This window comes from Ahaetulla prasina, chromosome 17 (genome assembly GCF_028640845.1).
Source record: "Ahaetulla prasina isolate Xishuangbanna chromosome 17, ASM2864084v1, whole genome shotgun sequence".
Taxonomy (NCBI): Eukaryota; Metazoa; Chordata; class Lepidosauria; order Squamata; family Colubridae; genus Ahaetulla; species Ahaetulla prasina.
In genome coordinates this window covers 11,060,730-11,131,874 of record NC_080555.1, presented here as the reverse complement: position 1 = coordinate 11,131,874, position 71,145 = coordinate 11,060,730, and the positions used below count along the sequence as shown (strand labels likewise).

The window sequence follows — 71,145 nt, the reverse complement described above, 5'->3', positions numbered from 1 at the left end:
GCTTCAGAAAAGAAGCCCCCAAACAGAGCTTCAGAAAAAAAGCCTCCAAACAGAGCTTCAGAAAAGAAGCCCCCAAACAGAGCTTCAGAAAAGAAGCCCCCAAAAGAAGCCCCCAAAAAGAGCTTCAGAAAAGAAGCCTCCAAACAGAGCTTCAGAAAAGAAGCCCCAAACAGAGCTTCAGAAGAAGCCCCAGAGCTTCAGAAAAGAAGCCCCCAAACAGAGCTTCAGAAAAAAGCCTCCAAACAGAGCTTCAGAAAAGAAGTCCCCAAACAGAGCTTCAGAAAAGAAGCCTCCAAACAGAGCTTCAGAAAAGAAGCTCCAAACAGAGCTTCAGAAAAGAAGCCCCAAACAGAGCTTCAGAAAAGAAGCCCCAAACAGAGCTTCAGAAAAGAAGCAAACAGAGCTTCAGAAAAGAAGCCCCCAAAAGAGCTTCAGAAAAGAAGCCTCCAAACAGAGCTTCAGAAAAAGCCCCAGAGCTTCAGAAAAGAAGCCCCAAACAGAGCTTCAGAAAAGAAGCCCCAAACAGAGCTTCAGAAAAGAAGCCTCCAAACAGAGCTTCAGAAAAAAGCCCCAAACAGAGCTTCAGAAAAGAAGCCCCAAACAGAGCTTCAGAAAAGAAGCCTCAAACAGAGCTTCAGAAAAGAAGCTCAAACAGAGCTTCAGAAAAGAAGCCTCAAACAGAGCTTCAGAAAAAGCCTCCAAACAGAGCTTCAGAAAAGAAGCCCCAAACAGAGCTTCAGAAAAAAAGCCTCCAAACAGAGCTTCAGAAAAGAAGCCTCTAAACAGAGCTTCAGAAAAGAAGCCCCAAACAGAGCTTCAGAAAAGAAGCCCCAAACAGAGCTTCAGAAAAGAAGCCCCCAAACAGAGCTTCAGAAAAAGCCCCAGAGCTCCAGAAAAGAAGCCTCTAAACAGAGCTTCAGAAAAGAAGCCCCAAACAGAGCTTCAGAAAAGAAGCCCCAAACAGAGCTTCAGAAAAGAAGCCCCCAAACAGAGCTTCAGAAAAGAAGCCCCCAAACAGAGCTTCAGAAAAAAAGCCTCCAAACAGAGCTTCAGAAAAGAAGCCCCCAAACAGAGCTTCAGAAAAAAAGCCTCCAAACAGAGCTTCAGAAAAGAAGCCCCCAAACAGAGCTTCAGAAAAGAAGCCCCCAAACAGAGCTTCAGAAAAGAAGCCCCCAAACAGAGCTTCAGAGGCTTTTTTTCTGAAGCTGTTTCGGAGGCTTTCAGAGGCAGAAATAAAAGTTTTTTTTTAAATGGAGTTTCAGAAGTTTCAGAGGCAGAAAAAAAAGGGGGTGGAAAAAAGCAAGGCACAGAGCTCACAACCAAGGAAGCTGTTGCTAAAATTCACCTCTGGGAACAGCTGATTGGGGGTATTCCAGGAGGCCCATCTACCTGCCAATCAGCTTTTTTCTTATTTTCCTCCCCAAAAACTAAGGTGCGTCTTATACTCCGAAAACATACGGGTATTTACTCTTACCGTATGATTATATAAGCTTTTGCCTTGTGCTTTAAGAGTCAATTGGAAAAACGGGCTTGGTTTGAGTGTCATCATTGCTGCATGTTCTGGGCCCCGGTGAATGCGCTTAAAGAAAGTATCCCTGAGTTACAAAGCAGTTGCAAACAACGGAGAAAAGACTGAAGGACGGCCGCAGGGAAGAGAAAAAGCCGGACAAGGCACTTACCCCTGGGGCGAAGGCTGCCGGCTGCAGGGGAGCGGTGCTGATGTCGCTGTGGACCGACGAATCCATATCGGAGAGGTCGCTGACCGAACGCAGAGACGCTACGCTGCTTGTCATGGGTGCCATGGAGAAGAACATCTCTGCAGGGGGACAGAGGGGAAACCGCTGGGAGGTTGAGCATCTGCTAGTGGGGGGACCGGGGGGGGGGATCCTTTTTTTTTTATTTCATTTTGTCACAACAGTATACACAAACATCGACATAAAAAAAACAACACATATATTCAAAATAAATATCGGATAAAAAAATATCGAATAGCATATGAGTAAATTTAGGAAATATTTTGTATTAGATATATTTCTGAAGGAGAGGGGAATTGAGAGTGTGATTATGTGTGGAGTGACTAGAGATTATAATTTAGGAATTATTTTAGATTATGATTGTTAGTTTTGATACCTTGCATTTTGTTCTGGGAAGTCGGGGTGGGGGGTAAGGGGGAGGGGAATTGGGGGGTTGAGGGTAGAGGATGGAGTGATGGTTAATGTACAGGGATTATTGAAGATGTATAAATATAATTAATGCAGGGTCGGGTCTGCCCAGTTACCATTTTAGAACGGTGGGGAGGGAGAAAAGAGGAGAGAGTAGGAGGTAGGAAAGAGGAGAAGAGGAAGGAAGAGGGGTAGAAGAGGGAGAAGGAGTGTAGGGTGGAGGGAGGAGAGGATGTAGATAAGAGAAGGAGAGGAAGGTCTGGAAAGTAGAAGAAGGTAGAAGAGGGAAGAGTGTTAAAAAGTGGGGTGGTGACTGGGCAAGCCCAACTAATTGTATATAACTGTACATTGGATGAATTATTTGATATGATTGTAAAAATAAAACTTTTTTTAAAAAACAACAACACATCATAAAAGAAATATATATATATATATATATATATATATATAAGTAAAAGTAGGCAACAGCTATGTTAATTTGATATAATGAAGGGAACAATAGGACAGGAACGGTAGGCACTATTGTGCTCTTATGCACGCCCCTTATAGTCCTCTTAGGAATGGGGGAGGTTCAATAGTAGACAGTTTTTGGTTGAAGATTTTGGGGTTTTGAGTAGAGACTATGGAGTCAGGTAGTGAGTTCCAAGCATTAACAACTGTTACAGAAGTCGTATTTTCTGCAATCAAGTTTGAAGCGGTTGACATTAAGTTTGAATCTATTGTTTGCTCTTGTATTATTGTGATTGAAGCTGAAGTAGTCTTTTACAGGAAGGATATTGCAATAGATGATTTTGTGTGTTAAACACAGGTCATGTCGGAGTCGGCGGAGTTCTAAGTTTTCTAATCCCAGGATTTCAAGTCTGGTGGCATAAGGTATTTTGTTGTTTATAGAGGAGCAGAGAACTCTTCTTGTAAAATATTTCTGGACGCATTCAAATGGGTCCTTCAGAAGGGCAGCATAAAAACCTAATAAAATCTAAATCTAATCTAAATTTAATGCCAGAGATGTGGTATGGGTTCCAGAAGGATGAGCTGTATTCAAGAATAGGTCTGGCAAATGTTTTGTATGCTCTAGTTAGTAGTGTAGAGTTTTTGGAAAAGAAGCTGCATAAAATTAGGTTTACTTTTTCTTCTTTTTTTCCTTGGTGGTCTCTCTGAGCTGGGTGGTTTTCTTGCAGACGTTTCATGACCCAGGCTAGGGAACATCATCAGTGCTAGAAAGGAGTTGGGGAGGGTGTTGAGGGGGGAGGAGGAGGAAAAGGGGGGAGGGAGGAGGAAGAGGGGGAGGAGGACGACTGTGGGGTCCTTGGCGCTCTCTGAACTTGGTTGTTTTCTTGCAGATGTTTCATGACCTGACTATGTAACGTCATCCATGTGAAGGAGTGTGGGGTTTTCATTCCACGTTTATGTACAATAACTTGCCCTGCGAGTATTTTTTTGTGATGGAGGGGGGGGGATGCTGAGGAATGATGTTTCTCCTTGGAGGTTCCTTGATCGGAGCATTGTTTTCTGCCCGATTGTTTGTCCGGTGGTAATGCCCGCTGCCTGCCGGGATTCCTTTTGGTCCGATGATGTTACTTAGCTGGGTAATAAAATGTCTGCGTGAAAACCACCAAGTTCAAAGAGCATGAAAGACCCCACATTCCTCCTCCTCCTCTTCCTCCTCTTCTACCCGCTCTTCCTCCTTTCCACAAACCCCACTCCCTTTGAAGACTGATAATGCTACCTAGTTGGGTCACGAAACATCTCGTGACATCTCGTCTGGATTACTGCAATGCTCTCTACATGGGGCTCCCCTTGAGGAGCACCCGGAGGCTCCAGTTAGTCCAGAATGCAGCTGCGCGGGTGATAGAGGGAGCCCCTCGTGGCTCCCATGTGACACCTCTCCTGCGCAGACTGCACTGGCTACCTGTGGCCTTCCGGGTGCGCTTCAAGGTTCTGGTAATGATCTTCAAAGCGCTCCCTGGCATAGGGCCGGGTTACTTACGGGACCGTCTGCTGCCACCGATTGCCTCTCACCGACCCGTGCGCTCTCACAGGGAAGGACTCCTCAGGGTGCCGTCGGCCACGCAGTGCCGACTGGCGACACCCAGGGGGAGGGCCTTTTCTGTGGGGGCTCCCACCCTCTGGAACGAACTTCCCCCAGGACTTCGCCAACTTCCTGACCTTCGAACCTTTCGCCGCGAGCTTAAGACACATCTATTTATTTGCGCAGGACTGGACTAGAATTTTAAATTTTGAATTTGGTTTTAACGGGTTTTTATTACTTTTATTGCTATTTTTAAATATTCGGCCTTATTTAATAAGTTTTTTTAATTGATGTTTTATTCTGTATTTATATGTATGTTTTTTACCAGGCTGTACACCGCCCTGAGTCCCTTGGGAGATAGGGCGGTATAAAAATGTGAATAAATAAATAAATAAATAAATAAATCTGCGGGAAAACAACCAGAAAGCACCAAGGACCCACCAGTCATCTTCTCCTCCTCCTCCTCCTCCACCTCCTCCTCCTCTCTGTATACCTCACTCCCTTCTCGCACTGAGGAGGAGGAGGAGGAGGTGGAGGAGGAGGAGGAGGAGGAGGAGGAAAGGACTGTAAGGTTTTTGGTGCTCTCTGATCTTGGTTGTTTTCTTGTAGACATTTTATTACCCAACTAGGTAATGCCATCAGTGCTAGAAGGGAGTGGGGTGTGCAGAGAGGAGGAGGAGTGGTGGGGGAAGGAGGCCCTTGGTGCTCTCTGAATTTGGTTGCTTTCTTGCAGACATTCTTCCAGACGTTTCATATCCAAACTAGGTAACATCATCAGTGCTGGTTTCAACGTTTGCTAGCTCTCGTTGTCTTTCAAAGAGGACATTGAGCAGATGGAGAGTGCAGAACATTTCTAGATTCTGCAGAGAATTTCCAAATCTGGAAACGATTGTAGGTTTCTCACCTCTTTTTTTTTTCCTATTAATTAATTGTTTATTTATTGAGCAAATTTATACAGCGCGCCCATCTCATTACATAGGTGAGTCTGGGAAGCTTACAAGCTTCTAGAGTGATCTACCATATCGTAAAAACCCATAAAAAGGGCCGGAAGAGCCGGAAGAGCTCAGGCTGTAAGGAGCCTGTTATTAGAACACAGCAGCCTGCAATTACTGCAGGTTCAAGCCCGGCCCAAGGTTGACTCAGCCTTCCATCCTTTATAAGGTAGGTAAAATGAGGATCCAGATTGTTGGGGGGGGCAATAAGTTGACTTTGTAAATATACAAATAGAATGAGACTATTGCCTTACACACTGTAAGCCGCCCTGAGTCTTCGGAGAAGGGCGGGATATAAATGCAAAAAAAAAAAAAAAAAAAGGGGGAATCTCACAGCAGTGAGAGACTTAAGAAATGGCAACTGCGTCAAAGAGATCTATTGACCCTACTGGTCTGTTGGAGAGGTGGATCTCCTTCAAGGGCTCCCTTGCCAGGACCTACCTCCGTTCTCCACTCCAGCCACCATTCCCTCCAGATGTGCAGGGGCAGATCCCAGCCCCGAATGCAGCTGCTGGCTGAGGTCTTGCTCGATCAACTTCAGGTCTTCGGAATCCAGCGGGCGGTTTTTGCTCAGCTGCTCCTGCAGAAGGCCGGATTCTTTGCCCGGGGGGCGGGGAGGGGGGGGAGAGAGAGAGAGAGAAGGAGAAGAAAAATTTAGGAAAGGGAATCTCCACAAAAGAGGAGAAAAAAATCGGGCATCACTATATTCCTTGAAATCAGTAATTTAGTATTATCGGAGTATCTTTTCTTTTATGTACACTGAGAGCATCTGCACCAAGACAAATTCCTTGTGTGTCCAATTACACTTGGCCAATAAAAAAATCTAATCTATTCTATTCTATTCTATTCTATTCTATTCTATTCTATTCTATTCTATTCTTCCATTCCATTCCATTCTATTCCATACCTTGATGAAGGTATCTTTTCTTTTATGTACACTGAGAGCGTATGCACCAAGACAAATTCCTTGTGTGTCCAATTACACTTGGCCAATAAAAAAATCTATTCTATTCTATTCTATTCTATTCTATTCTATTCTATTCTATTCTATTCTTCCATTCCATTCCATTCTATTCCATACCTTGATGAACGTATCTTTTCCTTTATGTACACTGAGAGCATATGCACCAAGACAAATTCCTTGTGTGTCCAATCACACTTGGCCAATAAAAAATTCTATTCTATTCTATTTTATTCTGCTGCACGGGTGTTGTATACATGGATCATACTTTATGTTTTCGTACATAAAGGAGTTGTTTATATAAATGAATCCTGCTGAATTATTTACTTGTGTGCTAGTTGGCTTGCTGCAAACTCTTAGCATCCCTCCTTTATTGTTTTGACAAATAGCTCAAGGCAGCAAACAGATCCATCGCACCTTCCTCCTCCTATTTTCCCCACAACAACAACCCTGTGGGGTGGGCTGGGCTGACAAAGAGTGACTGGCCCAAAATCACCCAGCTGGCTTTTATGTCTAAGGTGAGACTAGAACTCACCATCTCCTGGTGATTGGCCCAAAGTCTCCCACCTGGCGGGAGTAGAACTCACCGTCTCCTGGTTCCCAGCCAGGCACCTTCACCAGTCCGGTTCCCCTCTTCCCCAATTTGCCAAGCCACAAAGGTTGGGGACGGCTGATCTAGATCACGGGTCACCAACCTTTCGGATCTCGGGGACCACTAAATTTATAATTTTAAATCCCGTGGACCACTAATATGATCTGCCAAATGATTGGCTGGGTGGGCGTGGCAAGGTGCTCATGTGACTGGGTGGGCTTGGCCAACTCGATGTCACTCATGTCACCTTGCCAGCCTCTACTCCAGCGGTTCTCAACCTGTGGGTCGCGACCCCGTTGGGGGTCGACTGACGATTTGCCAGGGGTCGCCTAAGACCATCGGAAATATGGGAAGTATACTTGCGAGTCGAAGAATCGCGCTCCAATGGTTGACTCCACAAGCCAGCTGCAGGCTCTTCAAATCGCTAGCCGGATTCGGCTTCAGGCGCGATGAATTAAAAAAAGAGAGAAATCTTTGCTCCGATGTCTCCCTCTCAAGCCAGCTGCAATCACTCCCAATCGCTAGCCTAATCTGGCTTCAGGCGCCATAAACTTAATAGGGGAGGAGTCTCCGCTTTAATGCCTCCGTCCTCAAGGCAATCGCAAGCAGTTCAGATCGCTAGCCAATACGGCTTCAGGCACAATAAATTCAAAACGAAAATAATTTTACGGTTGGGGTCGCCACATCGTGGGGAATTGTATTAAAGGGGTCGCAGCACTATGAAGGTTGAGAACCACTGCTCTACTTGCTACTCCTCGCCTCCCGCCTGGGCTCCTTAGGGTCCCAATGGGAAACTGTTGTTGGAGCCCAGTACGAGAAGCCACCACGAGAAAAGAGTTGGCAAAACAGCTCAGTTCAAATTGGATCTGACCAAGAAGGAGGCTCAGCAGAAGCACCTCACTGAGGACTAGGAGCATAGGCTTTCTAAACAGAGGGAAGACCTGTGGGAGTGCAAGGCCAGGTCCCGGCACCTGGAGGCTCAGCGGGCTGAGATGGTCAGCCAGTTCCAGGCCATGAGGCAGCCCCACTGGAACGAGGCCCTCCGGTTCTTCGCCACCAGCGGCTCTTCCCCCCAGTCTTCTCCCAAAGCCCCCCACCAGGAGGCTGAAGCAGAGCCCGAGTCGGAATTTCTGCCCCCCTCCGACCCTCACAAAAAGACCCTGAAGGGGGAGACTCTCTGCAGCAACACAACCGTTCATTGCACGTATCTGTCCCAGGGACCGTAGTTTGAGGACCCCTGATTTAGTGCAATATATAAGATGCCAATAATTTTTCTGCGGACCGCCAAAATTTTCTCATGGATCACCAGTTGGTGACCACTGATTTGGATCGTGACTTCTCCAGCTCTCCCACCGCTCACCGGACAAGTTGAGGGATGAGAGAAGGTCCGCCAGGTGCAAGATCTGCCGAGGGGCGAGCAACAGGTGCAGCGATCCAATCTTCCCATCTAACTCCAGCTGCAAGTGGAAAGAACCACGTTCCACATTAAAAAAGAAGCAGTTCCCTCCCCATTTCGGGAGAGGAAAGGGCGAAATCCAGGCATTTGGCTCTCTGCCCCCCTGGACCCTATAGCCTAATCCCCATAAGTAAGACCCATCTTGACCAGGACGCTAAACCGAGCATGCGTTCAGGAGTAAAACCAACAGATTCTGCATTCTTTCACGATTAAAAAACATAGAATGTAGAATAATAATAAGGGTTGGAAGGGACCTCGGAGGTCCTCTAGTCCAGCACTCCCCAACCTTGTCAACTTTAAGACTTGTGGACTTCAACTCCCAGAATTCCTCAGCCAGCAAAGCTTTGCTGCGGACTTCAACTTTAAGACATGTGGACTTCAACTCCCAGAATTGCTCGGCCAGCAAAGCTTTGCCGTGGGCTTCAACTTTAAGACATGTGGACTTCAACTCCCAGAATTCCTCAGCCAGCAAAGCTTTGCCGTGGGCTTCAACTTTAAGACATGTGGACTTCAACTCCCAGAATCCTTCACCCGGCAAAGCAGGGGTCTCCAAGCTTGGCAAAGCTGGCTGAGGAATTCTGGGAGTTGAAGTCCGCCAGGCTTAAAGTTGCCAAGGTTGGAGACCCCTGGTATAGAGAACATTTCAGACAAGAAAAGCATTCCTACGTCTCTTTCTTGACCTGAGTTACCGAGAAGGGTTAAAATCAATCTGGAAAGTTTCTCTCCCTCCGTCTTATACTGAATAGCATCAATCTGGTGTTAAGTTTGAGCTTTTTTCTCATTTTTTCCTTCCATTTTTGAACTCTTTCTCCTTAATAGCTCTTTCATGTTTTCTCTAAGGGCAGCTCCAAAATTGCGTTGAACCATCCTTGCCCTTAATGGCGGCTTGTTTGTGTGAGCTGCTATTTTATTCAACAACCCAGGTTTAAACAAAGGATGGCTTGTTGCAATGGGTGAACCTGTTCTGTCCCCCTCGCTTCAGTCCGAGCGATGACTTAATTAGCCAGCAACTATCAGCCTCTGGCAGCAAACTAGCGAGCGTCTGCCAAATGTTTCTGTTATCTCCCTTGATGCCGATGAGTCAACCAGGAACAAACAGTACTTCAGTTCTAGTTAAGCAGTTGATTTGCTTGCCACGAAGGGGTATAGCAGCCCTCGCTGCTTTTATATCCTGTGGGGTGTGGCTCCATGACTCAGCACTTCCTAGGCCTGCCCCACCCCTGCTTCTGCTGTTCCCACCTCTCCTGCCTACGGGTCCTAGGGTCCCGTAGGGACCCTAGGGTCCAGCCAACCTAGGGTCCAGCCAGGCCTGATTGCCATCAGCCGACTCTGGAGGTATGGCCTGGGGGGGGGAAGACTCAGGGGATGGAGGCCTCGTTATCTCCTCCACCTGGCCTGCCTCTGGCTCCTGAAGCTGAGCCAGGGAAGCCAGTGCTCCAGAGGTGCTGGAGGGGGCTGGTCCTGATGGCCCTTCCCCCTCACTTTCCGAGTCACTTTCTCGGGGTGGCGCAGACACAACAGAACCAGTCTAAACTGTACGATTTCACGATGCCTAAACTAGGGGTAAGCCAGTTCGATTTATACGAGGAAGACCTGGGGCCAAGTCCATACCCACCCAGGATCACTCTCGGTTTATAGATGGTACCACAAATCAGGGCCGCCTCTTAAATTCCAGTTAAACTGATTTACTGCTCATATCTATGGATAGCAATCTACTGAACTAATTGTCAACACTATTTTAATGCTGTATTTCCCAGAAAATAAGACTCAACTGGAAAATAAGACCTAGCATGATTTTTCAGGATGCTCGTATTATAAGCCCTACCCCCCGTCCCAAAATAAGCCCCAGTTAAGATTGTCAACCAGGCGGACGGATTTATTGTGGTATTTTCCCAAAAATAAGACCTAACTGGAAGATAAGACCTAATGCGTCTTTTGGAGCAAAAAATAATATAAAACCCAGTCTTATTATCAGGGGAAAACGGTAGATAAAGGTTTAAGACAGGGGTCTGCAAACTTGGCTCTTTTAAGACTTGTGGAGTTCAACTCCCAGAGTTCCTCAGCCAGCTTTGCCAAGAAAGGCCTTTGGCAGTTTGCCTAATTGGACCAAGGTTTGCGATAGGACTGAGGAATTTATGTTAGGAGGAATTTGCTTTAATTTGAGTTGAACAACGCTGGGAAGGAAGTAATTCTCAGCTGTTTGAATAAAGTTTGTTTTTTCAGGGACTGAGTTTCCTACTACCTACTTGGGCCTAGGTCACAACACCACCTTCGGATTTTATACCATTTTGTTTTTTTAACACTGGGGCACATCCACCACATGTGGTAGCATGTTCCTAATTTATGGTCGCATCTCCAAAATTTAGGTGACAGGTTGGGAGAACTTCGGGACTCATTCCTGGATTTCTTAACAGAAAGTCAGGCTAAAAGGTAACAGTCCACACAAACACGCTAGTTTTCGCATTCCCAATTTTCCTGGATGTATTCAACAAGCCAGGATTGAACCCAAATGACCTTAGCTCCAGGGAAGGCCTCGTTTTGCTTGAGCTTAATCCTCATCTCGGTGTATCCGGAGCAGCTTCCGATCTGAAGCAGAGGGCTGGGTCCGGCTTCTTCCCCGCCGGAATCGCACGGCTCAGCCTCCTGGGTAGAAAGGAAACCAAACTTCCCTAAAAATAATGCGGGGGGGGGGGATTTGCAGCACGGCAGCTGCCATCCCAAAAGGGACAGACTACGAGTGTGTCTGAGTGGAGGTACACAGTGTTTACTGGCTGGATGCCCTTCTTGTCGCCAATGAGGAGTTTTGTTCAGCAAATATAGCTGACCTCGAGCTACTCCTCCTGCTGTCACGGCTGCATCTCTCCTATCCAAGCTTCATGAGCCGACAGCCCGACATTGGCAACGGGGTGGGAGGGGAGACAGAAAGATTGGAGTGCGTCGCGGTCTCGGCTCGGTGCGCGAACTCTGCTCGCAACCAGACATCAGCAACGGGAGGTGGGAAAAAAGGCATTGGAATGCAAGGGTCCCATAGATCCCCATCGGGACGCTGCCATTCTGGTGGGGAGGGGGCCTGGATGAATTCCTCAGTTTATAGCCTTTTTCCTGGTGCCTACACACCACTGTACACGAATCCCTAGTGCTGCCGTGTAACGGGGTGAGCTCCCGTGACTTGTCCCAGCTTCTGCCAACCTAGCAGTTTCAAAAGCATGTAAAAATGCAAGTAGAAAAAATAGGGACCACCTTTGGTGGGAAGGGAAGAGCGTTCCGTGCGCCTTTGGCGTTGAGTCATGCCGGCCATATGACCACGGAGACGTCTTTGGACAGCGCTGGCTCTTCGGCTTTGAAACGGAGATGAGCACCGCCCCCTAGAGTCGGGAACGACTAGCACATATGTGCGAGGGGAACCTTTAACTTTTACCTTTATCTATCCTGTGCTTTGATTTACCTTCAGGGGGATGTAAGGCGGGGGGGGCATCTGTTTTGTCTCAGCTCCGGAGCCTCCATCAAGAGACACCTGAGAACAACTTATCGCCTTCTCAGCCTGCGATTCACACCGGCGGATTGGCTTGTCCAAGGGGAGGGGTTTCTAACCGCGTTAACCTAATGGAATTGCACGCGGGAATCCTCTGATCCTGCTTCCTTTGTCTTGCTATCACTTTCCTTTCAATAAAAGGTTCCTTTTGAAGTGCCCATTGTTTTTAAGAGTTCTGCTTTCTTGAGCGGAGAGGAGAGGAGAGGCAGGGCCTTACAGGGGGGTTGTCGCGGGCGGTAAAGGAAGGCAAGTGTGCCAACTTGAAGCCTGAGACAGATCCAACACCCCAAGGTCATCGGTTGGGAAAATCCGCCATTCCCAAAACAACACAAGTGTAAGCGATTGGCTTAGACCAGACATGTCAAACTCAAGACTTGTGGGCCACATCTGGTCCCCAGGACCGCTCTGGAAAACAGCGAGGGCCCAGCCAGGCGCTCCCCCCTCTGTGAGTTCGATCCTAGGTAGAGGCAGATATTTCTCTCTCTGGGCACGATGAGAATATGTCTGCTGAACAAAACTCCTCACTGGCGACAGGGAAAGGCATCCGGCCAGTAAACACTGTATAGCTCCATTCAGTGGTCCCAGACTCCACCCCGCAAGGGATTATGCGGTCATTAAATGAAGATGATTTATGACGAAACAATTCAGAAGCTTCATTTAGATTCCCACCCACCCCCACCCACCCATCCCCGCCCACATCCCTGCGATATGATTCTGGTGGTGTGCGCGAGTGGCAGGAACCAGGGCAAAGAGGAAATTTTCTCCTATGCTGTTTGCACACGAAAATGTTAGAAATTGGCTTTTTTTACTTCTGCACCCCAGGCGGCATTTTCAGTAAAATGATACTCCAGGTAAAAAAAGAGGTCCCAGGAATGTCCTTTACCAGCTCAACCAGTGGGAGTGTGAACAGACTTTAAGGAAGGGATGAGGTGGGGGGGAGGGGAAGAGAGATGGAAGCCCAGCTGAGCCCTGTGAGAAGCTCCAGCCAGCCAAGGTCAACTATGGATCTGCAGAGCTGGGAAACGGAAACCCGTTTCCTAAACAATATATAAGCACCTAATTGGGATTTACAGATAACTTGGGGACGGGGAGAGAGGGAACTGTCCTTGTGTGTTGTTTGCATGGGAACCTGTCCTTTTGTGTTGTCTTGACAGTCACATCTACCCGACCCATCCGAGCGGGGAGGCACAGAATGCTGCGGGTCCCATCCCCGAGGGAGAGACACCTGGTGGGACCCAGAAGCAGGGTCTTCTCCGTGGAGGCTCCCTCTCCCTGGAACATCGTTCCCCCCAAATATTAGAACGGCCCCCATTCTAATACGCTACAGAGCACTGCACACCAGAACAACTAGACACAAGAACAGTTTCTTCCCGAAGGCCATCACTCTGCTAAACAAATAATTCCCTCAGCACTGTCAAACTATTGACTAAATCTGCACTACTATTAATCTTCTCATCGTTCCCATCACCAATCTCCTTCCACTTAGGACTGTATGACTGTAACTTTGTTGCTTGTATCCTTACAATTTATATTGGTATTGATCATTTTCTGATTGCTTATTTGTACCCTATGACTATCATAAAGCGTTGTACCTTAGGATTCTTGATTAACATTATCTTTTCTTTTAGGTACACAGAGAGCATCTACACCAAAGACAAATTCCTTGTGTGTCCAATCACACTTGGCCAATAAAAAATTCTATTCTATTCTGTTCTGTTCTATCTTTCTTTCTCTTTCTTTCTTTCTTTCTTTCTTTCTTCTATCATCTATCCATCTATCTGTCAGTCTGTCTATCTTTCTTCTATCATTTATCTATATCTATCTATCTATAATATCTATCTATCTATCAATCAATCAATCTATCTATCTAATTGCTTATTTGTACCCTATGACTATCATTAAATATTGTATTTTATGATTCTTGATGAACGTATCTTTTCTTTTATGTACACTGAGAGCATATGCACCAAAGACAAATTCCTTGTATGTCCAATCACACTTGGCCAATAAAAAATTCCATTCTATTCTATTCTATTCTATTCTATTCTATTCTATTCTATTCTATTCTACTGTATATATTATTCTATTCTATTCTATTCTATTCTATTCTATTCTATTCTATTCTATTCTATTCTATTCCATACCTTGATGAAGGTATCTTTTCTTTTATGTACACTGAGAGCATCTGCACCAAGACAAATTCCTTGTGTGTCCAATCACACTTGGCCTATAAAAAATTCCATTCTATTCTATTCTATTCTATTCTATTCTATTCTATCTTTTTCTTTCTTTTTCTTCTATCATCTATCTATCTATCTATCTATCTATCTATCTATCTTATCTATCTATATCTTTCTTCTATCTATCATTTATCTATATCTATATCTACAATATCTATCTATCTACTACAGTATCTATCTATCTATCTATCTATCTATCTATCTATCTATCTATCTATCTATCTATCTATCTATCTATCTATCTATCTATCTATCTATCTATCTATCTATCTATCTATCTGATTGCTTATTTGTACCCTATGACTATCATTAAGTGTTGTACCTTATGATTCTTGATGAAGGTATCTTTTCTTTTATGTACACTAAGAGCGTATGCACCAAGACAAATTCCTTGTGTGTCCAATCACACTTGGCCAATAAAAAATTCTATTTCTATTTCTATTATTTCCGGAGGGTGCTGAAGACCTGGTTCTGCCAACGGGCGTGGGGGACCCAGAGTGGGAGGGAGCCCATTCAATGGTTCATGCGATGTGCTGTCGCCGGGGCAGGGAAGGGGTGAGGTGTATGATTTTATGATATTGTGCTATATTTTTTTTTATTTGAATTTATATCCCGCCCTTCTCCGAAGACTCAGGGCAGCTTACACTATGTCAAGCAATAGTCTTCATCCATTTGTATATTATATATAAAGTCAACTTATTGCCCCCAACAATCTGGGTCCTCATTTTACCTACCTTATAAAGGATGGAAGGCTGAGTCAACCTTGGGCCTGGTGGGACTCGAACCTGCAGTAATTGTAATTGCAGGCAGCTGTGTTAATAACAGACTGCATTAGCCTGTTGAGCCCCAGCAAGGCCCTTATTAATATTAAATTAATATTAATTTATTTGATTCTTTTGGTTCGTTTTTATTGTTTTAAATGTGGTCTTCTCTTCTGTAAGCCGCCTTGAGTCACCATAGGCGAATGGGCAGCAATATAAATTCAGTAAATAAATGAATAAATAAGACTTCCGAGTGCGTTTACGCTACTTCTGCAACCACTTAAAAGCTTCCGTAAAGTCTACTCTTGGCAAAGAACAAACGGCCGGGAATCTTTCTTTGCTAGGTGACCGAGTGGGACGGTTGGCACCCACCCCCGAGACGGGAGGAGGATCTCCTACAAGGCCATACCTTCGGGCCCTGGGCACTGCCCTCACCAAATTCCTCATAGTATAGCAAGAGGCCGCTCAGCTGGAGGATTTTTTGCACAAACGGAGGAGGCTGATGGATGTCCACAGCTAGCGCCTGACCGGGGTCCCGCACCACTTCGTCGCAGTAGTCCAACCTGTGAAGAGAGGAACGGGACACTCAGAACAAGACCCCGGGCCATTTCCCACCGTGCTAACTCAAGGCATCAGTGCTTTGGGTCAGGCCTAGGAGCGGTGCGGTGGCCTAGAGGTGGAGCTCTCGCCTCACAGTCAGGAGGCTGTGAGTTCGACCCTAGGTAGAGGCAGATATTTTTCTCTCTCTGGGCACGTTGGGAATATATCTGCTGAACAAAACTCCGCACTGGCAACAGGAAGGGCATCCGGCCAGTAAAACGCTCTGCTAGCTCCGTTCAGTTGCCCAGACTCCACCCCGCAAGGGATTATGAGGTCATTAAAATGAGGATGAGGATGATGAAAACAATTCAGTGGCTTCATTTAGATTCCCGACACCCCGCCCCGCCCCGCGCCCCCACGATATGGTTCTAGCGGAGTGCGCGAGTGGGACCACTTGTAGTTGGCAGAGTTAAATCAGCAACCCTGAATTCTAACCACGGCTCTTAATATTTGGTAGTGTTTAGCCCACTCTTTGGTGCGCTTTAATCCCCACTGCCTTTTTCAGTTAACCCCTGCCCCCATTGTAGCTCCACAGCAGCGGTTCTCAACCTGTGGGTCGCGACCCCGCTGGGGGTCGAATGACGATTTGCCAGGGGTTGCCTAAGACCATCGGAAATATGGGGAGTATACTTGCGAGTCGAAGAATCGCGCTCCAATGGTTGACTCCACAAGCCAGCTGCAGGCTCTTCAAATCGCTAGCCGAATTCGGCTTCAGGCACGATGAATTAAAAAAGAGAGAAATCTTTGCTCTGATGTCTCCCTCTCAAGCCAGCTGCAATCACTCCCAATCGCGAGCCTAATCTGGCTTCAGGCGCCATAAACTTAATAGGGGAGGAGTCTCCGCTTTAATGCCTCCGTCCTCAAGGCAATCGCAAGCAGTTCAGATCGCTAGCCAAGACGGCTTCAGGCGCGATAAATTCAAAACGAAAATAATTTTACGGTTGGGGTCGCCACATCGTGGGGAACTGTGTTAAAGGGGTTGCAGCACTATAAAGGTTGAGAACCACTGCTCTACAGGTAGCCAAGGTGTGATTTTTCCTCCCAATGGCGCCCTCCAGATCAAGGGTCTCCAACCTTAGTAACTTTAAGGTTTGTGGACTTTAACTCCCAGAGTTCCTCAGCCAGCAAAGCTGGCTGAGGAACTATGGGAGTTGAAGTCCACAAGCCTTAAAGTTACTAAGATTGGAGACCCTTGCTCCAGATGGTTTGAGGTGCCCGTTTCCCAGACATCCTCCAGCCAACGTGGCTCCTAGAAGTGCCCCTTCCTTCTTATGCCATGACTTTCTTGATAGAATTGGGGGGGGGGGAGGAGAAACTCAGGCACCCCACCGACCAAAAGCTGACCTTTTGATGTGAATTTCCAGGGCTACACCTGGTGCCTCCCCGCTTCTGGGCGTGTGTTCCACGCGTATCACCGTGTCGACAAAAGTCACTTCGATCCGTCTCAGAACTGGGAGAGAAAAAAAAACAGAAGATGCCAAGAAGGATTCGGGCTGCGGAGCAGGGAAAGTCAACTTCTCTTCGCCCATGGAGACCCAAGACACCCCGTATCTGTGATTCGTTTAAGGACTGGTGTTCCTTGCGCCATACTTGGGTTTGTATTCTGGAGTGGCCACCAGCAGAGTGGGGAACTGGGCAGGGAGTTGGACTGGAAGATCTCCAGACGTCTATTCTACCCCTGGCCTTCTACCATCCCGTTGTTCTGATCTAGGCTTCCCAAGAGCATGAAGCAGACTCGTTGTCCCGAAAAAAAAAACCCTTTTTATTAAGTTACAGTGAATTTTTCTCATTTACACTCAGCAAAGTCTTTCAAGGGAGAAGTTACATGTCACAGACCTTATCTGGCTTGGGGAGTTGCCAAGCCGACATCTTCAAAACTTGGTAAGGAGTCTCGGAGAGTTACGAACCAATTAAGCGAACTAATTGCCTCCTGCAAACTCCACTCCCCTTTTGCTCCTCTTTTATTCCCTCTGGGAGGGGCCATTCATCGCCCACCTGTGGCTTTACTCCCGAGTCGACCCTTGTTCTTTAGCTGTTCCCTTCGTCTGGCAATTCTGCGCATGCGCACACTGGGAACAGGCTCCAGCTGTTCTCCTGCCCCACTGATGTCCGACTCCGAAGGCAGCTGATAACTGTCAGACGGCCATGGCCCCCTCTCTGCCTCCGACGCAGAGCCCTCAGACTCCAGCACTGGCCCAGGTTCCTCCCCAATCTCCTCACTGTCCGAATCTGGTGCTGGCCGCTTCCAGGCCACACCACCCATTTCATTCAAGGCCTTTGGTTGTTTGCCTAATTAGACCAAGGTTTGCGATAGGACTGAGGAATTTGTGTTGGGAGGAATTTGCTTTAATTTGAGTTGAACAACGCTGGGAATGAAGTAATTCTTCGAATAAAGTTTGTTTGTTTGTTTCACGGACTGAGTTTCCTACTACCTACTTGGGCCTGGGTCACAACAGTGTGCGCCTGGCCTTCCGCACATGTACTTTGCTTCCGTGCGTGCCTTCTGTGCATGCACCCGGACTCCAAAACCTGCCTAAATAGTATGGCATAGAACCGGGGCAGGTGGGCGAGCCTGGACGTCATCACGGATGCTCTGCGCATGTGCAGAAACACCACTCGCACGCTCTCGATAGCGAACCGGTAGCAAAGGTAAGTGAAACCCACTACTGATTTGAATGTGTGCCAATTAGTGAACATTCAAAGTGACAATGAAGTTATTGGCAAAGCCTCTTTATATGGTTGAAATGTTCCTTCCCGGTTTCTGCCGCCTGGGCTGAGATGCCAACAGACTGTTGTGACCCAGGCCCAAGTAGGTAGCAGGAAACTCAGTCCGTGAAAAAACAAACAAACTTTATTCGAACAGCTGAGAATTACTTCATTCCCAGCATCGTTCAACTCAAATTAAAGCAAATTCCTCCCAACACAAATTCCTCAGTCCTATCGCAAACCTTGGTCCAATGAGGCAAACTGCCAAAGGCCTTTCTTGGCAAAAGTTCAAAAGACACCGATACAAAATAAATGCAAGAAGACGAAGCTATCAATGTTGTTTTCCAGCAAAGAGCCCAAATGCCGTTGCTGGTCTTTTAAGCCTTATGGGAGGGGCCAGTCATCTCTTGGCCTTACTCCCGAGTCATCCTCTCTGCTTGAGCTGCTCTTGCCTTCTGGCAGCTCTTCTCATGCGTGCATTAGGAACAGGCTTCTCCTGTTCCTCTGCCTCACTACTGTCAGCCTCTGGAGGCTCCGGAGTCCGCACATCACTCCCCAATGGCCCTGGCCCTATCTCTGCCTCCGACGCAGAGCCCTCATCCGGGCCTTCCCCAGCCTCCAGGACTGGCCCATGTTCTTCCTCAGCCTCATCCCTGTCCGGCTCCGTTGCCAGCTCTGCAGGCTGCTGGCGGACCACAACACAGACTCACCCTCTGACTCTTGGCTGCTTCGGTCTCCTCCCCCTTCCACATCCCTTTCCCAGCCCCTCCCCATCTCTCCCACCTGCCCTTCCCATCTACCTGTTTCAATGGTTTGGGCAAACATCTCCAGGCCCTCCAGGGGCTGGCTGGCATCTGAAGGCTCCTCTGTCTGTTCCTTCAAGCACTCCTGAGCCAGCTGCATGGAGGTGGTCATGCATGAAGCCCAGCTTTGGGAGTCTGAGCCAGCATTACCTGGAGTGGGGGAGGAGGAAAAGGTCAGAAACGCAGGTAAGGAAGCAGAGAAAGGCAGCAGGATGCTTCCTTCCATCAGAGGCTCACTTAAATACGAGCCAGCCGTGTGCGGCAGCAGCCAAAAAAGCGAATACAATCCCTGTCCACTGTGTCTTTTCGTCCTCAGCTGCCGGCAATTCCAGCTCGTGGCTGGCTTCGTGCTCACACACTGTAGGAGGGAGGTTTCTTTGCTCAGTCTGTCCGGGCATGGTGCCAGGGCTGGGGGCTGGAGGCATGCCAGGCCGTTCCTCTTCACTATCAGTCTCTGGCTGAGATAGCAGGAGATGAGAGGGGCCCGGCTGCGGAGAGGGGGGCGGGCGAGGCACAACACTGCTATTCTATACTATTCTATAACCAGTGGGACAGAAGTTGCCTACAGAAGTTGTGGGAGATTCATCCCTGGAGGTTTTTAAGAAGAGACTGGACATCCACTTGTCTGAAATGGTTTGGGTCTCCTGCTTGAGCAGGAGGGTTGGACTAGAACAGGGATCTGCAACCTTGGTCCCTTTAAGACTTGTGGACTTCAACTCCCAGAGTTCCTCAGCCAGCTTTGCTTTGCCGGCTGAGGGACTCTGGGACTTGAAGTTCACAAGTCTTAAAGGGACCAAGGTTGCAGACCCCTGGACTAGAAGACCTCCAAGGTCCATTTCAGCTCTATTCTGATTGACTGATTTTGGGTCTAGCCAACTGGCCCCAATTGTTCCCCCTCTCGGGCTCCCACCTTGGCGATATTTGGGCCGGCAGGTGACCTGCAGCCCGCTGACTTCCACAGTGCAGTTCTCGGTGACTAAGGCAGACCAGGGGATGGTGACGGCAATGCTGTCGATGAAGCCATCCAGGATCTCCAATGGGGCGCCCACGGATTCCAGGAACTCATTCACGGACTGTAGAAGGGAAGACAAGGCAGTGGTAAACAGCGGAGAACCAGCCCAGAGGTCCAAAGCAAAACGTATCTAAGCAACGTATCCCGGATCAACCATTGCTGATCACGGGTCGCCGCTCACAGAGAGGGCCTCCTCCGGATACCGTCAGCTAAACAATGTCGGCTGGTGACCTTCAGGGGGAGGGCCTTCTCTGTGGGGGCTCCTACCCTCTGGAACGAGCTCCCTCTGGGGCTTCGTCAACTCCCCGATCTCAGGTCCTTCCGCCGCAAGCTGAAGACGTTGCTGTTCCGAAGAGCAGGACTAGCGTGAACGTAGTTTTAAATTGGGGTTTTTAAATCAGGGGTTTTAAACGGGGTTTTAAATTTGTATTTAAAAGTTTTAGGCCATCAATTGAATTGAATTTTCTATTCTTTTTTGCTGTTTTATATGTATTATATGTTTTCTGTTGTTTTGTTGACTGTGAACCGCCCTGAGTCCTTCCGGAGATGGGTGGTATACAAATATAATAAATAATAATAATAATAATAATAATAATAATAATAATTTAGCCTCTCGTCTTGACTACTGCAATGCACTCTATGTGGGGCTGCCCTTGAAGACTATCCAAAAGACTATCCAGTCGGTTCAAAACACGGCAACCCACATGGTTTTGTGCAAGCCTAAATTTGCACGTGTGTCCCTTCTTCTTGGGTGCGATTTGCTTCCGGGTTCAATTCAAGGTGCCGGTTATTACCAGTGGTGGGTTTCACATTATGCTACTACTGGTTCGCCGTGCGCGCGCACGCTTCCTTCGTGCGCATACGCGCCTGGTTCACACGCGCCCCTGCCTTCTCACATACACTTTGCTCGTGCGCCTTCCGCACATGTGCCCAACATCAAAAACGTGCCTAAATAGGATGTCATAGAACTGGAGCGGATGGGCAGGTCCACCGCGAAGAGTTAAATGAATCACTGCAGCTGTTAAGTTAGTCACATGGTTGTTAAGTGAAACAATGCAGCTGTTAAGTTAGTCACATGGTTGTTAAGTGAATCACTGCAGCTGTTAAGTTAGTCACATGGTTGTTAAGTGAAACATTGCAGCTGTTAAGTTAGTCACATGGTTGTTAAGTGAGTCACTGCAGCTGTTAAGTTAGTCACATGGTTGTTAAGTGAAACAATGCAGCTGTTAAGTTAGTCACATGGTTGTTAAGTGAGTCACTGCAGCTGTTAAGTTAGTCACATGGTTGTTAAGTGAGTCACTGCAGCTGTTAAGTTAGTCACATGGTTGTTAAGTGAGTCACTGCAGCTGTTAAGTTAGTCACATGGTTGTTAAGTGAAACAATGCAGCTGTTAAGTTAGTCACATGGTTGTTAAGTGAGTCACTGCAGCTGTTAAGTTAGTCACATGGTTGTTAAGTGAATCACTGCAGCTGTTAAGTTAGTCACATGGTTGTTAAGTGAAACATTGCAGTTAAGTTAGGCACATGGTTGCTAAATGGAACACTGCAGTTAAGTTAGTCACATGGTTGTTAAGTGAATCACTGCAGCTGTTAAGTTAGTCACATGGTTGTTAAGTGAAACACTGCAGTTAAATTAATCACATAGTTGCTAAGTGGAACACTGCAGTTAAGTTAGGCACATGGTTGTTAAGTGGAACACTGCAGTTAAGTTAGTCACATGGTTGTTAAGTGAAACACTGCAGTTAAATTAATCACATAGTTGCTAAGTGGAACGTTGCAGTTAAGTTTGGCACATGGTTGTTAAATGGAACACTGCAGTTAAGTTAGGCACATGGTTGTTAAGTGAAACACTGCAGTGATCACATGATCCCAGGACGTTGCGACCGTCAAAAATATATGCCAGTTGGCAAAGGCCTGAATTTTGATCACGCGACCATGGGGATTCTGCAATGGTCGTAAGTATGAAACACAGCCATAAGTCACCTTTTTAGTGCCGTGGTAACTTTGAACCGTCACTAAACAAATGGTTGTTAAGTCGAGCACTACCTGCACTGTAACCAAGCTAAGCTCACTGTGACTTGGCAACAGGAGGCGGCCTCAGGTAGAGAGAAAGCAACCATCGACCTGGTGAAAGGATGAAATGGACGCTCTTCAAAATTTAATATCGAAAGAAAAATTTAAAATTGAAATCTGTTGCGTCACGGAAACTTACTGAGTAGAAAAATCCAGCCTGCCAAAAAAATCTACAACAGGGAGGAAGGAAATGGGAGCATAAAGGGAAGATATAAGAGAGACAGGCACGTAGGCAAAAATTAGCCTTCCGAGTGGGAAATAGAAGAATACAAGAACACAAAAAACAGCTGCAAGAGGAAACGGCTAACCAGGGGAAACGAGCTGATTTTTTTTATTATTTGCATTTATATCCCGCCCTTCTCCGAAGACTCAGGGCGGCTTACACTGTGTCAAGCAATAGTCTTCATCCATTTGTATATTATATACAAAGTCAACTTATTGCCCCCAACAATCTGGTCCTCATTTTAGCTACCTTATAAAGGATGGAAGGCTGAGTCAACCTTGGGCTTGGTGGGACTTGAACCTGCAGTAATTGCAAGCAGCTGCTGTTAATAACAGACTGCATTAGCAGTCTGAGCCACAGAGGTCTATCTATCTATCTATCTATCTATCTATCTATCTATCTATCTATCTATCTATCTATCTATCTATCTATCTATCTATCTATCTATCTATCTATCTATCTACCTATCTACCTATCTACCTATCTACCTATCTACCTATCTACCTATCTATCTATCTATCATCTATCTATCTATCTATCTATCTCATCTATCTCTATCTTTTTTTTTTATTTGCATTTATATCCCGCCCTTCTCCGAAGACTCAGGGCGGCTTACATTGTGTTAAGCAATAGTCTTCATCCATTTGTATATTATATACAAAGTCAACAAAGTCAACTTTTATTGCCCCCAACAATCTGGGTCCTCATTTTACCTACCTTATAAAGGATGGAAGGCTGAGTCAACCTTGGGCCTGGTGGGATTTGAACTTGCAGTAATTGCAAGCAGCTGCTGTTAATAACAGACAGACTTAGTCTGCTGAGCCACCAAAGGCTCAGCAGACTAAGAATTGAATAAGAGGATAGCTAAAAATGATTTAGCAATAGCAACAGCGCTTAGACTTCTCTACCACTTCACGGGATCCCCCCCAACAAGCTGGGTCCTCATTTTACCGACCTCGGAAGGATGGAAGGTTGAGTCAACCTTGAGTTGATCAGGATCGCCCTGCTGGCAGTGGGCAGATTCAGCTTGCAATATTGCGTTCTTAACGAGTGTGTCACCATAGCTCTAAGATAGGCATGGATGGATGGATGGATGGGGATAGAGATAGATAGATAGATAGATAGATAGATAGATAGATAGATAGATAGATAGATAGATAGATAGATAGATAGATAGAATAGACAGACATAGTGATAGCAATAGCATTTAGCCTTACATACCACTTCGCAGTGCTTCCCAGCCCTCTCTAAGCAGTTTACAGGATCAGCCTCTTGCCCCCCCAACAATCTGGGTCCTCATTTTACCGACCTCGGAAGGACGGAAGGCTGAGTCAACCTTGAGCCAGTCAGGATCGAACCGCTGGCACTGCGCAGAATTAGCCTGCAATGCTGCATTCTAACCACTGCGCCACCACGGCTCTATTTAGTACAGGTAATCCTCAACTTATGACCGCAATTGAGCCCAAAGTGTATGTTGCCGGATGCACGCGTGGCAAACCGGCAGTAACACAATAAGAAACCCACCACTGACATACATACATTTGGGTTGGATCTTTGGAGAGAACCAAGCTATGTTAAGCTTCTCTCCCGGTTTGTTCCAATAAACGAAACAAGGCCTTATTGGCTGGTTATTGGCCAAGCCAACTCGTCTCTGGCGATTTGCCCAAAGCCGTCCAGCTGACTTTCATGCCTGAGATGGGACTAGAATTCAACATCTCGTAGTGATTAGCCCAAGAAATCAGAATATTTTGATTTCTTAATAATCAGAATTATTATTTCCAATAATTTCCAATAATCAGGCTGGTTATTGGCCAGGCGAGCTCGCCTCTTCGTCAACGAAGGAAAAGTAGCCAGAAAGCTCAAACTGCCCAAGGAGCTGCTGATCCAATTCTACAGAGGAATTATTGAGTCTGTCATCTGCTCCCTATAACTGTCTGGTTCGGTTCTGCAACCCAACAGACACAGACTTCAGAGGATCATTAGAACTGCAGAAAAAATAATTGCTACCAACCTGCCTTCCATTGAGGACCTGTATCCTGCACGAATCAAGAAGAGGGCCGTGAAAATATTTGCAGATCCCTCGCATCCTGGACATAAACTGTTTCAACTCCTACCCTCAAAATGACGCTATAGAGCACTGCACACCAGAACAACTAGACACAAGAACAGTTTTTTCCCCGAAAGGCCATCACTCTGCTAAACAAATAATTCCCTCAACACTGTCAAACTATTTACTGAATCTGCACTACTATTAATCTTCTCATAGTTCCCATCACCAATCTCTTTCCACTTATGACTGTATGACTGTAACTTTGTTGCTGGCAATCCTTATGATTTATATTGATATATTGACCATCATTTGTGTTGTAAATGTTGTACCTTGAGGAACGTATCTTTTCTTTTATGTACACTGAGAGCATATGCACTAAGACAAATTCCTTGTGTGTCCAATCACACTTGGCCAATAAAAAAATTCTATTCTATTCTATCACGCCTGGAAGGCCACAAATATAAATCAAGCCAAGACGCAAAGACCCAATTTTTTCAGCTGGCACTTCCATTCGTTGGGAAATCGGCTTTTGCTCCCACAGCCAGGGCGACGCTCGGCTGGGCTGGAGGGCAGGGAGATCAATGACTCCTGTTTTTGCAAAGCTAGGCGGCCAGACAACAGCCGTGTGACGCGGACCGAGAGCACATGAGTCAATTCTACAAAAACAAACGCCCCACATTCCTCTCCAGACACTTGAGACTTCCTGGAGGCCTTGCTCCATCCCATGCTTGGTTTGCTCTTGCTCAAGGAGGCCGGACGCCCGTTCATCGCTTAGATTTCGATCTCGGCCTTCTTATTTAGCAAGTGACTCGAGGCAGTGAACCAATCTGATGATCTGTTTGTATCATAGCCTCTTATTTTCCCCACCATAACAATCCTCCGAGGTGGGTTGGACTGAGAGGAGGACTGGCCCAAAATCACTCAGGTGGATTTCATGTCTAAGGCAGGACTAGAATTCACTGTCACCTGGTGATTGGCCCAAAGTCACCCATCTGACTTTCATGCCTAAGGCAGGACTAGAATTCACTGTCACCTGGTGATTGGCCCAAAGTCACCCATCTGACTTTCATGCCTAAGGCAGGACTAGAACTCACTGTCACCTGGTGATTGGCCCAAAGTCACCCATCTGACTTTCATACCTAAGGCAGGACTAGAACTCACTGTCACCTGGTGATTGGCCCAAAGTCACCCATCTGACTTTCATACCTAAGGCAGGACTAGAACTCACTGTCACCTGGTGATTGGCCCAAAGTCACCCATCTGACTTTCATGCCTAAGGCAGGACTAGAATTCACTGTCACCTGGTGATTGGCCCAAAGTCACCCATCTGACTTTCATGCCTAAGGCAGGACTAGAACTCACTGTCACCTGGTGATTGGCCCAAAGTCACCCATCTGACTTTCATACCTAAGGCAGGACTAGAACTCATTGTCACCTGGTGATTGGCCCAAAGTCATCCAGTTGACTTTCATGCCTAAGGCAGGACTAGAACTCACTGTCACCTGGTGACTGTTCCAAAGTCATCAAGCTGATTTTCATGCCTCAGGTGAAACTAGAACTCACAATCTCTTGATTAGCCCAAAATCATCTAGTTCCCGTCCCCCTCCCCATTGTGCCTAAGGGGGGACTAGAACTCACTGGCTCCTAGTTTCTAGGCCAGCCCCTTCATCAGCACACCCAACTGTTCTCGGTTTAATCCATATGGTCTGGCAATGCAACAAGGAACCCCCTCAGCTCCTGAGCTAGACACATGTTGGCTTCACACATGACCCACACCTGTAACACACAGTGACCTGTTGTGACTCGTCCTCCCTCCTCTCCTCAGCCGGGCCCCTCCCGTCTCCAACCGGGCCTTTTATCAGACTCTGAGTCTGATAATGAAGATGAATGGCCTGTCATGCCTCCAGCCCCCGGCCCTGGCCCCATGCCCGGAGAGGATTCCAGGAACGGGAAGACAAGCCTGATAAACCTCACTCATACAGCGTGTGTTCCTTTGGCTCAGCCGTCAGAGCAGGAAGCCAGCCAGGTATTAGAATTGCTCGGGCCTACTCCTTCTGACCCCTCCCTTTCCCAGACAGCAGATCCAGCTGAAGACAATTCAAAGTGGGAGGATCCTCGCTTCCGGAGATCTGAGAGGCGACGATAAATGCTGAGTCATGGAGCCACACCCCACAGCCTATATAAAGGACCCGCTTTTGGCATTCCAACCTTGAGTCAAGCAAAGTCTTATCGAGTTGGCTGATACCGGACCCTATCGCTGAAGTCACAACTTGGACTCCTGCCTGCCCTGATAAACCTCGAAGGAACTTGGCAAGCTGCAGAGGCTTCGTTGCCAAGTTGGTCACGGACTTCCTTGACTCGTTCGTCGGAGTGGGGGGTGGGACACAACAGTGACCATTCAAGTTACAACAGCACTGAAAAAAAGTGACTTAGGTCCTGTCCTCACACGTACGACCACGGCAGCGTTCTCATGATCACATGATAAAATTTTGGAAGCTTAGCATGTATTTATTATTATTATTTGTTCAATGTATTTGCCGCCTATCCGACCTTCTATGGTTTATGATGGTTGCAGCATCACGTGAACGCCGTTTGTGATCTTCTCAGCCAACTTCTGACAAACAAATCAAGGGGTGGAAACCAGATCTGCTTAATGACGACCTCATTCACTTAACAACCATGGCAGCAAAAGCCGTAAGATAGGGCTCGCTTAATGACCACCTTGCTTAGCAACGAAGCTCCAGTCCCAATTGTGATCGTAAGGCAAAGACTACAGGTAGTTCTTGACTTACAACTGCCCGGTTAGTGACCGTTCAAGGTTACCTAGAGAAAAAATGACTTATGACCGTTTGTCGCATTTCCAATCGTTGCAGCTTCCATATGATCAAAATTTGGAGGCTTGGCAACTGGCATGTAATGGTTGCAATGTCCCAGGATCACATGATTCCCTTTTGCGATCTTCTGACAAGCAAAGTCAATGGGGAAGCAGGATTCACTTAACAACCGTGTAACTAACTTAGCAATTGTAGTGATCCGCTTAACGACTCTGCCAAGAAAAATCGCAAAATGAGGCAAACTCACTTAACTAAGGTTTCACTTAGCAAGCATAAATGTTGGACTGAATTGTGGTCATAACTCAAGGACTATCTGTATGTGTGTGAATGTCCAGAATATATACACATTCACACACACATTGGACAGCCACTTGTCTGAAATGATATAGACTATATAGACTAAGTCTCCTGCTCAAGCAGGAGGTTGCACTAGTAGACCTTCAAGGTTCCCTCCAACTCTGTTATTTTATTTTCTAAATACCGGTATGTACAGACAAGCATCTATAAATATCTATAAAAATATGTTGATATTTATATATTTATAAAGATATTTTATAGCTTTCCATGTATACATTTTTACTTACGTATTTGTAAGCTGCATATATACATATATAAGGCTATGTTATCCTATATTTATTTGAATCCTGCCTTTATTATTTTTACAAATAAGGTGGCGAGCATATCCAATGCGCCTTCCTCTTCCTATTTTGCTCACAACAACCACCTTGTGAGCTGGGATGAGAAAAAAGGACCTACCCAAAGTCACCCAAGCTGGCTTTTGTGGCTAAGACGGGACTAAAATTCACCATCTTCCGTTTTCTGGTATATGGTAAACAGTATACAGTATGTGTTTATATGTACAAATGTATATACCAGAACACACAATTATATGTTAAACATATAGGATAATATGAAAAAAAAAGCACAACAAAGAATGTTCTTCCTGCGCCAACTCAGAAAGCTCAAACTGCCCAAGGAGCTGCTGATTCAGTTCTACAGAGGAATTATTGAGTCTGTCATCTGCACCTCTAGAACTGTCTGGTTCGGTTCTGCAACTCAACAAGAAAGACACAGACTTCAGAGGATAATTAGAACTGCAGAAAAAACAATGGCTACCAACCTGCCTTCCATGGAGGACCTGTACACTGCACGAGTCAAAAAGAGGGCTGTGAAAATATTTACAGACCCCTCACATCCTGGACATAAACTGTTTCAATTTCTACCCTCAAAACGACGCTATAGAACACAGCACACCAGAACAGCTAGACACAAGAACAATTTTTTTCCCTCTCTGCTAAACAACTAACTCCCAGAACACTGTCTATTTACTAAGTCTGTATTAATATTCTTCTTCTCATCCTTTCTAGTACCTATCTCTTCCCACTTCTGGCTATAACCATGTTGTTTGTAGCTTTACAATTTACCAGTATATTGTTTTATTGTTTCCTAGTATAATTTGATTGCTTATTAGTTCCTATGACTATCACTGAGTGTTGTATCTTATGATTCTTGATGAATGTATTTTGTCTTTTTATGTACATTGAGAGCATATGCACCAAAGACAAATTCCTTGTGTGTCCAATCACACGTGGCCAATAAAGAATTCTATCTGTTCTATTTATCTATATAGAATAATACATGTATATTAATAGATTTTTGATAGATGGATGGATGGATGGATGGATGGATGGATGGATGGATGGAGAGAGAGAGAGATAATTGGCAGATAGATAGATAGATAGATAGATAGATAGATAGATAGATAGATAGATAGATAGATAGAATTGGCAGATAGACAGATGATAGATAGATGAGGATAGATGATAGACAGACAGATAGATATAATTGGAAGATAGATATAATTGGCAGATAGATTAGATAGATAGATAGATAGATAGATAGATAGATAGATAGATAGATAGATAGATAGATAGATAGATAGAATTGGCAGATAGACAGATGATGATAGATGATAGATGATAGACAGACAGATAGATATAATTGGAAGATAGATATAATTGGCAGATAGATTAGATAGATAGATAGATAGATAGATAGATAGATAGATAGATAGATAGATAGATAGATAGATAAAGAACTGGCAGATAGATGATGATAGATAATAGACAGATATAATTGGAAAATAGATGATGATAGATGATAGATAAATAGATAGATATAATTGGCAGATAGATAATATAGATAGATAGATATAATTGGCAGATGATGATAGATGATAGATAGATAGATATAATTGGCAGATGGATGATGATAGATAGATAGATAGATAGATAGATAGATAGATAGATAGATAGATAGATAGAGTGTGTTTATACACATACAGACACCGCCCCAAATCTACAAATTTTGTATGTATATGTACCTCTAAGATAAAGTGATATACACACATGTACAAAACACGCAGATTTCTAGACACACCCTAAGGCCCAGCAGGGCTCTGTCTCTACAGGCAATGGATCGTATACTATAGTAGTTTCTCACCCTTAGCCAATGCCAAGCAGGTGGCACTTTAACTCCCAGAATCCCCCCCCCATATCTATGGGAATTCTGGGAGTTGTAGTCCACCCCTCTGAAAAGCGGCTTAAGGTTGAGAAACCTGGCTTATGGATCCATGTCCGTATCTATTCGGGGTGGGGGTGGAAAGCCCATCCCAATCCCCTCAGGGATGAGTTGGGACTACACTACCCATCATCCCAGCCCCTTTAGGCAGCTGCCTCTCTCTCTCTCAGAGGGAGGGAGGGGATTATGGGGTTTGTAATCCCAAGGACACTATAAGGGAGGGAGGGAGAGGAGGGGAAGGAGAGGAAAAGGAAGCTGCACCGGTGGGATTTCTGCCTGCCCAGGAAGCCAGCGAGGCCCCTTCTCGCCTCCTGTCGCGGAGAGGCCTCACCCAGACGTCGAGGTGGAGGCGGGTAAGGCGTCCGGCGCCCGCGTAGAGGTCGAGGCTGAGCTGCTCCAGGCCGAGCCGCTCCTCCAGGAAATGGCCCAGGTAATGCTGCAGCAGGTAGCGGCAGGCCCGCTTCTTGATCGAGCTCGACCACGGGAAGAACCAGCGGGACATGATGAGAGAGAGAGAGAGAGAAGCGGTGGCGGGCTGTGGTCGTCCTTCGGAGGTGGTCGTCCAACACCCTCCCCCCCGTGCCGCCACTCGCGGCACCTCGCCCGGCTACTCCGATCACGCGACTCCCCGGCTCCGCGCCCGGCTTCTTTTGCTCTCCAGGCCCGACTCGCTGGCCGACGGGCTCGCTCATTGGCCGCGCCTCTCCTTTCCTCTCCTTTGATTGGTCGCTCGGCGGGCCCTCGCGGGTGACGTTGAAAAAGGGGGCGGAGAGGAGCCGAGATGAAAACACGCCACCGGGGGCGGGGCGGGGCGTGAAAGTATTCTCCTCCCTTATTCTCCTCTTAAGAGAGAAATTACGCAAGAGTCACCCAACTCCTGCAGGAGAACGTGCTTCCGGGCTCGCTAATAGGAAACTCTTGAGTTTTGCTGACTCTAAAGCAGGGGTCTCCAACCTTGGCCACTTTAAGACTTGTGGACTTCAACTCCCAGAATTCCTCAGCCAGCTTTGCTGGCTGAGGGATTCTGGGAGTTGAAGTCCACAAGTCTTAAAGTGGCCAAGGTTGGAGACCCCTGCTCTAAAAGAGGGGGTGCTGGGAGAATCAGGGGTGCCATTTGGAAATGTTGACTTTCGTCCTTAAAGAGGTTCGAGCGTCGCTTCTTAAATACCCTGATCCTTCTTAGATTGAAACACTAATAACACAAGAGCAAACAATAGATTCAAACTTAATGTTAACCGCTTCAATCTTGATTGCAGAAAATATGACTTTTGTAACAAGAGTTGTCAACGCTTAGAACACACTACCTGACTCTGTGGTCTCTTCTCAAACTCCCAAAAGTTTTAACCAAAAACTGTCTACCATTGACCTCACCCCATTCCTAAGAGGACTATAAGGGGCGTGCATAAATGCACAAAAGTGCCTACCGTTCGTGTCCTATTGTTTTTCTTTCATTATATGTGCTTCTATATAATGTTGTGACAAAAATAAATAAATAAATAAAATAAAATAAATAAATAAATACCCGGCCTGCCAAAAGGCAGGATGAATAGAATAGAACTTCCGTCCTTGCATCCTTGCAAAATCTCCATTCCCATCCCACTCTTGAAGGAAGGATATTGCAAAATCTCCATTCCCATCCCACTCTTGAAGGAAGGCTATTACAAAATCTCCATTCCCACCCCGCTCCCGGCCAGATACAAGGGACCTCTAGGTAGCTGGGGGTAGGTGACTCCCCACAGAATGCAACCAAGCAGGGACGGGGGAGGGGGGCGGACTGGGCTGGGTAGAAGCACCAGAGAAGGATTGGAGGAATTGGATATATCTTGTCCAGTGAAGAGAAGGACTGAGGGTGACATGATAGCAGTCTTCCGATATTTGAGGGGCTGCCACAAAGAAGACGGGTGGGTGGGTGGAGGGTGTCAACCCAGAGGTGGGTTTCAACAGGTTCTGACCAGTTCTGGAGAGCCAGTAGCAGAAATTTTGAGTAGTTCGGAGAACTGGTAGTAAAAATTCTGACTGGCTTTGCCCCCATCTATTCTCTGCCTCCCGAGACCCAGCTGATCGGGAGGAAATGGGGATTTTGCAGTAACCTTCCCCTGGATTGGGGAGGGAATGGGGATTTTGCAGTAACCTTCCCATGCCATGCCCACCAAGCCACACCTAAAGAACCGGTAGTACAAAAAATTGAAAGCCACCACTGGTGTCAACCTCTTTTCCAAAGCACCAGAAGCCAGGGATAAGAAGCAACCTAGAACTAAGGAGAAACTTCCTGACAACGAGAACAATTAATCAGAGGAACAGCTTGCCACTGGAAATTGTGGCTGCTCCATCGTTATAATGATAAGGAAGTTTTTAGCGGGTTAAAATCCCTAGAAGGTGTGAAGAAGAGATTAGGTGGCCATTTGCCTGGAATGGTATGTGGTCTCCTGCTTGAGCAGGGGCTTGGACTAGATGACCTCTAAAGGTCTCTTCCGACGCTGTCGCTCTGTTCTTCTGAGGTTGTGGTGGAGAAGGGGAAGGAAGAGCTCCGGCTAGAATAGTAGGGCAAGAGGCCTTACAGCTGTCGTGGCGGGCAAGTTTTGGAAATGTTGGTTAAATCCAAGTTTTTCGAATACAGCCAGTTTAGCAGGGGTGAAATTCAGCAGGTTCTGGAGAACCGATAGCGGAAATTTTGAGCAGTTCGGAGAACCGGCAAATGCCACCTCTGGCTGGCCCCAGAGTGGGGAGGGAATGGGGATTTTGCAGTATCCTTCCCCTGCCACGCCCACAACCAGTGGTGGGATTCAGCCAGTTCGCACCACTTCGGGAGAACCGGTTGTTAACTTTCTGAGCCAGTTTGGTGAACTGGTTGTTGGAAGAAATCATTATGGCAGAGAACCGGTTGTTAAATTATTTGAATCCCACCACTGCCCACAACCCTCTACTAAATCCCCCCTCCTACTTTCCCACACATGAGAAAAGGGCAGCAGTTAAGCTTCCAGGCTAGTATAGCTTCCAAAGCTGACACTGTATCTGTATACCATTAATGGCCAAGGATGATGGGAACTTGCTTCCTAAGGCAATTCCATAAAACTTAAAAGACGACCCTGCAGGGATCTGCCCCTGCAATACAATAAACCGGCCACAGGGGACAGTATAACACAGCGGCTGACTTCATCCCATACTGTGTGGGTAGATCACCGTTTTCTCAACCTGTTCGGCTACTTTAAGACGGGCAGACTTCAACTCCCAGAATTCCCCAGCCAGATATGCTGGCTGAGGAATTCTGGGAGTTGGTCCATTGCATGCCAGCTCATCTTAAAGTGGCCAGTGCTGTTGTAAACGGTCACTAAACGAATAGCTGTAAGCCGAGGACTGTCTTACTGTAAGAAATAGCTTTGTCGTATTTACTGCAAAGGAAATCGGAATGTTCTTTTTTGTATTTCTTTTTCTTCTTTCTTTCTGCCCTTAGGGTTTTGTTTTTGGGTTTTTTACGTTCTTTCTTTGCCCTTTCTCTCGTTCCTGCTTTTACCTCTATTGCTTTGAAGATCGTAGGAGATAGATTCCTAGGGCTGGAAGGGACCCTGGAGGTTTTCTAGTCCAACCTCCCACCCAAGGCAAATAACAATTCTATGACAATATAACAATTCTATTTCATCCTTTTGTGTCCAATCACACTTGGCCAATAAAGAATTCTATTCTATTCTATTCTATTTCATTCCATTCCATTTTTCTCTTCTCTTCTCTTCTCTTCTCTTCTCTTCTCTTCTCTTCCCTATTCTATTCTCTTCTATTCTATTCCATTCCATTCTTTCCACTCTTCCCTTTATTATTCTATTCTATCCTATTCTATCCTATTCTATTCTATTCTATTCTATTCTATTCTTCTATTCTTCTATTCATTCTTCTATTCTTCTATTCTATTCTATTCTATTCCATTCCATTCCATTCTGTTCCGTTCCATTCTTTCCGTCCAGTCCACTATTCTATTCTATTCTATTCTATTCTATTCTATTCTATTCTATTCTATTCTATTCTATTCCATTCCATTCCATTCTTCTCTTCTCTTTATCCTTCTCTTCTCTTCCCTTCCCTTCCTTTCCCTTCCATTCTTTCCACTATTCTCTTCTCTTCTCTTCCATTCCATTCCATTCCATTTCATTCCATTCCATTCTTTCCACTCTTTCCTTCATTATTCTATTCTATTCTATTCTTCTTTCTTTATTCTTCTATTCTTCTATTGTATTGTATTGTATTGTATTGTATTCTATTCTATTCCATTCCATTCCATTCTGTTCCATTCTTTCCGTCCAGTCCACTATTCTATTCCATTCAATTCTTCTCTTCTCTTTATCCTTCTCTTCTCTTCCCTTCCCTTCTTTTCCCTTCCATTCTTTCCACTATTCTCTTTTATTCTATTCTATTCTATTCCATTCCATTCCATTCCATTCTTCTCTTCTCTTTTTTCTTCTCTTCTCTTCCCTTCCCTTCCATTCTTTCCACTATTCTATTCTATTCTATTCTATTCTATTCTATTCTATTTTCTACTGTATTCTATATTCTATTTTATTCTCTATATTCTAGCTATATTATAAATTCTATATTTTATTCTATTCTCTAGTCTATCTCTATATTCTATTCTAATCTAACCTAACCTAACCTAATTCTATTCTTAAAAATCATCGGTTGTCGGAACAGCCACAGCTTCTGAAGTCGAGCCCTTCCGCTGATTAATAGTTTCTCTGTCAGGAAATTCCTCCTAGCTTGTGTTTGTCTTATGCCCTTTATGAAACGTTCAATTCAAAATGCAGCTTGCCAAGGGAGGGGAGTTCACGTCTTGACATTCAAACCCGGAGGCTCTGTGCAAAAGCCACATTTCCTGCTCTTGCTAAAAAGCGGCAGGGTGACTGAGTGACAGCTATCTCCTTTTCTGCCCCTCCTGATTTCCTACCGTTGGAAGAAATCTCCATCTGGTTCAGTTCCAAGCCGGGAGAAAGACACTGGAAACATGGAGTCTGATTGGAAAGAAGATTTAATGATGAAGCAGAACCGCATGGGTGCTTCTGGGCAGCTGACCACATGGAGTTGAGAATGAGGGGGTTTTATACCTTCTCTTGGGCTTTGCACTTGAACTTCCTGTTCCTGTGCAAGAACAGGTATTCTATTGGCTATTGTCAGACTCCCACGAGGCCCTGTAGGGGTCATGTTTGTCTGAGCTAGGTTTGGTTGAAGTTTGGGCTGCTGATGCAACGAAGGGACTTGTTGGGCAATTCCTATTGTGGCTGAGGACTAATCCTACCTTCGTTCAGACCTCGCTGCAGGGAATTTGCTTATGAATAGAGCTAGCTATCTCTTTATCTCTTAAATGCTGACATCTGCTGTGGGCTATTAAGGAAGGTGGGGGCTGTTTTCCAAGAGTGTGGTTTTTTTTTCCATTTCTCATCCAGGGAAATATAATATCCGGCCTTTTTAATATTTCTCAAAATATTTCATTCTCCCAGGAGAGGGGCGGGTTCTGACTTTCCACACGAGCATTTAATTCCTTTTGTGGGGCCTGCTGAGAACCGTACAACAGATGGAGACTTTTAGCGTAGGTCTGCCCCACCCATTCATGGCTGGCCATAGGATAAAACCGCACTGGGAGAAGAACTGGTCTAAGGAAAATCTGCCTGGACGGTATAAACATACATGGGAATTGTAGTCCTTTGAAATCACCGTCTTGTGCAGGGGGCGTGGGGTATCTCACTCCCGATTTTTCTGGAATGCAAATTGAGCCTCGCAATTCGGGTTGGAATTGCTGCATGAGAGAGGGGAAGATAAGAATGGAGCTAGATGTCACAAATAGTCCTCAAGGTACGACCGCAGTCAGGGAGGCCACTTCTGTCACTAAGCGAGGCAGTCGTGAAATGAGTCGAGTCTGATTTTATGCCATTTTTCCTGCAGTCATTAAAGCCAATCACTACAACTGCTGAGTGAATGATGTGGTTATTAAGTGAACCTGGTTTTCCTCGTTGACTTTGCTGGTTGGAAACATATTCTATTCTATTTTGAATTCTATTCTATTTTAATCTGAATTCTATTCTATTCTATTTTATTTTGAATTCTATTCTGTTTTAATCTAAATTCTATTCTATTCTAATCTGAATTCTATTCTATTCTGTTTTATTTTGAATTCTATTCTATTTTATTTTGTATTCTATTCTATTCTAATCTGAATTCTATTCTATTTTGAATTCTATTGTGTTCTGCTCTTTTCTGTTCTATTCTATTCTAATTAGAATCTTCCGTTCATTAAAGGAATAGCCATAAATTGAGGTTACCTGTATTTGTTTTTACAAGATAGGATGAAAAGGAGCAATCTGCCTTAGAAATACTTGCTGGTCCTCCCTGTTAGTCATCTGCTGTAGACAAGTAATTGGAGAAGTTCTTCTTCCTCAAGCGAATTGACTCCCCACCCAAGTTTTCTGCCCTTACATAGAGTGGAGAATTTCTCCATGCCATTCGAAACCAGCTTGATTCAATCAAGGGTCGAAACATTTGGTCTAGTGATGAAGCCACCAAGTTAAAAACCAGGAGACGGTGAGTTCTAGTCGCACTTTAGACATGAAAGTTAGTTGGATGACTTTGGGCCAATCACCAGGAGACTGTGAGTTCTACTCCCGCCTTAGATATCAAAGCCAATTGGATGGCTTTAAGCCAATCACCAAGAGACGGTGAGTTCTAATCTCAGTTCCTCTCTCAGCCTAACCCACCATGCAGGGTTGTTGTTGCGGGCAAAATAAGAGGAGGAAAGAGTATGAGGCATCTTCGCGACCTTGAATTATTTATAAAAATAATAAAAATGTTATCCAAATTTTAAAAAAGTATAGCCCAGAACTCAGTAATTCCCCTTTCGAAACGGGGTACCACTTTCTCCAAAATTCCACACACTCATTTAGTAGAAAAAAAACCCACAAGCCTCTGTTTAATTGATTGACATTCGACTACAAAAGGCACCAATAAATACACTGAAAACGAGCCGGGTAGGGGGGGGGCTCCCTGTGCATTTGGGGGTGGGGGTCTCTCCCCTGCCGTATCTTCTTCGCCCACATCGTATCTTCTTCGCCCACACCGTCTCGCAGCTCGTAAGAAAACCTTCTTGTCATTTCTGTCTTTGCACAACGCCGGATTTTTTTCCTCTTCCACCCTGTTTGCTGCTCCTTGAAGTCTACGTTTTTTCCAGCCTTCCCTCCATCCAGGGATGGTCAGTGGTCAGCCCTGGAGAAATCCGAGATGGAGAACTAACCAGGGCAAAGGTAGAGATGAGCAGGTTGCTGTGAGTCTTGGGACCTGCACTTAATCACACACACACACACCGCAATGTTTGTGTCAGAACACACCTGGCGGCGTGAAAATCATCATCGCTTTGAAGAACCCGAAGGCCACAAGTTTCTTTGCTCAGACTGAGCCACGGCCACCCAGAAACAAAAGCTGAGTTGGCTTCCTCCAAGAGAGAGAAGAACCACAACTAGAAAAGTCCGTTTGCTTCAAGATGCCAGGAGAAAACCTCGGATGCTCTGTTTGGCAAATGCCAAACTTCTCTCTCTTGTTTTAACTTCCAAAAAATGTAGCTGTGCAGGCAGCGATCTCGGCAACCGGCTAACCTTCTGGAAGGGACCGGCGGCAAAGGGTTGGCCTCAGGTTCGTTGATCCCGCAACGAACGCCCGTGGGAGATCCCAGATCCTGATTCTCCCCCACCTTTGAAGCTCAAAGGCGGGTCGACTGGAGGACGGGAGACGCGGAGCTTTTTGGCGGCGCCTCCGCCTGGATGGCTTTGGATTTCCATCGAGCTCTGGGGGAGACAGATGTTAAAAGGCCATTATAAGCCGCAGGTTTCATTAGCGGGAGGAATCAAGGGGAGGCGAGATGCGTTATTGGAAAAAGAGGCCGCGCCCGAGCAAAGAGAAGGCTACTTGGCAAAAAAAAAAGAGAGAAAGAGAGAGACGGAAAATCAATCTTTGCAGAGATAGGAACCCGCGGGCAACGGGAAATTGCAAAATGATGAAAGGCATCGAACCAGATGGATAGAGAAGGGCAGGGTAGGGTAAGGATAGGATAGGATAGGATAGGACAGGACAGGACAGGACAGAACAGGACAGAACAATATATAGAATAGAGTAAATATAGAATAGAATAGAATAGAATAGAATAGAATAGAATAGAATAGAATAGAATAGAATAGAATAGAATAGATGTTCTGTCGTCCCCCCCCACTTAGTCCGGGAGGCACGAGCGATGACTTAATCAGCCGGCAATTCAGTCCACTGGCAGCAAACTAGTGAGCATCTGCCAAGTTTCTCTGTTATCTTTTCTTGATGCCAGCGAGTCAACCAGGAAACCAGGAACAAACAGTACTTCAGCTCAAGTTCTCTCTAAGCAGTTGATTTGTTCGCCACGGAGTAGTATAGCAGTCCCTGCTGCTTTTATACCCTGTGGGGTGTGGCTCCGTGATTCAGCACTTCCTAGGCCGGCCCCACCCCTGCTTCTGTTGTTCTCGCCTCTCCTGTCTACGAAACCTAGGGTCCAGCCAGGACTGACTGTCCTCAGCTGGGTCTGGGAGCATTGCCTGGGCGGGGGGAGGTACAGGAGACAGAGGCCCCGTTATTTCTTCCACCTGCCTCTGGCTCCTGGAGCTGAGCCAGGGAAGCCGGCCCTGCAGAAGGGAGCCCTGACGGCCCTTCCCCTTCACTCTCTGAGTCACTCTCTGGCAGGGGGCCAGGCCTGAGGGGGGGGGAGGCTGGAGCCACAACAATAGTTTAGAATAATATATAGAATAGAATAGAATAAATATTTTAAGAAAATGTTGGATAACCATCTAACTGAGATGTGTAGGGTTTCCTGCCTGGGCAGGGGGTTGGACTAGAAGGCCTCCAAGGTCCCTTCCAACTCTGTTGTTATATTATATTATATTATATTATATTATATTATATTATATTATATTATATTATATTATATTATATTATATTATATTATATTATATTATATTATATTATATTATATTATATTATATTATATTATATTATATTAAATAGAGAATAGAATAGAATAGAATAGAATAGAATAGAATAGAATAGAATAGAATAGAATAGAATAGAATAGAATAGAATAATGGATTGGACTGGAAAGAAGAGAAGAGAAGAGAATAAATATAGAAGAGAAGAGACGAGATGAGAAGAATAGAATAGAATAGAATAGAATAGAATAGAATAGAATAGAATAGAATAGAATAGAATAGAATAGAATGCAGGATAGGATGGGATGGGATGGAAGGTGAGGGAAAGGGAAGGGAAAGGAAGGGAGGCGAAGAGAGGAGAGGAGAAGAGAAGAGAAGAGAAGAGAAGAGAAGAGAAGAGAAGAGAAGAGAAGAGAAGAGAAGGAAAACAAAAGGAGGAAAATGAGAGGGGAAAAAGAAATATAGAAATAGAACCAATGGGATGGGATGGGAAAGAAGGGGAGGGAAAGGGAAAGGAAGGGAGGCGAAGAGAGGAGAGGAGAGGAGAAGAGAAGAGAGAGAGAAGAGAAGAAGAGAAGAGAAGAGAAGAAGAGAAGAAGAGAAGAGAAGAAGAGAGAGAGAGAAGAGAATAAATATAGAATAGAATAGAATGCAGGATAGGATGGGATGGGATAGAAGGGAGGGAAAGGGAAAGGAAGGGAGGGGAGGAGAGGAGAGGAGAGGAGAAGAGAAGAGAAGAGAAGAGAAGAGAAGAGAAGAGAAGAGAAGAGAAGAGAAGAGAAGAGAAGGAAAACAATAGAAGGAAAATGAGAGGAGAAATAGAAATATAGAAATAGAACCAATGGGATGGGATGGGATAGAAGGGGAGGGAAAGGGAAAGGAAGGGAGGCGAAGAGAGGAGAGGAGAAGAGAAGAAGAGAAGAGAAGAGAAGAGAAGAGAAGGAAAACAATAGAAGGAAAATGAGAGGAGAAATAGAAATATAGAAATAGAACCTAAGTCAGAATAGAATGGAAGAGGGACATGGGGGGAAAGAGGAGGAGGAGGAGGCAATGGAGAAGGTGACTCACCTCTCTTCAACTTCTGCCACTGTATCCAGCAGAGGGACGTTAAACATTTCGGGCAGGAAGACCGCAGAAATGCCGGACACGACGGGCGTCACCCCAAATATCACCAGGGGCAGGAAAGGCTGGTAGTCGCCAGCCATCAGCACCAGAGGGGCTATGATGCCACCCAGCCGAGCCATCACCGTGGTGAAGCTGCTGCCTGTTTGCCTGTCGAGGAAAACCCACAGAGATCGTCGGTCCTCCCTTGTCCTCTTCACCTGCACAACGACGACCCTGGGAGGTAGGCGAGGCGGAGTCACCTAGCCCATGGTTCCCCAGCAGGTGGGTGAAAAAAACAACAACCCTGTTGTAGCTTCACATGGGACTACAGATCGCGCATAGCCAGGCAGGCTCTGTTTCCTCTACTACACCCAGAACCACAAAACAGGGTCTAAAAATGCAGTATTTCTCAACCTCAGCAAACTTTAAGAACTTCTGGACTTCAACTCCCAGAGTTCCCAAGCCAGCCTCTTGGAATTCTGGGAGTTGAAGTCCACGCCTCTTAAAGTAGCTGAGGTAAGAAACAGCGGTCTAGTGCTGGGGTCCCGGACTTGTGGACTTCAACTCCCAGAATTCCCCAGCCAGCCTCCTGGAATTCTGGGAGTTGAAGTTGCTGAGGTAAGAAACAGTGGTTTAGTGCAGGGGCCCCCAACCTTGGCAACTTTAAGACGTGTGGACTTCAACTCCCAGAGTTCCTCAGCTTTGCTGGCTGAGGAACTCTGGGAGTTGAAGTCCACACGTCTTAAAGTTGCCAAAGTTGGAGACCCCTGGCCTAGAGTGCTGCCTGCTGAGATTCAAGGCCTGGTTTCTTCAATTCTAGATTGATCCTTTCGGGACACGCCAAGCAGGTGTCCTCCAGGGGCGTTAACCACAACTCCTATCATCCCCTGCCTGGGGATGGTCATGAATGTTGGTAGGAGAATCCTGGGCTGTTGGATCTAGAAAGGGAGCCAGGATGTCTCTGAAAGGGGGAACCTGACCTGGATTTCCAAGAGGGACCCCTCCCCCAACGCGGTTTCCACACCTATCGGCTTACCTGATCACCGTTGGGAAGAGCTCCCCTCCGTACAGGTAGAGGCACATGGAAGATGCCGCTAAGCAGCCTTTACCCAGAACCACAAAGACAAGACGCAGCGTCAACATATCTAGGGGAAATGGAGGTGGGATGAAAGCAAAACATGGTTAGTTTTCTTCCGACAGTGTTTCTCAACCTTGGCTACTTTAGGATGGCTGGACTTCAACTCCCAGAATTCCCCAGCCAGCATGTTGAGAAGCATTGATCTAACTACCTCTTCCTCCCTCCCTCCCCTCTCTCCCTCCCTTCCTCCATCCACCCACCCATCCATCTATTCGTCCACCCATCCATCCATCCATCAACCCATCCATCCATCCCTCCCTCCCTCCATCAAACCATCCATCCATCCATCTATCCATCCATCCATTCTTGTTTCTCAAACTTGAAACTTTAGGATGGCTGGACTTCAACTCCCAGAATTCCCCAGCCAGCATGTTGAGAAGCACTGATCTAACTACCTCTTCCTCCCTCCCTCCCTCCCTCCACCCATCTATTCATCCACCCATCCATCAACCCATCCCTCCCTCCATCCCTCCCTCCCTCCCTCCATCTATCCATCCATCCCTTCATCCATCCATCCATCTATCCATCCACCCATTCTTGTTTCTCAAACTTGATAATTTTAAGATGTGTGGATTTCAACTCCCAGAATTCACCAGCCATCATGTTGAGAAGCACTGATCTAACTCCATCCATCCATTCAGCATGGCTGGCTGGGGAGTTCTGGGAGTTGAAGTCCACACATCTTAAAGTTCCCAGTTTCAGAAACTCTGCTCTTGATCCTGTCTTTTCCCACAAATAGGGGGAGTAAATTACAACTGCTAGTAAACCCCTGAAGGTGGAGACTCCTTCTCATTGTTTCTTCTTACCGGAAGGGACAGGAAGACTGACCAAAAGGAACATTCCTGCAAGGATGAGGGAAACTGATTGGATGATGCGTCGGCCGACGTAGCTGAGCAGCAGAGCACAGACCATCTTGGCCACCAGGTCTGTCGCTCCAAAGAAGAGTTGCACCAGGAAGACGTTCATGCCAAACATGGAGAGGTCCATGGAGAGCCCAAAATAGGCCATGTTCATGGAGAAACTGAGAAGGACAAATATTGGGGTAGAAGTTATCTAGGTGGAATCCCACAACTGTTAAGAAATGCTGGTGTTGGGTTGAGGGTCTCCTCATTGACTGGAGAAGATGGAAGTTGCCATCTTCTCAATCTGAGAAGGACCTCTGTTTTTTTTTGGGAGAAGACGGATCTGCTTTGTCCATCCTTCTGTCTTCACCATACCTGATGAACATGAGACAACAGCTGATGCGTCTCAGTCCAGGGGTGCGGAAGAGGTCCAAGCAAGAGTGGTTGCCCCGTCCTGGAGAATTACTCCCCGTTTGGGTCTCCAGCATCTATGTGGGGAGAAGAAAGGATTAGACAAGAATAAACACAACAGTTTTTGCGGTGTTTCTCAACCTCGGGCACTTTAAGAAGACTGGACTTCAACTCCCAGAATTCCCCAGCCAGCATGAGGAGTTGAAGTCCACAAGTCTTAAAATAACCAACTTTGGAGACCCATAGTCATCCCCTGAACCCCAGAGAAACCCCGTTGCTTCTCACCTCCAGTACTACGGCTTCCCCCGCTGCGGCTTTCCCGTTGATCCTGGCCACGTGCTTCAGGTTACGCAGGGCAGCCTCACGTTCGTTGTTCATGAGGAGCCAACGGGCCGACTCTGGAAGCCACCTGCGGAGAAGGTCCGGTTGGAGGGCTTGATAAGTTGCTTCTGGGGCTCTGGGTTTGATCCGGCCCCTATCCTGCTCTCCGTGGTGGGAAAGCCTAGTGGCCAGGGAGAGCTGCTTCGTTGTTTTAAAAAGGGTATACAGGTAGTCCTCAACTTACGACAGTTCGTTTAGTGACCGTTCGAAGTTACGACAGAGCCGTAAAAGCGATTTAGGACCATTTTTTAAATTTTGATTATGACTGCTGCAGCATCCCGCAGGGTCATGTGATCAAAAGTCAACAGACTCGTATTTATGACGGTCGCATGTCCCGGGGTTATGTGATCCCCTTTGGTGACCTTCCGTCAAGCCAAGTCGATGGGGGAAGCCAAGATTCACTTAGCAACCGGGTTACTGACTTAACAACGGCAGGGATTCACCTGACCACTCTGTGGCAAAAAAGGTCGCAAAATGAGGCAAAATTCATTTTATAAATGTCTTGCCTAGGAACAGAAATTTGTGGTCATAAGTCAAGGACTACCTGTACCGCTTTCTCGCCTGTCGCATTGAATGCCACTCAGTCAGCAAGCAGGGTAGGATGTAGGGCAGGACCCATGACCCACTTACAGGTTATCCTCGACTTATGACCATTCGTTTTTGCAACCATTCAGAGTTACGACAGCGCTGAAAAAAATCACTTAGGGCCAGTCCTTGCACTTACAACCACCACAGCATTGCTGTTGTGGTCCGTCAGTAGCCTACAGAGCTGGCAACCGAATCAGACAGCGATGAGGCTGAGGTGAGGCCAGGACCATCGGGGAGGGAGGTGCGACTCGGGAGCCTCCAGAGGCTGATAGGAGTAAGGCAGAGGAACAGGAGGAGCCTGTTCCTAATGCACGCATGAGAAGAGCTGCCAGAAGGCAAGAGCAGCTCAAGCAGAGAGGACAACTCAGGAGTAGGGCCAAGAGATGATTGGCCCCTCCCATAAGGCTTAAAAGACCAGCAACGGCTTTTGGGCTCTTTGCCGGAAAACAATGTTGATAGCTTTGTCTTCTTCTTTCTCTACGTCTTGCATTTATTTTTGTGACTTCTGGACGTTTGCCAGGAAGGGCCTTTAGCAGTTTGCCTAATTGGACCAAGGTTTGTGAGATAACTGAGGAATTTGTGTTGGGAGGAATTCATTTTAACTTGAGTTGAACGACACTGGGAATGAAGTAATTCTCAGTTGTTCGAATAAAGTTGTTGTTTTTTCACGGACTGAGTTTCTTACTACCTACTTGGGCCTGGGTCACAACAATTGCCATGGTCGCGTGTTGTGGGTGTTGTGAATTTGTGGGTGCTCCATACCTAGAGTTGTCCAAGAAGAGACTCGACCACCATTTGACTAGAATGGTATAGAGCCGCGATGGCGAACCTATGGCATCTGGAGCCATATTGATGGGCACCCGAGCTCAAAAGCAGGCCTTCCGGTCCCACAGCAAACGGGCAGTTTCTGGCTTCCAGAGAGGGGTGGGGAAGGCTGTTTTCGCCCTCCCCAGGCTCCTAGAGCCCGGGGAGAGAGAAAAACGGGCCTACTGGGCCAACTGGGCCATAAGCAGGGTGAGTGCGGGGGGGGGGGACAGGGCGCATAGAATTATGGGTGTGGGCACGCACATGTCCGACTACCCCCGCTTTTGGCACACGATGGCAAAAAGGTTAGTCACCACTGTCCCTATACAGGGTCCCCTGCTCGAGCAGGGGGTTGGACTAGATGACCTCCAAGGTCCCTTCCCACCCTGTTATTCCACTACGTGGTATGTTCAAATTCTGGGTGCTTGGCAATGGCACGTACCTACAAGGGTTGCAGCATCCTTTCCCAGCTCGCTTCTCCATAAGCAAAGGCCACATGGAGAGTTGGCTCACTTAACAACCGCATGGTTCACTTAACGACTGCGGGATTCGGTTTTACACTTGCTGCGATTCGCTTAACAACCATGGCAAAAAAAAAAAGGGTCTTAAAAGCGGGGGAGGGGAAACTCACTTAAGGACCACCTCACTTAAAAAAACCAGAAGGTCCCGTCCTCAATCGCAGTCATAAGTCAAGGACTACCTAAAACAGGGGTCTCCAACCTTGGCAACTTTAAGCCTGGTGGACTTCAACTCCCAGAATTCCCCAGCCAGCATAGCAAAGCAAAGGGGAATTCTGGGAGTTGAAGTCCACCAGGCTTAAAGTTGCCAAGGTTGGAGACCCTTGACCTATGAAGTTTCCTGGGGATTTTATACGAACATCTGGACCCAGCCAGAGGCCTGCAGCCTTCTTCACAACTCAAGTTATGTTCTGGCCAGAAGGGGAAATTGGGGACTCACCAGGAATAGGCGAAGAAGGCGAAGAAGGGGGCGGAGATGGCCAGCTGCAGCCAGCGCCAGTCACGGATGCCATAGGCCAACCCTGCCAGGAGCACCTGCCCAGCTGTGCTGCAGTAGCTCTGGATGGAGACCACCACGGCCCGGCATTTGGTGGGCACCCATTCCAGACCTGGGAGAGGAAGAGGAAGACAAGCCGAAATTTCAGACCCCCAGCACAAGGGTAGGATGATGGATCGATCCATGAGAGATGAGAACATTCGTAGCTCAAGGTTGAACGGAGAGCCACTGGCCTTCATGGTTTTCTTCATTCTTCATTTCGTCACCCAACTAGCTAACATCTTCAGGGTTAGAAGGGAGTGGGGATTATGGAGGGGGCGGGAGAGGAGGAGGGCTGTGGGCTCCTTGGTGCTCTCAGAGCTTGGTAGTTTTCTTAGAGATGTTTCATGACCCAACTGGGGAACATCATCAGTGCTAGAAGGGAATGGGGATTGTGGAGAGGAGGAGGAGGGAGGAGGAGGAGGAGGAGAAGGAGGAGGAGGAGGAGGAGGAGGAGGAGGAGGAGGAGGAGGAGGAGGAGGAGGAGGAGGAGGAGGAGGAGGAGGACTGTGGGGGTCCTTGGTGCTCTCTGAGCTTGGTTGTTTTCTTGGAGACGTTTCATGACCCAAGTAGGGAACATCATCAGTGCTAGAAGAGAATGGGGATTGTGGAGAGGAGGAGGAGGAGGAGGGAGGAGGAGGGGGAGGAGGAGGACTGTGGGGGTCCTTGGTGCTCTCAGAGCTTGGATGTTTTCTTGGAGACATTCCATGACCCAACCAGGCAACATCATCAGTGCTAGAAGGGAGTGGGAGTGGTTTCCTTGCATCATCATCATCACCACCACCACCGGTAGTAGCACTGATGAGGTTACCTAGTTGGGTGATGAAACATCTGCCAGAAAACAACCAAGCTCAGAGAGCACCAATCTATGACTGCTTTCCAAAAATTGGAGGAGGGTCCCCTTGAGGCTAACCAGTCCAGCTCCTTGTTGATGCCAGTAGCCAAGCCATCAATTTAACCCAATATTTCTGAAGCTTTGCTACTTTGTGGACCTCAATTCCCAGAATTCTTCAGCCAGCATTGCCCACAGTTTATCCCAGGGTTGAAATGCTCCTGGCTCGGACCGTATCGCGCGATCCGGTAGCGATGGGGGCGGATAGTTCGGAGAACCGGTAGCAAAAAACCCTGCCCTTCCCCACCGCCCACACCTCGCTGTTCCTCTTCTCTGTCCCTGAAGCTCCAAGTGGTGAATAACTGCAAACCACCTTAAATGACTGCCGTGGCACTTCAAAGGGCCGCACTACAGCTGATCAGCGCTGTAGGCGGCTAGTAAACTGGTGCACTCCCAAAAAAGGCAATTAGTAGACCGGTGCCTCTATTTTTAAAGAAGGTAGACTGGTGCGCTCCCAAAAAAAGGCAATTAGTAGACTGGTGCCTCTATTTTTAAAGAAGGTAGACTGGTGCGCTCCCAAAAAAAGGCAATTAGTAGACCGGTGCCTCTATTTTTAAAGAAGGTAGACTGGTGCGCTCCCAAAAAAAGGCAATTAGTAGACCGGTGCCTCTATTTTTAAAGAAAGTAGACCGGTGCGCTCCCGAAAAAAGGCAATTAGTAGACCAGTGCCTCTATTTTTAAAGAAGATAGACTGGTGTGCTCCCAAAAAAAGGCAATTAGTAGACCGGTGCCTCTATTTTTAAAGAAGGTGTGCTCCTAAGTTTTGTATACTTTATTATTATTATTATTTATTATTATTGGCCACGCCCATTCAGTCACCTGACCACCAAGCCACGCCCACCAATTAAGCCACGCCCACAGAACTGGTAGGGAAAATTTTTAGATTTCACCTCTGATTTCACCCTTCGTTTACCCCATCTAAAGCAGGCTGACTGAAGAATTCTTCGGAGTTGGAAGTCCACCCAGCGCAAAGCTTGCCGAGCTTTGGAACCAGAGCTCTTTCACCCCATATCTTCCCATGTGCCCCCCTTCTCATCCCCCTTCCCATCCGCAGCACTCACTTAAACAGATGTAATTCAGCAGGAATCCCGAAATGCCTATGCCACTCAGGAAGCGGAAGATGCAATAGGTGAGGAAGCTGTTGGAGAAGGCTGCCCCGGTGCCCATGGCAGCTACCATCAGCAGCGACCAAATCAGGATCAGCCGGCGTCCGTATCTGTGCCAAGAGGGTTACAAGTAGGCTTAGGACATATCGGTTAGATCCAGTGGTGGGATTCAGCCGGTTCAGGAGAACCGGTTGTTAAATTGCTAGCTGGCCTCACTCCTCTTTTCCCGGCCCCTTCCGGGAGTCCCCACATACCTCGTTTTGGCTCCCAGGTAAATGCAGGAAGGTCTACTAGGCCCAAAACTGGACATGGGGGGAGCAGGGTTCTGCCCCCCCCAGCCCGTTTTTGCTCTCAGGAGGCTGCAGGGAAGCCTACTAGACCCCAAATAGGCCATGGCTCGTTTTTGCTCCCAGGGGAAGTGCAGGAGGCTGAGTGCTGCCTGTCACACACCCCTGGCCATGCCCACCATTGCCACGCCCACCAAGCCAGTCATTAGGGCCGGGAACTGGTTGTTAAATTATTTGAATCCCACCACTGGTTAGATCCCAGTTTTTTTCCAGGAGGGAGAGGGCAGGAGACGGATTTTGCGTAGGACTCGAAAGGAGAGTGTAAAACGGTCTTAAAAAAATCAACCCCATCCTTGCCTTTACATAGCCAAACGGGTTCCTCCTCCGTGTTCATCTCTTTGAGAGATAAGAGGTTTGGTCTAGAGGTTAAGGCACCAGGCTAGAAAGTGGGAGATGGAGAGCTCTAGTTCCGCTTTAGATACAAGACGTCCAGGCAGGTGGGTGGAGCCTCCCGCCGCCATTACTACCGGTTCGCAAGAACCGGACCGAATCAGGAGCAAGCCACCACTGGATACAAGGCCAGTGGGGTGACTTTGGGCCAATCACCAGGAGACTGGGAGTTCTAGTCCCCCACTAACTATGAAAGCCGGCTGGATGACTTTGGGCCAATCAGCAGGAGACTGGGAGTTCTAGTCCCACCTTAGCTATTAAAGCTGGCTGGATGACTTTGGGCCAATCACCAGGAGACTGGGAGTTCTAGTCCCCCACTAACTATTAAAGCTGGCTGGAAGACTTTGGGCCAATCACAAGGAGACTGGGAGTTCTAGTCCCCCACTAGCTATGAAAGCCGGCTGGATGACTTTGGGCCAATCACCAGGAGACTGGGAGTTCTAGTCCCCCACTAGCTATGAAAGACGACTGGAAGACTTCGGGCCAATCACCTGGAGACTGGGAGTTCTAGTCCCCCCTTAGCTATGTAAGCCGGGTGGATGACTTTGGGCCAATCATCGGGAGACTGGGAGTTCTAGTCCCCCCTTAGCTATGTAAGCTGGCTGGATGACTTTTGGCCAATCACCGGGAGACTGGGAGTTCTAGTTCCACCTTAGCTATGAAAGCCGGCTGGATGACTTTGGGCCAATCAGAAGGAGACTGGGAGTTCTAGTCCCCCCTTAGCTGTGAAAGCCGGCTGGATGACTTTGGGCCAATCACCGGGAGACTGGGAGCTCTAGTCCTAGGGGCGAACAACTGGCTGGGTGACTTTGGGAGGGTAAAAGGACTCTTGCCTTGGGCAGAGGGGGTTGGGCTACTAGAAGACCTCCAAGGTCCCTTCCAACTCTATGATTCTATGGGCCCATCTTTCTCTCTCAGCCCAACTCATCTCGCAGGGTTGTTGTGGGGAAAATCGGAGGAGGAAGCTGTGTTGGATATGCGCCGGACATATTTTGCTACCTTATCCGTAAAAATAATAAAGGCAGATCATAAATAAATAATAAGGTAGACAAATATGCTAAGCAGCAACATTCAGGCCGCCTAAAATACACTCTTTTATTTGTAGAATTCTTGCCGTGCAGAATTCTGCGATTTGTACGTACCTCTCTGGATCGGGCAGCCCCCCATCCCACCCCACCCGTTTTCTTTGCTTGCGGAATTTCCTTCGGCCGCCTGGGCTTCTTACCTGTCAGAGAGGTCTCCCAAGATGAAGGCCCCCACCAAGACCCCTGCCATGAAGAGGGATTGGGCCAGGCTCTTCAGGGGCTGCAGGTTGCAGACCAGGTCCCACTGCGAGGACACAGAAGAAGAGAGAGCTGCAGAAAGGTTGGGGACCAAGGCTTTAATGCAGTGGTTCTCAACCTTTATAGTGCTGCGACCCCTTTAATACAATTCCCCACGATGGGGCGACTCCAACCTTAAAATTATTTTCGTTTTGAATTTATCGCGCCTGAAGCCGTCTTGGCTAGCGATCTGAACTGCTTGCGATTGCCTTGAGGACGGAGGCATTAAAGCGGAGACTCCTCCCCTATTAAGTTTATGGCGCCTGAAGCCAGATTAGGCTAGCGATTGGGAGTGATTGCAGCTGGCTTGAGAGGGAGACGTCAAAGCAAAGATTTCTCTCTTTTTTAATTCATCGCGCCTGAAGCCGAATCCGGCTAGCGATCTGAAAAGCCTGCAGCTGGCTTGTGGAGTCAACCATTGGAGCGCGATTCTTCGACTCGCAAGTATACTTCCCATATTTCCGATGGTCTTAGGCGACCCCTGGCAAATCGTCATTCGACCCCCAACGAGGTCGCGACCCACAGGTTGAGAATCACTGCTTTAGTGTGTTGCACGGAGAACTGGAGAACTGTTGCGGTCCGCCAGCAGCCTGCAGACCTGGCAGCGGAGTTTGACAGTGAGGAGGCTGGGGAGGACAATGGGCCAGTCCTGGAGTCAGGGGAAGGCCCGGATGTGGGTTCTGCGTCGGAGGCAGAGTTGGGACCAGGGATATCTGGGAGCAATGCATGGACTCCGGAGCCACACTGACAACAGGAAAGGCATCCGGCCAGTGAACATTCTGATAGCTCTGTTGAGTTGCCCAGACTCCATCCCGCAAAGGATTAAGGGATCGTTAAATGATGCTGATGATTGGTAGATGTTTTAAATATTCCTATTTTATTGTTGTTGTTGTTTTTTAAATCTAGATACATATTGCAAGCCCATGTAGGATATGCCATAGATTGACTGACTGACTGGGTTTAATAAGTAAATAAATAAAAAAAATAATTAAATAAGAGGTGACCTCTGAACGTACCTCCGTCACGATGGAGGAAGCGAAGGTGCTGTGGTCGTACTGCCACCCATCAAAGCAGGGTTCCAGCCCCGCCTCTCTGCCCGCCGTGTCGTTGCCGTCGGGCGCCAACCACCCTGCGAAGCGCTGGCAACTGTCCGGCTTCAGGTCTTGCCCGAGCGGTACCAGGTTCTCTTGCCCGGAGAGGTTGCCCGGCTGCGCCGGACTGCACCAGTGGTCTGGGGTGGCCGCGCTGAAGTTCTGCACCAGGTTGTGGCTTGCCAGGAAAAGGACGGGCAACGAGAGGAAGAAGACTGAGAAGATCTGGAAGGTGCCCATGCTGCCAACTTCTTCCAGCAGGTCCCCGAAGGGGATGGTGGCCACGGGAGGCCCTGGGCATAGGGAGAGGCGGCGTTGTCCCTTCGCTGGAGCCATGTCTGCCCGGTTCTTTCTCTCTTTTTTTCCTTACTGCCAAGGAAAGGACCCGTTTTTATAAGCAAGGAGCGGAAATGAAGAGGGCAGGTCGGATTAATGAATGGCCATCAGGAAGCTGCGGCTGACCGGGCACCCCCCTGGCATGGGAAGCTGGTGGGACAACAGCCACGGAGAAGGCAGGGTCTGTGTGTGTGTTTGTGCATCTCTATGTGTGTGTGTTTATGTCTCTTTAGCCTGCCTTGTATTTGCCCATGTTTGTCCTTTTTCTTCTCACCCCTCCAAGAAAGCAACGCGCAGGCAGTCCTCGAATTACGGCCGCAAAGGAGCCCAATATTTCCACGGCGAAGCGAGACAGTCGTTAAGTGAATTTCGCTTGTTTTAGAGCTCCATATGACTGCCTGCGCTCAACTGTAGACATGTAGAAGTACCGGTACATCATTTTTTTCTTTTCCTTCCTCTTTGCTCTTATTTTTTTTTTTCCCCCGACCTTGTTATAGGAAAGGGATCAAGGTGACTTTTGGCAAATTAAACTCCCAAAGTGCATAACACGGCATTCTGGAGACAGGAAGAAGAGATTGCTTCTTCTTCAGAGTAGAGTAAATACATGGCTGTTTCCTGTATCAATAACATGGCGAACGGCTTCGCTCGTTTTGCGACCTTTCTTGACCCGGTGGTTAAGTAAACCACTGCAGTTGTTAAGTGAGCCCTCTCTGTGGGCACACGCGCCATCGCCAGCTGCTCGTCTGGTTTCTGGCATGCACTAGCCAGCTGGTCTTTGCGAGTGCCGGAGTGCTGGAAAACAGCCTGAAAAACAGCCCAAAAACAGGTTTTTTGGGGCCGTTTTTGGGCCTTTTTCCGGGCCATTTTCAGGCCGTTTTCAGGCTGTTTTGGGGGGTGTTTTTTGGACCTTTATTTTTTTTTTATTTGAATTTATATCCCGCCCTTCTCCGAAGACTCAGGGCGGCTTACATTGTGTTAAGCAATAGTCTTCATCCATTTGTATATTATATACAAAGTCAACCCAACAAGAAAAACACAGACTTCACAGGATAATTAGAACTGCAGAAAAAATAATTGCTACCAACCTGCCTTCCATTGAGGACCTGTATACTGCACGAATCAAGAAGAGGGCCGTGAAAATATTTGCAGACCCCTCGCATCCTGGACATAAACTGTTTCAACTCCTACCCTCAAAATGACGCTATAGAGCACTGCACACCAGAACAACTAGACACAAGAACAGTTTTTTCCCGAAGGCCATCACTCTGCTAAACAAATAATTCCCTCAACACTGTCAGACTATTTACTGAATCTGCACTACTATTAATCTTCTCATCGTTCCCATCACCAATCTCTTTCCACTTATGACTATATGACTATAACTTGTTGCTGGCAATCCTTATGATTTATATTGATATATTGACCATCAATTGTGTTGTAAATGTTGTACCTTGATGAACGTTATCTTTTTTTTTTTATGTACACTGAGAGCATATGCACCAAGACAAATTCCTTGTGTGTCCAATCACACTTGGCCAATAAAAATTCTATTCTATTCTATTCTATTCTATTCTAACTTTTATTGCCCACAACAATCTGGGTCCTCATTTTACCTACCTTATAAAAGGATGGAAGGCTGAGTCAACCTTGGGCCTGGTGGGACTTGAACCTGCAATAATTGCAAGCAGCTGCTGTTAATAACAGACTGCATTAGTCTGTTTAGCCACCAGAGGCCATTTTTCAGGCCAAAAAACAGGTATGTGCACGCCAGCCAGCTGGTCTTTGGGTTTCGGGCACCCGCCGCGCACACATACATGCTCATGCTTGCACATTCCAGTTTGGGCACTCGGTGCCAAAAAGATTTGCCATCACTGATCTAGGACCGTGAAGGCGAACCTATGGCACGCGTGCCACAGGGGGCACGTGGCGCCCTCTCTTCGGGCACGCGAGCTGTCGCCCAGCTCAGCTCCACTGCGCATGTGCGCACACCTCCCACCAGCCAGCTGATTTTCTGGCCTCTGGCGCAGGGGTGGGGCGCGCGTGCAAACACGGGGGGGGGGGAGATGTGCGTGCAAACATGGGGGGGGAGCGTAGGTTGTGTGTGGTGCACCCCCCGCCATGGCCAATTTTGGCCCCAGGAGGCTTCAGGGAGGCCTACTAGGCCCAAAATGAGCCATGTTGGGGAGTCACACGCACATGCGGCGGGGGGAGCGTGGAGGGTCGTGCAAGCATGTGCGCGGGCAGGGGGAACACGGGGGGGTGCGTACATGCGCAGGGGGGCAGGGTGCACATTGCATTATGGGTGTGGGCACACGCCCCGTGCGACCCCCCCCAACCCCCACACTCCCCCCGTTTTTGGTACGTGACGGCAAAAAGACTCCCCATCACTGGTCTAGGACTATCTGTAAACGATTCATTTGAGATCTCTGCCGCAAATCTTTGACACAAACAATATAATTGATGCCGTACTTGGAGGCGAATCTTCACACACCGCACACCTCAATATTTGAACCCGCGGCTGCAAAGTTAGAGGCAGCGCAGCGCAGTGGTTAAAGCAGGGGACTTGGACCAACATTAACACACACACACACACAAAAGATGCTGGTTTAGCAGTGCAGGAGAAGTTGTTTCCCCCCCCCTCTTTTAATTTGGGGAGAAATGGAGATGAAACCTCTACGTCAGTGCTGTCCATTTCCTGCGCTCGCTTTTGCCAGGTGTTCACGTCGTACCAAGCCCCGCAACGGTTGGCCTGGCGCTTTGGCAACGGGAACTTTCTGCCCTCTTCCAAGACGCTTTGCAGAAAAGTTGCCAAACCGGGATATTTTTTTAAGCCACGCTTTATCGAACAGGCTGCCTTTTGAGATTAATAATACAAGATTCGCAGCAAGCCTGTGCATCAAAATGCGTCATTTTTCGTTCCTGGAACTTTGGTTTCGTTTATCATTTATGGAGAGATTCTTGGGAGCGCCTTGTTTAAAATTCTCGCCTCTTCTAATTGGAGACGAACGCTCCCTCCCCCCACGCGGTTTCTAGTTAATGAGTTTGCAAGTAGCTTTCCCAGGTCCATCCTGTCTCGCATCCAAGGATGGTCAGAACGTGGCTAACCATTGATCAACTGACCTTCCCTTTCCTGCCAGCTTTGAGCACGTGGAAGGCGGCGCGCAAGCCTTGAGTTTTTGGCTCTTTCTTCCATGAACTCAAATTCCTGGAAGTCAACCTGCACACAGAGCCCCGGGCGCTACTTCCTCTAGAGGTCTTCTCCTGGCCTTTTGACACAGTCCGTGCTGAGTTGGGTACACACGCATAGACAGTATCCTCGAGTCATCGGATTGGAAGGGATCTTGGAGGTCATCTAGGCCAACCCACCCACCCCCCTGCGCTGGGTCCAGTAGAATCAACCTCAGCAATGTTTATAGACTGCTTTGTTCTAGTTTGATCTATAGGGGAACCAGGGGTGAAATTCACTTACCTCCTCTAAAGGTAAAGGTTCCCCTCGCACGTATGTGCTAGTCGTTCCCGACTCTAGGGGGCGGTGCTCATCTCCGTTTCAAAGCCGAAGAGCCAGCGCTGTCCGAAGACGTCTCCGTGGTCATGTGGCCGGCATGACTCAACGCCAAAGGCGCACGGAACGCTGTTCCCTTCCCACCAAAGGTGGTCCCTATTTTTTCTACTTGCATTTTTTACCTGCTTTCGAACTGCTAGGTTGGCAGAAGCTGGAACAAGTCACGGGAGCTCACTCCGTTAGGCGGCGCTAGGGATTCAAACCGCTGAACTGCCGACCTTTCGATCGACAAGCTCAGCGTTTTAGCAACTAAGCCACCGCGTCCCTTTCTTACCCTACCTGTTTGCAAATGTCCATACATGTGCAGGGGCTGAAAATCGTCACAAAAAAGGAACGTCATGACGTCCGCGAGGGTGAGCGGGGCTTCGTGCAGTCAGCCCTAATGTAATGCGTGATCTGGTAGGAACCCTCTGAATTTCACCCCTGATGCGGACCACTTGGGATCAGTGCCGTGATGGCGAATCTACGGTACTCGTGCCCAAAGTGGCGTACAAAGCCATGTCACCTGGCATGCGTGGCCTTGCCTGCTTGTCCTCTGGGTTTCTGGCGCGCATGGATGTGCGATGATCAGCTGTCCTTCGTGCGTGCAGCAGTGCGAAAGCCCAGCCTGTGCATGCGCACCAGCCAGCTCAGTGGTGGGTTGCCCCCGGTTCGGACCGGTTCTACAGAACCGGTAGTAACACTGGCAGGAGGCTCCACCCACTGACCCAAAAAATCGTCAAAACTCTTTTGCACCTGCGCAGAAGCTTCTGCGCATGCGTGGGCACAATGCGAACTGGTAGTAAAGGTAAATAGAACCCACCCCTGAGCCAAGTGATTGTTGGGGTCACGTGTGCGCCAGTACCCCGGAAGTTCGGCTTTTCCGGAGCATGGTCCTGAGGAGCGCACGCAAGCCTGCGCAATGTTTTCACACAACCTTTTTGACATTTGGTACCACTCAAAAGTTTTCACCGTATAGTGGTTTAAGGCAGGAGTCTCCAACCTTGGCAACTTTAAGACTTGTGGACTTCAACTCCCAGAATTCTGGGAGTTGAAGTCCACAAGTCTTAAAGTTGCCAAGACACTAGGCTAGAAAGCAAGAGCGAGTCCAACCAAATCCCACCTTAGGCACGAAAGCCAGCTGGGTGACTTTGGATCAATTACCAGGAGATCAATGGTGAAATCTACTTACCTTCGCTACCTGTTGTGTCTCGCCCAATCTCACCACAGCCGGGGCCTTCTTATCTGCTTCCGAACACGGAGGAATGTTCTAGTATGCCTCCCGGCCCCAGCCCTGGCTCCATGCCCAGACAGGCTGAAGAGGAGGAAATATCTCCAGCCCCCAGCTCTGGCTCCATGCCCAGGCAAACGGAGCAACTAGACCCCTCCCCCTCCTCCACAGCATGTGAGCCTGAGGGAGGTCAATTGCCAACAGCTGCAGACTGGAGTGACCCTCGCGGCAGAAGACTCGATAGGCGGAGGCAACAGAAGGAAGAGAGGGGCAGGCCTAGATAAGTGCTGAGTCATGGAGCCACACCCCATGGCCTATATAAAGGACCTGCTTTCTGGCATTCTCTGAGTCAGGCAAAGTCTAAACATATCTTGCTGAAGTCACTTTCTGGTCTCCTGCCTGCCCTGAGGACTTTGCTAGGACTTTGGCAGAGCTGCAGAGGCACGCCTGATTCGGATTTCCCTGACCCGGCCGTCAGCGGAGGAGTGGGACACGACACTACCCATTCTGGTGTGCTCCCACATGGGAGCGCATGCACGCGCGCTATGTGCTTGTGCGCCTCTTCAGGGCATGCGCAGAGAGTTAAAAAAGGGACGTAATGACATCCCGGCAGGTGGTCGGAGTTTCCCACTGCTAGCGCTACTGGTTCAGCAAGCCAGATAAAACCGGGTAGATTTCACCGCTGGGTGAGTTCTAGTCTCACCTTAGGCACAAAAGCCAGCTGGGTGACTTTGAGCCAGTCACTCACTCTCTCAGCCCAGCCAACCTCACAGGGAGGTTGTTGTGGAGAAAAAAAGGGGGAGGAAGGCATGTTGATAACTCAAGTGCCTTGAGTTATTTGTAAAAATAATAAAGGTGGGATATAAATAAATAAATGTAGGCAAGAGAGGGGTTAAGATCTGTAAACTTCAACTCCCAGAATTCCACCACTCCACCCCCGCCATTGTCTGCCGGAGTGAGATGGAGAAGCCCAGATGGTTTGCAGCAGCAGACTTAGGTCCGGTCCTACAGCAGTCCTCAACTCGCGACCACAAGTGGTAAGCTGGGTGGCGTTAAGTGAATCGGGCCCAATTTTATGACCTTTCTTGCCATTGTTAACTGTATCAACGGGTGGAAGGTCATTAAAGAGAAATCCAATCTAGAAACAAGGAGAAATTTCCCGACAGCGAGGACAAATCGGTGGGACAACTTGCCTGCGGAGGTCGTGGGTGTTCCAATCCTGGAGGCTTTTAAGAAGAATCTGGATGGCCATTTGTCTGAAATAGTATAGCACTGTGATGGCAAACCTATGGCACACAGATCCCTCTCTGTGGGCACGCACACCGTCGCCAGCTGCTTTTTTGTTTTCTGGCATGCCGGCCAGCTGATCTTTGTGCATGCCGGAGCCCTGGAAACCCAAAAGACCAGCGGCGCACTGGCCACCTGGTCTTCAGATTCCGGGGCTCCGGCGCACATGAAAACCAGCTGGCCAGTGCGCAATGCGCACACTGGAAACCAGAAGACCTGTTGGCCAATGTTCTGACCCAGGCCCAAGCAGGTAGTGTAAAAACAAACAAACTTTATCTGAGCAGCTGAGAATGATTTCATTCTCAGGGTAGTCCAAACTAAATTAAAGCAAATTCCTCCCAACACAAATTTCTCAGTCCTTATCACCAACCTTGGTCCAATTAGGCAAATTGCCAAAGGCCTTTCTTGGCAAACGTTCAGAAGACACCGATACAAAATAAATGCAAGAAGACGAAGCCATCAACGTTGTTTTCCGGCAAAGCCCAAATGCAGTTGCTGGTCTTTTAAGCCTTATGGGAGGGGCCAATCATCCCTTGACCCTATTTCCGAGTTGTCCTCTCTGCTTGAGCTGCTCCTGCCTTCTGGCAGCTCTTCTCACCCATGCATTAGGAACAGGCTCCTCCTGTGCCTCTGCCTCACTACTACCAGCCTCTGGAGGCTCTGGAGTCCGCACCTCACTCCCCGATGGCCCTGGCCTCATCTCATCCTCTGACGCAGAGCCCTCATCTGGGCTTTCCCCAGCCTCCAGGACTGGCCCATGCTCTTCCTCAGCTTCATCGCTGTCCTACTCCATTGCCACAACAGCCAGCATGCACATGCGCACCAGCCAACTGGTCTCTGAGTTTCCAGGGCTCCAGTGCACATGAAGACCAGCTGGTCTTTGAGTTTCCGGGGCTCTGGCGCGCATTCAAGTTTGGACACTCGGTGCCGAACACGTTCGCCATCACTTGTATAGCGTCTCCTGCCTTCAGCAGGGGGTTGGGCTAGAAGACCTCCAAGGTCCCTTCTAACCATGTTATTCTGTAATCTGTAATTCCCCCAGCGAGTAGCCAAACCTCATCTCTTTTGCCACCCCCACCCACGCTTTTAATTGTGCGTTATTTTCAACGATTCACGTTGACTTTGATTGCACGTCTGAGACGATCTTGTCTTTAAATCTCCTGCGTTTATTTTTCCGCGCGGAAGCTACTCTCGGCAGAAGGAATCTGTAAAAGGTAAAACCTGGGGCTTAGCGATGAGAGGGCCTCCGAGCCCCACACACACACACACACACACACCTGCCTATCTGCTTATCCAGATTATTGAGCGACTTGGACGGGCAGCTGTATTTGCATAGCCTTCTGAGCTTGGTTAATGTCAATCTGGCTTTAGTTTCCTTCAGAATGTAGCCTCTTGGACAAGCCCTGCCTATTAGCTCGATTGATGAATCGGGCACGAGTGCACAGACTCCAAAAATGGATTCATTCCCAGGCCGTATAATCCCAGGCTCCTGTTTCCACCATAGATTATTTTGCGAATGGCAATTAAGCAGCTCAGCCGATCCGTTAAGAGATTTAAAAAAAAAAACCCGCCGGCACGGGAGCGTCTCCTGAATGCCAGCCGAGTTCCCAGGGTGGCGATACGTTTGGGGTCCGTCCCTGTTATTGGAATTCTGTTTCTTTTTTGGGTGGCAATTTTGTTTGTTTCTCTCTGATTTACGAAGGTGCGGAGATGCAAGCCAATCGGCCTCGGCTGAGATCAGAGCAGTAAATAAATACGGGGGAAAAAAGGGAACAGAAAGATCCTTGAGTTGGCAAAACAACTTGTTTGCGAAAAATATCTTTTGGACTGTTGACTTTGGAGGAGACACCAGTGTGGGTGGGTGTGTATGTGAGAGAGAGGGGGGGGGAGAGGGTCGTTTCCTTTTTCGGTCCTGGATGGCAAAACAAACTGGGTTCGTCTTGGGTGCCAATCAAACCAGCTTCAGCTGGTTTTCTCTCCTGATGGAATTCTGGCAGATGCCAGGCAAGGCAGGGGTGAAGGAGGACTTCCTGGTCGAAGGGCAAACCTCGAGCCGCCCTTCCATTCACGGGTCACTGGTCACGTTGGCTGAGGGACTGACTGCTGCACAATTCAGCCGATACCCTGCCGCAGCTGGATCCGGAGGCCACGGCATGACACCAAACGGGGAGATAACAGGGCAGTTACTACTGGTTCGCTGCGTGTGCACCCGGTTTGTGCAACCCCGGCACCCCGATTCAGTCAGCTGCAGCCGCGGCTGACTGTTGGAGGCGAGTTATTGGCCCCAAAGGAAAGGGTGCGCAACTTGGGTGTTCTCCTGGATGAACGGCTGTCGTTTGAAGATCATTTGACGGCCGTCTCCAGGAGGGCTTTTTACCAGGTTCGCCTGGTTCGCCAGTTGCGCCCCTTCCTTGATCGGGATGCCTTATGCACAGTCACTCATGCTCTTGTCACCTCTCGCTTGGATTATTGCAATGCTCTCTACACGGGGCTCCCCTTGAAGTGCACTCTGAGGCTTCAGTTAGTCCAGAATGCAGCTGCGCGGGTGATAGAGGGAGCTCCATGTAGCTCCCATATAACACCACTCCTGCGCAGACTGCACTGGCTGCCTGTGGTCTCTCAGGTGCACTTTAAGGTTTTGGTTACTACCTTTAAAGCGCTCCATGGCTTAGGGCCTGGGTACTTACGGGACCGCCTACTGTTACCTCATGCCTCCCACCGACCCGTACGCTCACACAGAGAGGGACTTCTCAGGGTGCCATCCGCCAAACAATGTCAGCTGGCGGCCCCCAGGGGAAGATCCTTCTCTGTGGGGGCTCCCACCCTCTGGAACGAACTTCCCCCTGGTTTACGCCAAATATCTGACCTTCGGACTTTTCGCCGCGAATTGAAAACGTATTTATTTACTCGCGCGGGGCTGGTTTAAATTTTGTTGTATTTTTAAATTTATATTTTATATTTCTAAATTTTATATGAATTTTAATGGGTTTTTAGAATTTTAAATGTTTTAAAGTTTTCGGCCAATTGTATAATATGTTTTTTAATTTTGTTTTAATTGTATATTGTATTGTTTGGGTTTTTATTCTGGCTGTACACCGCCCTGAGTCCTTCGGGAGAAGGGCGGTATAGAAATCTAATAAATAATAATAATAATAATAATAATAATAATAATAATAATAATAATAATAATAATAATAACTGCCTTCCGCACATGCGCTTGGCTCACGTGTGTGCCTTCCGCCTATGTGCCCAGCCTCAAAAACATGTCTAAATAGGATGCCATAGAGCTGGGGTGGGGGTGGCAGCTGAGGGGTGGGATGGGGAGGACTGGCCAATGTGCGATTTCTGCTACCGGTTCGGGCAAACCGGTCTGGACCGCCTGAATACCAACTCTGGTGTTTATTTTTTATTTTATTTTATTTGTTTATTTTGTCACACAGTATATATAAGCATAAGCATGAAATAACTAAACAATATATAAGCATATATATAAGTATGAGTACTTAATAACTATATTAATTGGATATAATGAAAGCAAACAATAGGACAGGAACGGTAGGCATGCTTGTGCTCTTATGCACGGCCCTTACAGACCTCTTAGGAATGGTGTGAGGTCAACAGTAGATAGTTTTTGGTTAAAGTTTTGGGGATTTTGGGAAGAGATCACAGAGTCAGATAGTGTATTCCAAGTATTTTTATTTTTATTTAAAAAGTTTTACAAAAACAAATAATTTTTTCTCCCCCCCCTCTAAAACCCCCCTCCCCCCAGACTTCCCGGAGCAAACACAACGTATAGTTCAAAAAGCTAACATTCATACATTAAATTTTTAAAGTCTAACACAATTATAATCCTTCTCTAGTGTATTCCAAGTATTAACAACTCTGTTACTGAAATCATATTTTCTGCAATCAAGATTGGAGCGGTTCACGTTAGGTTTAAATCTATTGTGTGCTCGTGTATTGTTGCAATTGAAGCTGAAGTAGTCTTCGATAAGAAGGACATTGTAATAAATGATTCTGTGAGTCAAACTCTGGTGTTATGTTGAACTCAGCGTATTTGCTGAGTTAGAATCAGAATCGGAGAGTTGGAAGGGACCTTGAAGGTCTTTAAGTCCAGAGGTCTCCAACCTTGGCCACTTTTAAGACTTCTGGATTTCAACTCCCAAATCCACAAGTCTTAAAGTGGCCCAGGTTGGAGACCTCTATTCTAGTCCAACTCCGTGCACAAGCAGGAAACTCTATATCATTTCAGACAGGTGGCTGTTTAGACTTTTCTTAAAAAACCTCCAGTGATGAAGCCCCCACAAAGTCTAAAGGCAAACCGTTCCAGTTTCTGCTTAATTTTAGATGGCTTCTGTCTTTAATGCTCTTCCACCCGCTACTTCTTGTCCTGCCGTCACGATTCAGATTTACAGATTTAACTAGAATTGGAAGGGACCGTGCAGGTCATCTAGTCCAACCCCTTGCCCAAGCAGGAGACCCTACATCTGCCTCTACCTAGGATCGAACTCACAACCTCCTGATGGTGAGGCAAGAGCTCCACCTCTAGGCCACAGCAGCTGGGTTCTCGAAGAAGGAATCATAGGACTGGAAGGGACCTCAGAGGTCGTCCAGTCCAACCCCCTGCTCAAGGCAGGAGCCTTATATCATCCCAGTCAAATGGTTCTCTAATCTCTTTTTGAAAACCTTGAGGGATGGAACTCCCACAACTTCTGGAGGCAACTTCTGTTCCATTGATTAATTGTTCTCGCTGTCAGAAAATTTCTCTTTAGTTCTTGGTTGCTTCACTCCTTGATTAGTTGCCATCCGTTGCTTCTTGTCCTGCTTTCAGGTGCTTTGAAGAATAGCTTGACCCCCTTCCTCCTCTCTGTGGCAGCCCCTCAAATATTGGAAGACTGCTTAATTATATTTATACATCTTCAATAATCCCTGTACATTAACCATCACTCCATCCTCTACCCTCAAACACCCCCCCAGTTCCCCTCCCCCTTACCCCCCACCCACCCACCCCGACTTCCCAGAACAAAATGCAGGGTATCAAAACTAACAATCATAATCCAAAATAAATCTTAAATTATAATCTCTAGTCACTCCACACATAATCACACTCTCAATTCCCCTCTCCTTCAAAAATATATCTAATACAAAATATTTCCTAAATTTACTCATATGCTATTCGATATTTTTTTTATCTGATACTTATTTTGAATATAATCAATCCACATTTTCCATTCTAAAATATATTTTTCTTGTGTGTAGATAATTAATGTAGGGTCGGGTCTGCCCAGCTACCATTTTAGAATGGTGGGGAGGGAGAAAGGAGGAGAGAGTAGGAGGTAGGAAAGAGGAGAAGAGGGGTAGAAGAGGGAGAAGAGGAAGAAGGAAGGTATAGGGTGGAGGGAGGAGAGGATGCAGATAAGAGAAGGGGAGGAAGGTATGGAAAGTAGAAGAAGGTAGAAGGGGGAAGAGAGTTAAAAGGAGGGGGTGGTGACTGGGCAAGCGAAACTAATTGTATATGACTGTACATTGGATGAGTTGTTGGATATGAATGTAAAAATAAAACTTTTAAAAAAAAAAAAAATTGGAAGACTGCTGTCATGTCTCCCCTAGTCCTTCTTTTCACTAGATTAGACAACCCCAATTCCAGAGGTGGGTTTCAGGAGGTTCTGACCAGTTCCGGTAGCAGAAATTCTGAGTAGTTCGGAGAACCGGTAGTAAAAATTCTGACTGGCCCTGCCCCCCCATCTATTCTCTGCCTCCCGAGTCCCAGGGAGGAAATGGGGATTTTGCAGTAACCTTCCTCTGGCACGCCCACCAAGCCACACCCACAGAACCGGTAGTAAAAAAACTTGAAAACCACCACTGCCCAATTCCTGCAACTGTTCATCGTATGATCCAGTCCCCGAATCATCCTGGTTGCTCTTCTCTCCATTCCTTCCAGAGTCTCACCAGGGTGTGTTTTATTTTGCAGCTTCCCCAAATGACAAATTAATCAGTAAGCAAATGAATGCGCTCAGACTGCAAACTTTCTCTTTATTTCTCTTCTCTCTCCTTCTGAGAATTGCTGAGTTTTTCTTGCGGATGGACAGAGATCTTAGCGAAATGCTTTTTTTTTAGAAAAAAAAAAAAATCTAGGTCAGCCATCGCCTCTTTGTCACAAAATCCTGGCAGTTGCCATTCAAAAGTACAAGTACAAGGAACACGGTATTTAACTTGTCTTCTTTATCTGGGTCTAACGCTGTTAAAAAAAAAATACACCACTGCTGTTTTCATTCCTAAATATGGAGAGGTTTTTGTTTTTTTTAATTGCCTTCCTGCAAACCTGATAAAGAATTAATGTCCCCCAAAGCTTGCTCAGTTTCCCAAGAGTTTCTCTAGGTTCACCCATCATGCAAAACCTACAACCTAGGGGGAATGGAATAGGAATAGAATAGAATAGAATAATATAATAGATTAGAATAGAATAGTAAAAAGAGAGAAGAGAAGAGAAGAGAAGAGAAGAGAAGAATAAAGAAAAGAATGGAATGGAATGGAATGGAATGGAATAGGACTAGGACTAGAATAGAATAGAATAGAATAGAATAGAATAGAATAGAATAGAATAGAATAGAATAGAATAGAATAGAATTTTGGTAGACTAGACTAGACTAGACTAGAATGAGAGAGAATAGAATAGAATAGAATAGAATAGAATGAGAGAGAATAGAATAGAATAGAATAGAATAGAATAGGAATTTTGATTAGACTAGACTAGACTAGAATAGAATAGAATGAGAGAGAATAGAATAGAATAGAATAGAATAGAATAGAATAGAATAGAATAGAATAGAATAGAATAGAATAGACCAGAGATTCCCAATCTTTTTCGCCCGCGGCTCCCCCGGAAATCCGACCTGCAACTGCGCATGCGCACCAGACGCGCCCGCGGCTCCCCGGAAATCCGACTTGCAACTGCGCATGCGCACCAGATGCCCCAGAAATGGCGCATCAGCGCCGGACCCAGCGGGCGCAGATATTCCGCGGCGCCCCCATGACGATAGCGCGGCTCCCTGGGGAGCCGCGGCTCACAGTTTGGGAATCACTGGAATAGACTATAGGTAGAACAGCACAGCACAGCACAGAACAGAATAATCTGGAAGGGACCTTGGAGGTCTTCTAGTCCAACCCTCTGCTCAAGCAGGAGACACTATATACCATTTCAGACAAATGGTCCAAGAAGCTTCTTCGGCTCTTCTCATTGATTAATTGTCCTTCAGTCAGAGCCGAAGAAGCTTCTTGGAGGAGAAGCGAAACGTCTTCGAAGAAAAACCAGAAAGTCCAGTTGCCTCTTGAAAAAAAAAAAAAAAGCCCCTTTAAAATAATTCTGCATTCCGTTCCCAGGTCTCTTGGGAGGCTGGTTGGATCCGTTCCTGATATCCAGGCTGCCTCTCCACTGCCTTCGTCTTGTCTTCCCATTCCCATACTTCTCTTTGCTAACTCCACATTTCTTTGACAAAAAAAAAACACACCCCGCATTTTATGGCAGGATGCCCACAAAGCGCAAAAGCTAAAAGATGGCAGATCGGACAATCCCTCTGTGGAGGCTGCCTAGGACTGCATTAGCTTTTTTGGCAGCCGTGGCACACGCCTGGCTCCTACTTAAGTGGTTGTCCATTAGGACTCCTACATCCCTCTCATAGTTACTGCTATTGAGCCAGGTTTACAGCAGTGGCTTTCACATTATGTTACTACCAGTTTGCCCCGCACATGCACACTTGCTTCATGTGTGCTTCCGTGCACGCGGTTCGTACACGCCGCCTGCCTTTCGCGCATGCACCCGGCATCAAAAACGTACCTTAATAGGATGGCATAGAGCCAAGGCGGGGGGGTAGAGGTGGGGGGCAGGCCCACCTGTGATTTCCGCTACCGGTTCAGGCAAACCGGTTGGAACCAGCTGAAGACCACCTGTGGCCAGGTACCACCTATTCTATACCTGTGCATTTGGCTTTTTCCTGTCTAAGAGAAAAACCTTGTTTTGCTAACCGCTGAATTGCATCTTGCTGGCAAATCTGTATATTTCAACTTGCTCTGAATTACAGCATTTTAAACTGTTATTTTCCAAGGCCAGTTTTTGCCAGATGGCAGAGGGGGGATAGTTCAGTCAACTCTCACGGAATTGTGGAGTCAGAAGGGATCCTAAGGATAAAATAGAGAAGAGAAGAGAAGAGGAGAGGAGAGGAGAGGAGGGGAGAGGAGAGAATTCTTTATTGGCCAAGTGTGATTGGAAACACAAGGAATTTGTCTTTGGTGTATACGCTCTCAGTGTACATAAAAGAAAAGATACGTTCATCAAGAATCATAAGATACAACACTTAATGATAATAGAATAGAATAGAATAGAATAGAATAGAATAGAATAGAATAGAATAGAATAGAATTTTTTTATTGGCCAAGTGTGATTGGACATCCAAGGAATTTGTCTTTGGTGCATATGCTCTCAAAAGAAAAGATATGTTTATCAAGAATCATAAGGTACAACACTTATTGATAGTCATATTTATTTTATTTATTTATTTTATTCAATTTTTATACCGCCCTTCTCCCGAAGGACTCAGGGCGGTGTACAGCCAAGTAAAAAATCACAATATCAATATTAAAAGAAATTAAAACAAGCATACTATAAAATGGCCAGATTTAAAACGAATTAAAATATTAAAATATAAATAACCCAATAAAATTTTAACCCAATAAAATTTTAGGCCAGTCCCGCTTGAATAAATAAGTGCGTTTTCAGCTCACGGCGAAAGGTCCGAAGATCAGGTACTTGACGTAAACCAGGGGGAAGCTCATTCCAGAGCGTGGGAGCTCCCACAGAGAAGGCCCTGCCCCTGGGGGCCGCCAGCCGACATTGTTTGGCGGACGGCACCCTGAGAAGGCCCTCTCTGTGAGAGCGTACGGGTCGGTGGGAGGCGAACGGTAACAGCAGACGGTCTCGTAAGTACCCGGGTCCTAAGCCATGGAGCGCTTTAAAGGTGGTGACCAAAATCTTAAAGCGCACCCGGAAGACCACAGGAAGCCAGTGCAGACTGCGCAGGAGTGGTGTTACATGGGAGCAACTAGTCATAGGGTACAAATAAGCAATCAGGAAACAATATCAATATAAATCGTAAGGATACAAGCCACAAATTTACAGTCATGCGGTCATAAGTGGGAGGAGATGGGTGATGAGAACAATGAGAAGATTAATAGTGCAGATTTAGTGAATAGTTTGACAGTGTGGAGGGAAATATTTGTTTAGCAGAGTGATGGCATTTGGGAAGCAACTGTTTTCATGTCTAGTTGTTCTGGTGTGCAGTGCTCTATACCAGGGGTCTCCAACCTTGGCAACTTTAAGACTTGTGGACTTCAACTCCCAGAATTCCCCATCCAGCAAAGCTGGCTGAGGAATTCTGGGAGTTGAAGTCCACAAGTCTTAAAGTTTCCAAGATTGGAGACCCCTGCTCTATACCGTCCTTTTGAGGGTAGGAGTTGAAACAGTTTATGTCCAGGATGCGAGGGGTCTGTAGATATTTTCCCAGCCCTCTTTTCGACTTGTGCAGTATACAGGTCCTCCATGGAAGGCAGGTTGGTAGCCATGGTTTTTCCTGCAGGAAAAAGGCTAGGTTGACAAAATATAAAGGAAGATCTGCATGTTCGATAAATAGTTTCCTATGTGACCAGCCTGAACCACAACAAAAATCAAGGTTTCATCCACAGACCCAAATCCATGTAATTGCTTTAAAGTGAGCCTCAGAATTGTGACGTTTAATAAGCTCTGGCCAAACTACAATTTGGAGACTACCATGGTCCCAAGAAAAGAAAAACCAGGAGGTCCAGTTGCCTCTTGAAAAAAATGCACTTTGGGACAATCGTGACCTGGAGGACTGAGAATCTCCATTAGCCCCAAAGCCAAACATTGATCAGCGATAGATTTGGAAAAGATTTTATTCCCAGGATTAGACAAACTGTGACTTGTTGGGTTATCGTTTCAGAGATATTTCCAGAGATATAAACTGAGGGGAAAAAATGGCAGGCAAACAAGCAGGAGTGGCTCTTGACTTCCCCGTTGATTTCCCTAAGCTGTGGTGGCGCAGTGGTTAGAGTGCGGTACTGCAGGTTCGTCCTGCTGGCTGCCAGTTGCCTGCAATTTGGCAGTTCAAATCTCACCAGGCTCAAGGCTGACTCAGCCTTCCGTCCTTCCGAGGTGGGTAAAATGAGGACTCAGATGGTTGGGGGGCAAGAGGCTGACTCTGTAAACCGCTTAGAGGGGGCTGTAAAACACTGTGAAGCGGGATGTAAGTCTATTGCCCTTCCTTCCTTCCTTCCTTCCTTCCTTCCTTCCTTCCTTCCTTCCTTCCTTCCTTCCTTCCTTCCTTCCTTCCTTTCCTTCCCTCCCTAGTTATCAGAATGTAGTATTGTAGGCTAACTCTGCCCACTTCCAGCAGTTTGATCCTGACCGGCTCAAGGTCAACTCAGCCTTCCGTCCTTCTGAGGTGGGTAAAATGAGGACCCAGATGGTTGGGGGGCAAGAGGCTGACTCTGTAAACCGCTTAGAGGGGGCTGTAAAACACTGTGAAGTGGGATATAAAAATATGAAACTGTCTATCTAGACCCGTTCCAGTCCGGTTTTCGGCCCGGTTACAGCACGGAGACGGCTTTGGTCGCGTTGGTGGATGATCTCTGGAGGGCCAGGGATAGGGGTTGTTCCTCTGCCCTGGTCCTATTAGACCTCTCAGCGGCTTTCGATACCATCGACCATGGTATCCTGCTGCGCCGGTTGGAGGGATTGGGAGTGGGAGGCACCGTTTATCGGTGGTTCTCCTCCTATCTCTCCGACCGGTCGCAGTCGGTGTTGACGGGGGGACAGAGGTCGGCCCCGAGGCGCCTCACTTGTGGGGTGCCGCAGGGGTCGATCCTCTCGCCTTCTGTTTAACATCTACATGAAGCCGCTGGGTGAGATCATCAGTGGTTTCGTGTGAAGTACCAGCTGTATGCGGATGACACCCAGCTGTACTTTTTCACACCGGACCACCCCAACGAAGCTCAAGTGCTGTCCCGGTGCCTGGAGGCCGACGGGTCTGGATGGGGAGAAATAGGCTCAAGCTCAATCCTCCAAGACAGAGTGGCTGTGGATGCCGCATCCCGCACAGTCAGCTAACCGCTGCTGACCATCGGTGGCGAGTCATTGGCCCCGATGGAAAGGGTCCGCAACTTAGGCGCCCTCCTGGATGAACGGCTGTCTCTAGAAGACCATTTGACGGCCGCTCCAGGAGAGCGCTCACCAGGTTCGCCTGGTACGCCAGTTGCGCCTTTCTGGACCGGGATGCCCTATGCACGGTCACCACGCACTCGTGACGCCTCGCCTGGATTACTGCAATGCTCTCTACATGGGGCTCCCTTGAAGGGCATCCGAGGCTGCAGTTAGTCCAGAATGCGGCTGCGCTGGTGATAGCTGGAGCCCTCGTGGCTCCCGTGATAACACCCATCCCGCGCAGACTGCACTGGCTACCTGTGGCTTTCGGGTGCGCTTCAAGGTTTTGGTGACCACCTTTAAAGCGCCCATGGCATTGGGCCGGGTTACTTACGGGACCGCCTACTGCTATCGAATATCTCTCACCGACCCGCGCCTCACAGAGAGGGTCTCTCAGGGTGCCGCCAGCGCTGCAATGTCGCCTGGCGACGCCCAGGAAGGGCCTTCTGTGGGGCCCCACCCTCTGGAATGAACTACCCCGGACTTCGCCAGCTGGACCTCCGGACCTTCCGCCGCGGGCTTAAAACATATTTATTTAATTGTGCAGGACTGAGCTAGATTTTAAATTACTGGTTTTAAATTGGGTTTTATTCTATTTTTAATTCTAAATTAACGGGCCTCTTAGAATAAGTTTTTTAACTGTTTTTTATAGTGTATTTATGTGTTTTTAAATGCCTGTACACCGCCCTGAGTCCTTCGGGAGATAGGGCGGTATATAAATTTGATCAATAAATAAAAATAAATAAATAAATAAATAAATAAATAAATAAATATAAATCTATTGCCCTTCCTTCCTTCCTTCCTTCCTTCTTCTTCCTTTCCCTCCCTCCCTAGTTATCAGAATGAAGTAGTATTGTAGGCTAACTCTGCCCATAGCCAGCAGTTCGATCCTGACCGGCTCAAGGTCGACTCAGCCTTCCATCCTTCCGAGGTGGGTAAAATGAGAACCCAGATTGTTGGAGGGCAAGAGGCTGACTCTGTAAACCGCTTAGAGGGGCCTGTAAAAGCACAGTGAAGCGGTAGATAAGTCTAAGTGCTATGGCTATCGCTATTCCTTAAAAGAAAGCTGGCAGAGCGCATTGGAAACGGGGATCACGTGACCCTATCTGGCTGTAGCAACGCAGCACCACAACGTTGCCAAATCTCAATCCTACAGGGGTCACGGTTGGTTCCCAATTTTGGATGCATTCTGCAAGCCAGCCCATCTGACGCATGTTAATTCCAAAACTGTTCCTCTAACATGCAGCTTCACCCAATGAAGGGTTACAAACAATCAAACAGGCACGTAGCGTATAGATGGATTTGTTCGTTTCGTGAATATTTTGGGTACATTCCGAAGCAAATGCGAAAACCCTCTGCGAATTCACGCAGTCCCAGGCTGCCCTGCTGCAGACGAAGGTTATGATCGTGCTCATATTACATTACCACGCTTTTCTGAATAAGCAAAAATATGGCAGTATTCACATTACACCAAAACAAACGGCGGCAGCTGGGGTCGCTCAATTATATTTCAATTTCTCTGTGCGGTTTCACTTACAATTGCAGTATTATGGAAATCCAAAATGGAAAAAAAAAAAGGATTGAGCTAATCGCTGTTCAATTATCTACGCACAGGTAAGCATGTTCCAGGAGGGGGCCAAACAAAAACCACATATTTATTTAGTTTTATTTATTTAGTCTTGTCAATCATATATAGCATAACAGGTAAAAGTATAAACATAATTTGGATACATGAAAAGAGTTAGTAGAAAAGGAATATTAGGACAGGGACGGTAGGCATGCAGGTCGGTTTAGCTCACGCTGGTAAAAGCCTGTTATTAAGGCTTATTAAGAACACAGTAGCCTGCAATTACTGCAGGTTCGAGCCCGGCCCAAGGTTGACTCAGCCTTCCATCCTTTATAAGGTAGGTAAAATGAGGACCCAGATTGTTGGGGGCAATAAGTTGACTTTGTAAAAAATATACAAATAGAATGAGACTATTGCCTTATACACTGTAAGCCGCCCTGAGTCTTCGGAGAAGGGCGGGGTATAAATGTAAAACAAAAAAAAAAAAGGTGCGCTTTTTAATTTTTAATTTTTTAATTTTTAATTTGAATTTATATCCCGCCCTTCTCCGAAGACTCAGGGCGGCTTACATTGTGTAAGGCAATAGTCTCATTCATTTGTATATTATATACAAAGTCAACTTGTATTGCCCCCCCCCAACAATCTGGGTCCTCATTTTACCTACCTTATAAAGGATGGAAGGCTGAGTCAACCTTGGGCCTGGTGGGACTTGAACCTGCAGTAATTGCAAGCAGCTGTGTTAATAACAGACTGCATTAGCCTGTTGAGCCACTTCCCAGCCCCTTACAGACCTCTTAGGAATGGGATGAGGTCAACAGTAGACAGTTTAAGCTTAAAATTTGGGGGTTTCTGGGATGAAACCCAGAGTCAGGTAGTGCATTCCAGGCGTTGATCACTCTGTAATCGAGTTTGGAGCAGTTTACCTAAAATATACCTTAGGACAGGGGTGTCCAAACTACGGCCCGCGGGCCAACTGCGGCCCGCGGGTCAGTTTTTATTGGCCCGCAGCAAATTCTGAAAATATAATTGAATATGGCCCGCCGCCTCCACCATTCTGCGCTGTTGCAAAGAGGGTTGGGGCAGTTCAGCCGCCGAGCAGCAGGGGGAGCTCGCGCAGCAACGGAAAGGTGGCGCCTGCGTAGCTGCGCCGCCAAAATGGGCGACTCTGAGGATGAATTTCGGTGGCGGGATCCGCTGGAGCGGCGGCGGGGGGAAGCGGCGCGCGGGATAGGCACAGGCGCTGCTCCGCCGCCGCCCGCCATCCCCGGAGTGCGGACTGAAGCGAGGCGGTGCCCCTCGGCTGCCCGGGAGGAAGAGGCAGCGGAGGCGGACGGAGAGCCGCTGGTGGTTCCGCCAAGTTCCGCTGGAGGCCGGGCCAGGCGGGAGGCGGCCCAGGGCTGGTGAGTCAGGCGGGAGGCGGGAGTGGGGGAAGAGGCTGAGGGATCGCCGCCTGGGAGCCACTGACTGCCACCTGCTCTCCGCCTAGAGACGGCGGGCCACGGAGGCCGCCGCCCCGCTGCTGCTTCAAGGGCCGGAGGACGCCAGCCGCGGACTCAAGGTCCGGGCGGCCCTACTGCTTTTGAGGCCCCGCCGCGCCCGCACGCCCCGCTGCCCACCAGCTGCTGGAAAGGGGCCCTGCCACGCGAGGCCGGGCTGGCTGTGGGAGCTGAGCTCGCTGACGGGCACCTGGCGTAGCTGCGCCGCCAAAATGGGCGACTCTGAGGATGAATTTCGTGGCGGGATCCGCTGGGCGGCGGGGGAAGCGGCGCTGGATAGGCACAGGCGCTGCTCCCGCCACCGCCCGTCCCCGGAGTGCGGACTGAAGCGAGGCGGTGCCTCGCTGCCCGGGAGGAAGAGGCGCGGAGGCG

General features: G+C 47.4%; 2 protein-coding genes across 2 annotated transcripts in view; both read right to left on the bottom strand.

Moving 5' to 3' along the window:
• Nucleotides 1-30,334, bottom strand: part of ATG2A (autophagy related 2A) — a 113,016-nt gene extending 82,682 nt beyond the window's left edge. Inside the window, 9 exon segments of the mRNA XM_058160071.1 lie at nt 1,680-1,816; nt 5,625-5,780; nt 8,097-8,193; nt 10,707-10,835; nt 15,135-15,288; nt 16,670-16,775; nt 18,832-18,984; nt 19,745-19,907; nt 29,937-30,334. Of these exon segments, the coding sequence (XP_058016054.1) occupies nt 1,680-1,816; nt 5,625-5,780; nt 8,097-8,193; nt 10,707-10,835; nt 15,135-15,288; nt 16,670-16,775; nt 18,832-18,984; nt 19,745-19,907; nt 29,937-30,107 (1,266 nt within the window). The 5' untranslated portion in view covers nt 30,108-30,334.
• A 9,307-nt stretch (nt 30,335-39,641) lies between these two features.
• On the bottom strand, nt 39,642-50,497 carry LOC131186448 (solute carrier family 22 member 6-B-like). Its single transcript, XM_058160038.1, has 9 exons — nt 49,972-50,497; nt 48,859-48,962; nt 46,852-47,006; nt 44,803-44,971; nt 42,358-42,481; nt 42,037-42,149; nt 41,626-41,840; nt 40,718-40,826; nt 39,642-39,849 (listed from the first exon to the last, which is right to left on the bottom strand). Exons 1-9 carry the CDS (start codon nt 50,380-50,382, stop codon nt 39,642-39,644), a joined length of 1,608 nt encoding a protein of 535 aa, XP_058016021.1. The 5' UTR covers nt 50,383-50,497.
• Nucleotides 50,498-71,145: the final 20,648 nt, after the last annotated feature.

What these genes read in the sequence shown, in the direction of transcription:
- LOC131186448 (XM_058160038.1), bottom strand. Translation starts at nt 50,382, where the DNA reads ATGGCTCCAGCGAAGGGACAACGCCGCCTCTCCCTATGCCCAGGGCCT. An exon ending in CTTCCTCCATCGTGACGGAG is followed by an intron (nt 48,963 to 49,971) that starts GTACGTTCAGAG and finishes GTGTCCTCGCAG; the next exon opens with TGGGACCTGGTCTGCAACCT. An exon ending in GCTGAATTACATCTGTTTAA is followed by an intron (nt 44,972 to 46,851) that starts GTGAGTGCTGCG and finishes TTCCTCTCCCAG; the next exon opens with GTCTGGAATGGGTGCCCACC.